Below are 68,912 nucleotides of genomic sequence, written 5' to 3' on the forward strand. Positions count from 1 at the left end.
CCATCGCCCGCTAGATGGGCGACATATAAATATCGCCCATCCAAATGGTGATATTTCCTCCCCCCCCCTCCCACGTGCTACTGTGTTCATTCGGCCTCCACTCGAGAGAGAGAGAGGAGGAGGAGAGGGGGAGGGGAGGAGAGGGAGAGGAAAACAGTGAAGCCCTACCAAAAACTGTCTCCGGTGAAGGTAATTTTTTAATCTATGTAATTTTTTTTACAAATTAATTAGGTTAGCTATCAGATCTAGATTTAGACATAGGTTAATCATCGGATCTAGTTTTTTAAGATAGTTGGAACAGTTAGACTTAGGTTATTTAGAGATATTTGTACTATTATTTGATCTAATTTTTTTTAAGTAATATAGAGTAATTGTTAGACCTAGGTTTTTTTAAGATGGTTGCGTTGTTATTAAATCTAGTTTTTTGGAGGAGCTATCATATCTTGGTTTTTAGAGTAGCATTAGATATTTATTTACTTTGTTATGTTGTTGTAGATCTAGTGAATATAGTTGTTGTGAGTTAAAATAATAGTATAGTTTTTTTATCGATCATGAACAGGTATGTCGAATAAGTAGAAATTTATGATTTTTTTTATGGGGAATAGGACATTGTTTATGGTCCACAAGGGGTAGATCTGTCAGTGTTTGATTCAGTGGATAAGGGTATAGCTAGACCAATGGAAAAGACTGTTAAGGCATTGTATGGCTTGTTAATGCGGAGTTTCAAAATAGATCCCGAGCAATAAGAGATGACCATTAGCGTTATAGTCAACCGTAGAACTGAAGGTGTTTACTTGGTGGTGTTCCCGCTAAGTCAAACCCAAATTTTGAGGAGGTACCTCCATGTGTAACAGAGAGAGGTTGGCCGCCAATGTTGCTCGTGCAATGGAGGTCTAGGGAGGGATTTGGGAAGTTGTAGGATGCAGTTGCTATGGAGGAGGGTGATGAAACAATGGAACACGAGGTGGAAGAACCGGATGTTGGGCAGTCATCGGCCAATCCGATGGAACAAACTAGTAAGGCAGACGAGGGGAAACTCATCCCTAGTTTAATTAAACAGGTGGAGCGGGAGGATCGGGAGGATGAGGAAGCTCCTGAAGATTACATCTCGGATGATGAGGGCGATGTTCCTGTCCCTATGGACTGGAACAATCCCGATTTTGCAAGCCTAGCGGTAAACGAAGGTTATCATGTGCCATAGGACTACACTCAAAACAAGGTGTGCCGGGGCTAAGTACCCTACCAGCCAGGCTATCAAGGATGATGTGGTTCGATAGGTGAAAGGATTGAATGGCCCAAGAGGGAGGTGAATTGGGCAATTAAAAACTTCTACCGAAATCTAGAGCAAATAGCAATCTTAGCCTAGAAGAAAGGAAATACGACTACACGAACAAGCTAGGAGAGGGCAACAAATCAAGTAAGCAAAGATACTAAGAAAATACGGAATTGAGAGCTTGCAAGAACGTAAATGCTCAAATTAAATTGCGGAATTAGTAAAGAGATGGACAAGAGAACACTGAGTTTTTTCTCGAGGTATTGAGGAGTTGATACTCCCCATAGTCCTCGTTGGAGCATCTACCAAGAATATCGCTCCCCCTTAAGTCACCAAGACTCAAATGCTCCCTCATGATTGTCACTTCTCCATCTCCGAATTGGCGGGCATCAAACCAAGCACATAGCTCTTCCCAGGGCTCCCACAAGAACTTCAAGAGCTCACCAAGACACCACCAATCACTAAAGACCGGCTAGGTGTTACCAACCACCAAGAGTAACAAGCCAATAGCTTCACTTGACCAGGATCAAGCTTCGAATACAGTTAGATGCACACTTGCTACTCTCCAAGCACTAATGATGTCCTTAATATTCAATTGAGGACTTGAAAATCAACTCAAATGCTCTCTCTTGCTTCTTGATGACACACACAATGTATAAACTCCTCTAGATCACAAGAGACCTGAATGAAATCAAGTGGAGAGATATTTATAGGCTAGAGATCCAAAATTAGCCATTGCCTAACCACCCACTTTTTCTGTTATCACCGGATGGTCCGGTGAGTATATCCTTACTCACACCGGACAATCCGGTGAGTACAATTTTCATACCCAAATACCAGCTGTCATTAGCCGTTACTGCTGAGAATTTTACAAGTGTGCATAAAATCAAGTTTAGACTCAACTAGGTTAAGCTACTACTCTTAGCCCATCTTTATAGTACAATCAAAAGACTAAGAAAGGAAACCTATACTACTCTAAGTGTCCTTCATCTCCTTTGTGACACTTAGAACTAGAAGATTCTTGATCTTGATGCACATGTCCTTTGATTGACCAAATTATCGCTTTAGAGACCAAGAGTACCCAAACATCATTGTATACTAAATTTTTGATTCCCTTCAAAACAAATTGTTAGTCACAATGATACGGTTGTCATTAATCACCAAAATACTTACCAATTACCTAGGGTTCTAGATGCTACAATGGGCGACATCTCTTTGAAGATAGTACACTATTGTGAAGTCCAGTAAGGTGTATGACGTGAAGTGCGTGAACGAGGGTTGCCCGTGGCAGATGCATGCCTTCAAGGGGAAGTGGGTTGATTATTGGGAGGTGTCAATAGTGGTGGACAACACTTGTCAGCTGGATGAACTGGAGAGGCAGCACCGGAATCTTTCATCAAGTTTTGTTGCCAACGTCATGTATGCTCATATTGTGAACAACCTGAACTATGAACTTAGATCCATAATCAGTGCAATTGAGGAGGAGTATCGGTACACCATCAGCTACACCAAGGCTTGGAGGGCAAAGAGAAAGGCAATTGAGATGAGATACAGAACGTTCGAAGCATCATACGATAATCTCCCAAAGTTGCTTCGCACCATTGCTAGAAGGAACCCTGGGATATACTTACACCATGATTACTACTCGTCGGTGTAGGAACCTGGTAAATTGGTCCTGAATCACGCATTCTTTGCCTTCGGAGCATGTATTCGAGCTTTCTAGCAATGTCGCCCTACCCTTTGCATCGACGGGACCTTCCTTACCGGCAAGTTTACTGGTCGGATACTAACTCAATCTCCCCACTCCTAAGAAAAGATGGGGCAGAGGAAAAAGCGCTCGATGCCTCAGGGCGGAGTTCAAAGTCATCTAGGGTCAAGGCCTCGAAGCTCAAGCCCTGCTCTAAGGGTGCTAAGACGGCCGCCGCGGAGGGTACGACACCTACAGCCCCAGCCATAAGAGCAAGGACAGGACTGGGGGGAGGGACACCCTAGGACAGCGAAGCCGTTGCCTCCAGAGCGGTCACCTCCGTTTCATCCCTAGGAGCTGTCGGGCCCTCTCGGGGAGCCAAACCCTCCAAGGCGGAGGCTGGCGCCAGGCTAATGTCCATGTCCCCTGTAAACAAGAAAAACATAGAGGTCAGTATCCTTCGACGGAAGCTCGGCAAGGTGGGAGGGGAGGCAGTGCCTCACTGAATGTGCTTGATGTTGCCTAGAGGGGGGTGAATAGGCGTTTCTAAAATTTAAACTCAGCAGCGGAATTAAAACAGTCTGGATACTTTGGTGTTTACCGGATACTCCGGTCACCGGAGTCTCTGGTCTTCACCGGATTATCCGGTCTCAACAGAAGCGCGAGAGCAAGATAAATCTAAGCAATACTATGATGATTTATGAGTTACCACAGGTCTTTAGAGATGGATATGATCCTGATCAACCACAACCTGCAACAACAAGCTCACAACAAGAAGACCTTGGGAAAATCCCAAAATTAACAAGAACAATTAAAAACTTGCGAGAGCGTGAAAAAGACAAGAGTTTATCCCGAAGTTTGGCCACTTCACAAGGAAGTGCCTACGTCTCTGTTGAGGAGCTCACAAAGAGCCGAATCTCTTTCAACCCTATCCTCTCCTAGTGACCACAAAGATCAAGCTAGGTGTTCTTACTCAATTTACCAATGAATACAAATTTCCCGTAGCACTCCACAAACTTTGGGTGCTCTACAGGCGACATCTTGCCATCTAGGAGCACGAGGCTCCAAGAGTAAAAGATTGCAAATGAAAAATTGATGGCGAACTCGATGCTCTTGAGATGGATTTTAGCTCACTAGCTCAAACTCTCTTACCCAAACTCAAAACTCTCAAAACTTTCAACGATCAACCACTAGAGAGGATTTGGGAGGCTATTGAATGCTTTGAATGGCTTTGGACAAGAGTAGCTCAGGTGCAATAGCCAAACTTTAATGGAGGGGGTTGAGGGGGTATTTATAGTTTTCCCTAAAAAAACTAGCTGTTACTGTTCTAGTTGACTTTTACCGGAGTCTCCGGTAGCACTTTAAAAAATGGTGTCAGAACCATGTCAGAATTAGCCATTACAGAGCTATGCAGACTTGACCGGAGTCTCCGGTGAACACCAGAGTAGTCTTCGGTAGACACTAAAACTTAGCCCAGAAAACAGCCCCGGAAACTTCCCGGAGTCTCCGACTAAACTAGGTATCAAAGTATCTGGTGAACACCGGAGACTCCGATCTTTAAAAATAAAGACTTCTCGAGACCCCTCTGGCGGAGTCTATCTCGGAGACTCCGGCCAGACTTCCTAGACACCAGAGTATCCGGTGAATACCGGATACTCCGGACTCAGGGAATGTCAGTAAACTTTCTAGTGTCCGTGAGTGAATGTGTCTCTCATCTATAGGTTGTAATAGGTCATATTGAGCATTGAGACACTATCAAAGCTATCAATTGCATCCCTCTTAATAGTACGGCTCTCCTAAACTCAATTTCAAAAGATAAATTAAATTAAATCCTATTGAGTACTATATGCTGCTTCTCTTTTCTTTTTGAGAGACACCAACATCGTGTAGCTTCACCAATGGGACTAAAACCTATTCATAGCTTAATAAACTCATTAGTCCCTTAATCGTTTTGTCATCAAATAGCCAAAACCCACTTAGTGGGCCAAGATGCACTTTCACTCACCCATGCCGATGATTGCAGCATCACCGGGGCCTGTGATGTCATCATCATTGGAGAGGTTGACGATGCCCCAGGCCGCATAGTCATCAAGGGAGGCCTCGTGCTCCCCTCCATCTCGTCCTTGGCCAGCTGAGTCCGGTATAGCCGCAATATCCTTGGGATCGCCACCTACGGCCCGGACCCTCTCCACAATCTTTCCCCTCGTAGTCCCGGCGCCCTTGACAAGCCTCCGACGCTTCACCCCCTCTGACTCCACCTCGGAGGACTCGGCCACCAAACTAGCGCATGAAGCCATCAGGGCAGACGGGGGTCAAGTCTGGAGCATGATTGTGGGGATCGCAGAGGCCACGACACTAGAGGCCCCACACCCTCTCTTTCTGGTTGCCTGTGGCTCCGCCGAATCTAGCCACACCGGAGCCGCTAGCCCGAGGAACGAACAGAAGTGGTTGTTCCGCTCCCAGCCAGCTCCACACGCTGGTCCCACTCCACGATGGAAGGTTGGTCGAGGAATTTTTCCATGAGCTCGGTCGCTTGGTGCAAAGTGAGGTAGTCCGCTAAAAGCAAAAGGTGTCTCACGTCTGTGGATAAGATGCTAGACATAGGTGAGGAGTCACCAGAATTAACGGTGGGCTCAAAGTACATGTTCGGCTCACCCTCCTCACCTTGCTCGAAGGTGTGGTTCCAATCTGCCCGAAGGGGCCGGATGTGTAGCATTGTGAACTCATCTGCGAGATCACACATGCTCATCCTCCGGAGGAGCGTTACCCTAGAGGTCACCCTAGAGGCCAGCTGAGCTCCGAGTATGTCCACCACCGGGGTTCGAATGTATTGAATGTCCATGTTGGTGGAGCGGAGGGAGGACCCAAAGCCTATATCATAGTAGAACCACCCCTTCGGCCAACCGGTCTACCATCGATCGTTGATGACCTTTGCCGGGAACACATCCTAGTATTTTGGCCAGAGCTGGAAACCAAAGTTGAGAGCCTTCATCTCTCTACCCTCCATCCAAATCTTCGGTTGGCAGGTTGCTTCATTGGTGGTGGCAAAGAGCTCCGCTTGCCCCTCATAGCTCTTCGCCCACATGACCCATTCAAAGACAGTCAGGTGGGCGATGGCGTTGGCCGAGAATTGGGGGAGCTCAACATAAAAGTGAAGAAGCACCCATTCGAGGAACGGCACGGCTAGGAAGCTATGGCCCACATCGAAAAAGGCCTTGAAGACCACAGTTTCATGGCCCTGTGGTGCCAGAACCACCTCCCCTTGTGGGGCACAAGCGATGGATCTGAAGAGGATCTTCCCCTCCCCGACCATCTGGTTGAGCTCGGCTTTGGTGATAGTAGAAACTTCCAACGCGCTAGTTTGCAGGGGGTACTTCTTGCTGGCCCAGCAGAGGAGTCACTACTGTCATGGGTTCCATCGGTTTACGCGCATCATCGACGATGGGAGAAAGGAGCAATAGGGTCGGCGGGCACGCGCACAAGAGTAAAGGTAGACGGGAATCGGGATGCCAGATGAGGGTGTCATTCAGCCGGGACCCCCTTTTTATAAACCAAGGAGGACATAATTGCCTCCTTGAGACGCGAGTGCACTCCCCATCCCTTCGCCCACAATTATAGGGGAGCGAAACCGCTCCCCACGATCCTTCAACTCTGAGACACCACGTGTCCCACTACTGCCTGGCGTGACATGGCAACACCACTAACCACATGTTTTATTTAAAGCCCTCTCTTGCAAGCGACGTTTGGGATTCAGCTCAACTGTTGAACTGGCACTCGAGTCGGCTCGAGACCGTTGGAAGGCCGTTGGCACTCAGCGACGAAGCCAAGGATCACTGGAGACCCCGCTTTGAAGGCCGCAGAGGAAGGCCGCTCTGCTGGGCCACCCTCGTGAGGGTCTACTATTGGGGGGAGGGGGTCGCCACCAAAGGCCCCCGACGCCCCTTGGTTTCGTTTGCCTACATTTGAAGGCCTCCGGGCTCCGAGCCCAGGACCCCGGACGCTAGGGTCAAAGGGGGGTCGTCGCCGATCTGGCCCATCGGACTACCATGGCCTCCAAAAAGATCTTCGGACGCCCTTGGCTCTGTGTCACCTCGGAGGCCCCTAACCTCTGGAGAATCTCTGGAGGCCCCGAGCTCCTTGTTGCCTCAGAGGCCCTAACCCTCAGAGCCTCTCCAAAGGCCCCGAGCTACGAGTCACCCCGGAGGATAGACCTCTGGGGCCCCTAAGCCTCGGAGGCCGCAGACCTCCAGAGCCCTAGGGAAGCACGAGGCTCCCAACCAAGGACTAACAGAGAGGGGGGCCCACTAGCTACCAGCCACTTGCTGTGAAGTGATCGGCATTTAATATTGGAGTTGTTGGAGGCCAACCGCTCGGACTAGATGCGCCCATCACTGCAGCTAACGGACCGGCCGAGCACTGTGGCCACCTGTTGCCACAATCCCTACCATGGTTAGGTGATATCATCAGAGTAATTGAAGGTTGACCTAGGCCTAGATAATGTTTTACCAAGCTAGCCCTAGGGCTCAGTTGTATAGTGATGACTTGTATCTCAACCAGCCCCGTCGGGGTATGTATACTTACACTCTGGATGACAATATAAATACTGACCTATGACCCTGTGCTAAGGGATCAAAAAGTTTTTCATGACTTTTGACATTCTCTTCCTCTCCATTTCTTCTCCAAGTTTGAGCCACCTCAATAGGTTTGCTCTCACCACACTCTGTTCGTGAAAGACATTTCTTCCCACAACATCAACCAAGCGATAAAACCTGCCCATCATGGCCCTGTTCACGTTGGTATTATTTTTGTCTTTCGATTGGTATATTAGGTTGAAGTCACCTCGCACTGTCCAGGAGCCTATACAGACCGAACGAACTTCTCTAAGCTCCTGAAGAAATTCAATCTTCTCCACGTCTAGCTGGGGACCATATACTCCTGTGAACCACACCGGTTCATCGGCTGGTTTGAATTTCACCGAAACTGGATGACGGTCGACTCGCGAGGCCTCCTCATGATATACACTCCCTTTCCATGCCAGCAGGATGCCTCCCCTAGTGCCATTTGCGGGAAGGAAGACGAATTTGTTAAACTCAGAGCCCAAAAGAGATAGAACTGTGTGACAGGAAATATAAGCCAACTTGGTCTCTTGAATGCAAACGATATCTGGGCGACGAGAATCCACCATTTCCCACACAACATCACAGCTAGCGCGCAGTGCTATTCAGACCATGGGCATTCCATATTAGAATTTTGGATGCACTCATCATAAAAAAATCAGAGAAAGGCGACCAGAAATTGGAAAGGGGCCGGGAGCTCAACCGGACTCGCCTGTGCTTGAGCGCCAGTAGGAACTGTCCACCTAAATAATGCCGCCAAGGCCGCACTATGCGCACTGCTAAGAGGAGCCTCAAAGAAACGTGAATATCTGTCCAGCGCTTCTTGAGTAACACATTCTTGATCACTGTGAAATCCCAATTGACGCATGACCCATTTAGGCGCCTGACAGTTTATAGGTTCGGGTGATCATCTGTTCGCAATCCTCCTGCTACACCTGGGGTTGTAGTCGGTTGGTAGAGATTTCTTCCTTCTCTTGCAAGTAATCGGCGTGGCCAGTACCACTGAGGTGGACTTGGAAATCTTGGCCAGCAACATGGAAGCAGGAGAGGTCAGATTGTTGCCCGTAGACCGGTCCAAATGGTCTGTCGAGCTGGCCTGGTACATACTCAGCTAGGCACGATCCAGTGAAGGCACGGTTCGACAGGCTCGGCAGGCCAGGCTAAGGCTAGCCGGCGGGACGGGGACAGGAGCAGCCGGGCAGCGCGACAGGGGATGGACGGCGGTGGTCGAGCCGGGTCGTGTGCTGAGACGTAGGTCTAGGCACAACCTGGTTAGCCGTATCTCGTGTCTAGGCTGTATCTACAGTATCATGTCACGCTATGTTTGAAGCTGGTGAGGGTGAACCAGGAGTACATCGACTGCCTTCTGGAGGAGCGCGAGGAGTGCCCTCGTCGTCCCTTCCCAGCAAGGAGCCTCGAGAGCATCGACATCTTGTACAGGGACGAGCCCGAGCGCCGAGAGGAAGTCCGCAGCTGCTGGGCCAAGGCCGCCGCTCTCATGAAGAAGATGCGGGACGAGGACGATGAGATCCTCCGCCAGTTCGACCTCAACGGGCGCGCAGTGCAGGAGATTGAGGTCAGCGACGATGAGGACATAGCGGTGTAGGGTTAGCGCACGGCAGTAGAGGGAGATTGGTTGTTGGTGCTTTTGGAAGACTGTCTGAAGCTGTTTATGTTGTCTGGCTACCGTAAGCAGTAGTAGCATAGCATTGTGTCAGCTTAAGTATGGTGTAATTGGTTGTGGGATCGCCAGCCTAATGTTATCATGATGCAACTTGTGACTCGGTACTATCAAGTTATGAAATATGCATGCTTTGTTATTTTCAGGGTGATTCAGCTGCTGCGAGTATGCAAGTGCGTTGAACTGAATGCATAATAATATTGGGTACCTCAAAATTTGTATTAGCGGATCACTGCAGTGCCAAATGTGGTCTGGTTGGTACTCTTCAGTAAGAAATTCAGTTTGTGATCCTGATTTGCCTTCATTTTACCTGACCCAGTGTCTGTAGCATTACCATAATCCTATGTGGTGATAGTAGGGAGGGTGATAGGAATCCAAAGCACAACTTCGATCTAGATTTTCACTAGAACTCAATAGCGGCCTTTGAAAGATCCCTTATTATTTAACAGTTGTGCTCCCTTGGACTTAATCTGCCATGTACATTTCATACTTAAGGGCCGATAGTTTACATTCTTTTATTCATGGCAGATATATATGTACCTTGCATTTATATACCTGAGGTTTGCAATTTTCTTCATAAGTTAGTTACTCTCACTATTCTCTCAAATTGTAGCCAGTTACATTTCTTTGTCATGGCACACATGATATTTATAATAATCTGATATATTTCTAACTTATGGTCCAAATGTTTGTCACACATTTTTTGCTGGAATTTCTTTGTAGCGTTGATTGCCATTCTTGATCAAAATTTTGATAACATCTTTTGCTGTTTGACGTAAAATTTGCGTCTATTTTTTTCAGTACCCATAACATTTTGCTTTTCAAACAAAAAATGCTGCTGTAGTTTGAAATTTAACATCTGAGGTGCAGTCATACATTCTGGTCAAGAGATCTTCAGAAATCTCTCCGACAGTCCATGATGCTGATGCTCAAGAATTTCTTCGTCTGGTATGTTTCTGTAGCATATTTTTTCCCCAAAAATATGTTCAACCTCTCTACCCTCAGTTCTGTTGACTGTAGAAACTAGAAGGCCAATGCTTGAGTGTAGTTTGTTCCGCATGTGATACAGTTGCAGATTGTCTTTTTCACATCGTTTCATGTCTCGTTTTCTTCAATTTCACTTCACAAGTTGCTAGAAGTTCTGTTTGCCATCTAAATGATAGATATTTTGAAGTTATGTTACAGTAATATATCAGGTTCAGGTGGAGTGGTTCTCTGACGACCAGCGCATCCGCCACGCCGTTGGTCTGCCGGGGGACGGCGACGTCCCCACGGCGCTCAACAGCCGGCGGCTCATCTGCGCCATATGCTTCAATGGTTACTCCGCCGGCTGGATGAGATCGGCGGGGTGCTCCCACTGGCCACTACTACTGCGATGATTGCTGGCGCGGGTACATCCGTGTGGCAGTGGACGACGGCCCGCGATGGCTGTCGCTGAGGTGCCCGGACCCCTCCTGCTCGGCAGCCGTCGTCCAGGAGCGCGTCGACGAGGTGGCTGAGGATGCCGAGAAGGCCCGGTACGCGCGGTTCGCGTTCGGGTCGTACGTGGAGGAGAGCGGCGGCAGGATCAAGTGGTGCCCCGGCCCCGGGTGAAGCCGCGCCGTGGAGTTCCTCGGCTACGCCGGCGACGCGACGGACGTGTTCTGCGAGTGCAAGCACGGCTTCTGCTGGAGCTGCAGCGAGGAGGCGCACCGGCCGGTGTCTTGCGGCACGGCACGCGCGTAGCTGCTCAAGAACAGCTCCGACTCGGAGACGGCGAACTGGGTGGTGGCCAACACGAAGCACTGCCCCAAGTGCCAGCAGCCGATCGAGAAGAACCACGGGTGCAACCACATGAGGTGCCGCTGCGGCCACCGGTTCTGCTGGATCTGCCTTGACCCTGTTGAATAAAATCATGTACTCAGTAGATGTAGGAGTTAGTTGTTTTGCTATTTGCATGTGCTGTATGAGCTTGCGACCGTTTCATCGGATGTGCGAGTCCTACGGCCAAGTTGAGAGGTGGCTCCGGCTCCTGCGCCACGGACTCCATCGTGGGATGGCGTGGTGAAAGCGGGTAGTCGCGCAGCTGCCGCGAGCCTCTCGCGTCCATTTGTTACTCCTTTATATTCTGCATCAGAAAACGAAGAACGGGTTGTTGAGCCCGGCACAAAAGGCCTTCCTGTGTGAAGAGTACGAGCGAGCAATCTTCTTCCAGTTCGTGAGAGTTCGTGAGTTCGTAGTGGAGCGGGGAAGTTCCGGCGAAGGCAGTTCGACGGAAAGGCCAACATTTGGTATCAGAGCCAGATATCGGCATTGGGCTCGCGATCGTGTTCTGGAGGGTGTCGTCATGCCGCGAGCACGATCAGCGACACCACCGGGTGCGCACTCTGGCGGTCGCGCGGAGAGCAGCGGCGGGAGTGGCGCCGGTAGGAGCCTGGTGATCCATCGCACGGTTCGGGAAGCCGGCGGTGGAGCTAACTACCCCATGCTCACTCGTATAAACTACAGCGAATGGGCTATGCTGATGCGCGTCATGCTGCGTGCGCGTGGCTTATGGATGGCGGTAGAGCACGGCTCCGACAACGAGCAGGAAGACCAGATGGCCATGGAGGCCATCCTCCGCAGCGTCCCTTCGGAGATGATCACCACCCTCGGCGCCATGGAAAGCGCCAAGGCGGCGTGGAACTGCATCAAGACCATGCGCGTCGGCACCGATCGCGTGCGCAAGGCTAAGGCACAACAGCTGCGGAGGGAGTACAAGACGATCCAGTTCCGTGACGGGGAGTCCGTCGAGGACTTTGCGCTCCGGCTGAGCGGTCTTGTCCAGGAACTGGCGACGCTCGGCGATCCAGTCGACGACACGAAGGTCGTGGAGAAATATCTCCGTGTGGTGCCAGACAGGTTTGCACAGCTCACTCTTTCGATTGAAACTCTGTTGGATCTGTCAACACTGTCGATCGAGGATATCACCGGGGGCCTCAAGGCCGCGGAGGACCGGCCTGCACCGTCGTCTCTGACGACGGCGAGCGGCAAGCTCCTGCTGACCGAGGAGGAGTGGGCGGCGCGTGTCAAGGAGCGGCAGCAAGGCGAGGAGTCATCGCGCTCTGGCAAGGGCGGCGGCCGTGGGCGTTGCCGCAGCCGGGCACCGAAGAAAAGGGCGGAAGGCGGCGGTCGTGAGTCGAAGGACGTGCCCAACCGCGATGACGACCGCGACAAGTGCCGCAACTGTGGCAAGAAGGGCCATTGGGCACGGGAGTGCCGCAAGCCCAAGCGCGCTGACGAGGCGCACCTCACCAAGGACGACGACGATGAGCCGGCCGTCCTCATGATGCAAGCCTGCACCATCACGGAGACAACACCAGCGGCACCGGGGCCTGTCTTTCTAGATGAGCCTCGTGTCAAGGCGCTGCTCGGCGACACGGGCGAACGGCGTAACGGGGCATGGTACCTGGACACCGGAGCCAGCAACCACATGACGGGGCGCCGGGAGATCTTCGCCGAGCTGGACACGGGCGTCACCGGTAAAGTCAGTTTTGGTGATGGCTCATACGTCAACATTTACGGCCGAGGAACGGTCCTGTTCCAGGGTCGCGGCGAGCAACATCGAGCCCTCACCGGTGTCTACTACATCCCGGCGCTGCGCAGCGATATCATCAGCTTGGGGCAACTCGACGAGAGCGGCTACAAGGTGGACATTGACAACGGTCTGCTGCGCATTTGTGATCGACGGAAACAACTCCTCGCCAAGGTACAGCGCGGGGCGAATCGCCTGTACGTGCTGCGGGCTCGTATAGCACAACCGGTGTGCCTGGCCGCGCGCTGCGATGATGTAGCGTGGCTGTGGCATGCCCGGTACGGGCACCTCAACTTCGACGCACTACGCAGCCTGTCAAGGAGTGGCATGGCGCGCGGTCTCCCGGTAATTGAACACGTCGACCAGGTGTGCGAAGGGTGCATCATTGGCAAGCACCGGAGGGCGTCGTTCCCATCATCAACAAAGTACCATGCTGCTGGCCTGCTGGACCTTGTCCATGGTGATTTGTGCGGGCCGATTTCACCACCGACGCGCGGCGGGCGTCGGTATTTTATGTTGCTTGTTGATGACCATAGCAGGTACATGTGGCTGCGCCTGCTGGATGCCAAGAGCGACACGGCGACTGCTATAAAGCAGTTTCAGGCGCAAGTGGAGAATGAGATAGGACGCAAACTGCGCGTGCTCCGGACAGATCGCGGTGGGGAGTTCACCGCTGTCGAGTTCGCTGAGCACTGCGCAAACGAGGGTGTGTCGCGACAGCTCACCGCGCCGTATTCTCCCCAGCAGAATGGCGTGGTTGAGCGACGCAACCAGATGATCCTTGCCATGGCGAGAAGCATGATGAAGTCAAAGAGCATCCCAGGAGATTTGTGGGGAGAGGCCGTCACCACGGCGGTCTTCATTCTCAACCGAAGCCCGACGAAAGGCATGAAAGGGATGACCCCTTATGAGGCGTGGCACGGAACGCCGCCGGCAGTGCACTTTATGCGCACTTTCGGCTGCGTCGCCTATGTGAAGACGGTGACACCACACCTCAAGAAGCTGGAGGACAGAAGCAAAGCGATGGTATTCATCGGCTATGAGGCCGGCTCAAAGGCATATCGCTGCTATGATCCGGTAGGCGACCGTGTCCACGTGAGCCGCGACGTCGTGTTTGACGAAATGGCCAAGTGGGACTGGAGCAATGGCGACCCACCTGCCAAGGGTGGCTATGGAGGGCCGTTCATGGTGGATGAACAGGTGTGGGAGGAGGCGCATGGTCCTGGGGTTACCGGTGGAGAAACCCAGGAGATCAGCGACGGGGGGAGTTCTGACACGCCAGCGTGCCCACACCCGGAGACTTTGACAGGCCGCAGCGGAGGCATCGAGTTCGTGTCACCCACAAATGACGCCATGGAGCAGCTGGACCACTCCGACGGGCAGTCACCGTGATTCAGGCTGGTGGAGAACGTGCTGGAGCACGGTCCTGCACCGGTCGATGATGAGCTGCATCTCGCTGTCAACGACGAGCCGGCAACATTCGCCGAGGCAGAACACCATGAGTGCTGGTGTCGTGAAATGATGGAGGAAATGAAGTCCGTCGAAGACAACCGCACATGGAGCTTGGTTGATCTCCCCGTCGGTCACCGACCTATTGGTCTCAAATGGGTATTCAAGGTGAAAAAGGATGCCCACGGCGCCGTCGTTAAGCACAAGGCTCGTCTCGTTGCAAAGGGGTACGTCCAGCGGCAGGGGGTGGACTTCGACGAAGTGTTCGCTCCGGTCGCGCCCTCGAGTCCGTGCGCGTGCTGGTCGCCATGTCGGCTCATGCGGGTTGGCGTGTCCACCATATGGACGTGAAATCCGCTTTCCTCAACGGCGAGCTGGATGAGGAGGTCTTCGTCGCGCAGCCCCCCTGTTTTGAAGTTGCAGGGCATGAGGACAAGGTTCTCAAGCTGCACAAGGCGCTCTACGGTCTCCGTCAAGCTCCCAGGGCTTGGAACGCGAAGCTTGATCGTTGCCTGCTGGACCTAGGCTTTCATCGGTGTGAATTCGAACACGCCGTGTATATGCGAGGAGAAGGTGTCTCTCGCTTGCTTGTCGGCGTTTACGTCGACGATTTGGTGATTACGGGAGCGACCAGCAGGGAGATCGAAGCATTCAAGGAGGAAATGAAGCTGCAGTTCAAAATGAGCGACTTGGGCCTGCTCAGCTTCTACCTGGGCATAGAGGTGAAGCAGGACGAGGATGGGATTTCACTCTGTCAATCAGGGTACGCCGAGAGGATTCTACAGAAGGCCGACATGGAAGGTTGCAACCCGATGCACACGCCCATGGAGCCTCGCTGCAAGCTCAGTCGCGACAGCACCGCACCGCCGACCGACGCCACGGCGTATCGCAGCATTGTGGGTAGTCTTCGGTACTTGGTACACACACGACCTGACATAAGTTATTCAGTGGGTTATGTGAGCCGGTTCCTGGAGAAGCCGACAGAGGAGCACTTGACTGCCGTGAAAAGGATACTGAGGTACTTGGCTGGTACTTTGCAGTATGGGTGTCGCTATGCTAGGAGGAAGAAGGCAGCACGGATGATAGGTTATTCAGATAGTGACCTTGCCGGTGATATTGATACACGCAAGAGCACTTCTGGCATTTTCTTCTTCCTGGGAGAAAGCCCCGTCAGCTGGCAGTCAGTGAAGCAAAAAGTGGTTGCACTTTCGTCGTGTGAAGCGGAATACATCGCAGCAGCTACAGCAGCATGCCAGGGAGTTTGGTTGAGCAGGTTGCTTGCCGAGCTGGAAGGTGAAGACGCCAAGCCATTCTCTCTGAAGATCGACAATCAATCTGCGATTGCACTCAGCAAGAACCCGGTATTCCACGATCGAAGCAAGCACATTGATCTCAGATATCATTACATTAGAGAATGCGTGGAGAACGGGTCTGTTGAGATCGAACCCATCGGCACCAATGATCAACTCGCTGATTTCCTGACGAAACCACTCGGCAAAATCAAGTTTCAGGAGATGAGGAGCAAGGTGGGGATGGTTCTTGTTCAGTAGTTGCATGAGTTCATGATTTAGGGGGTGTTTTGTTGAATAAAATCATGTACTCAATAGATGTAGGAGTTAGTTGTTTTGCTATTTGCATGTGCTGTATGAGCTTGCGACCGTTTCATCGGATGTGCGAGTCCTACGGCCAAGTTGAGAGGTGGCTCTGGCTCCTGCGCCATGGACTCCATCGTGGGATGGCGCGGTGAAAGCGGGTAGTCGCGCAGCTGCCGCGAGCCTCTCGCGTCCATTTGTTACTCCTTTATATTCTGCATCAGAAAACGAAGAGCGGGTTGTTGAGCCCGGCACAAAAAGCCTTCCTGTGTGAAGAGTACGAGCGAGCAGTCTTCTTCCAGTTCGTGAGAGTTCGTGAGTTCGTAGTGGAGCGGGGAAGTTCTGGCGAAGGAAGTTCGACGGAAAGGCCAACAGACCCGGCCGGAGATGGAAATCAGTACAACTGCGAAGGCTACCGTCCGCGGCTGGACAAGGCTGACGCAGGCGGCAAGGCCGAGACCAAGGAGGAGGAGAGGAAGCGGCAGGCCAACCACGCGTCGCTGCAGAAGGCGCTCACGGACATGGACCAGCTAGAGCACTCCGGGTTCGAGGAGATGGCCGCCGCGCTCGTAGTGGTACACGTAGTGAAAGGCCAAGATAAATGACTTGTTTATAGCGTTTGAGGGGGGTTGTGAATCTGTCCACATTTTTTGACCAATTCACTCTTATTATCAAGGGTTGTAGGTTAATAGAAATCTTGTCAAAAAAAACTTTTCCAACCAGAGTTTGAAAGGAAGCATAAGCTCCACAAATCTCTTTATGGATTTCAACGAGTAATCTCGCATCCTACGTCTAAGTGATCCACTTTATCAAGATTCTGTTGGCTCCTATGTGGTAGAGGGTGCCACTGACCAATATATATATATATATCCTAGAATGTATCGGAGATAATGAGGAAGCTAACCTTACCAGCCTATTAGCTAGAAATGTACGTCTGGTCTGATAAAATACCGCTCAAGGTTCCTAAAAGGTACGCGGCCACAGTTGGATTAGAACATTTATGTTTCTTTTTGACCTAATTCACAACTAGCTATTAATCTCCCTCCAAAGCTCCTTACAGTTGATGGATTGCAGTCTTGCAACACACCGGCGACGAGATTCACATTCAAGAGGTAGGTTAGGGCTCGTTATTCCAGCTATCACCGTGCTTAGAGGGGATGGCCTTGGGAGGCACCCGACCCGAGGGCAATGACAGATAGAGAGCAGGATGGAGAGGCAGGGTGGCACTAGGCACAGACGATAGAGGACAACCGATGGGTGGTACCAGTAGTGAGGAAGACAAGAAAATGGCCCAACGAAACGATGACGGATTTGATGACAAGAGAACCGCTAGAGATAGGAGAAGGCGGGTGAGGTGGGGGAGCGAGTGATGCTGTTGTTGGCACATGTTTCTATGCGAACACTTGATCTTCAATACGTAACAGTTGCTGGCTTTCTTGTACATAGCTGTGTGCGCGTAGCAAAATTTTGCCAAAAGTGCAACAGCCTCTATGGGTGTGTATTGGTACAGGAATGAGGTGGGATGGGAGAGGGCGATCCCTGCTTTTGTGATGTTTGGTTCGGGGTCAACAATCCCTTCTAAGGAATATTCCCTCAATATACTGGATGAAGTCATCCCTTCAAAACAGTGGGACGAATCCATCCACCTTTCTAATCATGCTCATTAGTAAAATGATTAGTGATATTAGTATGTTATATTACTAATTAATATATATTACTATGAGATTAGAGTTTGTAAGTGTTAATGTGTTAATTAGTGGTAATTAATGAGCTAATTAGAGTATGATTAGGGTTAATTAGTATATTTTATTGTTAATTAGTAATGATTATGGTAAGAATAACATTAATACACGTTAGTGCATATTAATTAGTATATTATTAATAATTATTGTTTAAAATTAAAAAATATAATTAGTTGATGATTCTTATCTCATCCGTCCTCGTACTTCTAACTTAATAAAAAAGAGATTCATATAAAATCATCTCATCCTTAAAGACAAAAATAATTCTATCCTATTCTCCTTTACCTTCCAACCAAACGGTGAGCTGGGATTCCACCGTTGCTGATGTGATATAGCTCAGTCACAAACCGAACATTTTAGAAAGGAGGCAGGAGCTCTGCCATTTTATTAGAGAAGGAGAAAAAAGGTTCATGGCAAATACAGCCATGAACTGGCCTTAGAACCCGAAAAACCACAGGGTTGCAACACAACACCCTACAAGAATGAATTACCGGATCAACCACCTAGAGGGTCTGCAATTGGACCTCGAAAACGCCACAAGGAGAGCTGCACCGAAGCTAAAGAGCAGCAGAGGAAGCAAGAGCAAACTCTGCAATTTGATCCTTGATGTTCTGTGCTAACATGAAGGCTTTCAGCTTCTTGAATTGGAAGATTCTGCGATTCCTCTTTTTCCATATATTCCACCAAAAGGAGATAGCAACACAGTTGAAATCTCGCCGACGTTTTTTGGGAATTGTTTTTGAGGCAGCACTCCATCATCCATTTATGGATTGGAAGCTTTGAAACCTTGGCAAGGTATAAAATTGCATCTAAGAAGAGATATGCATCCAAATCTCTTTAGTGTAGACACAATCCTTACACAAGTGGACATAACACGAGGAAAAACCTTGCAGCTGCCTTCCCGTGACGTGCCTCCGACGCGGCAGAAGATGGTGGACGCGACGTGCGGCCTGAGCACAGGAATCAGGCGACGTGACGCAGGCGATGTGACGCATATGTTGCCGACGGTGCTGCCAGAAGCTTCGCGGCTTTACGTGACGACTTGACTTCGGCGCTCGGCAGCCAACACGAAGACCTGACGCGTAGCAGGACGCGTAGATCGACGCAGAGACCAGGATCTCCCGCAGCGGCCTGCATGTTAGTCTAATCCCTCGCCCTGGCTACTAACAGCCTGCGCGGCATGGCGTCAGGCGTCAGCGACGACAACGACGAGATCGGTCGCAACAAGAGATGCCCAGGAGCCGGCGACTGCACGGAGGACGACGATGATGGCGAGATCGGCCGCAATAAAAGCTGCCGAGTTGCTGGCGACTGTACGGAGGATGACGGCGAGATCGGCCTCAACGAAAGATGCCGAGGAGCGGACGACTGCACGGACAACGACGGCGGCGAGAGCGGCCGAAACAAGAGGTTTCGAGTTGCCGCCGACTCTATGGGCCACAACGGCGAGAGCGGCGACGGCACCAGCGAGGATCATATGTACGACGACTGGGACGATGAAGAAGATGAGGAAACCAAGGACGACTCATGCTCGGCGCGCGAGAAGGAGCAGAGGTACATCGTTCTGACCGAAGATGTTGTCCGCGCACGGCAAGAGGCGGACACGGCCAAGGTCGCTGAGGTCCTGTCGATCCCGTCGGGATTCGCGGCCGTCCTGCTGCGGCACTTAAAGTGGAGAGCAGGGCGGGTTCAGGAGGAGTGGTTCTCTGGCGACCGGCGCGTCCGCGACGCCGTCGGTCTGCCGGCGGGAGGCGACCCCGTGCCCACGGCGCTCAACAGCCGGCGGCTCATCTGCGCCATATGCTTCAATGGTTACTCCGCCGGACGGATGAGATCAGCGGGGTGCTACCACTACTACTGCGATGATTGCTGGCGCGGGTACATCCGTGTGGCGGTGGACGACGGCCCGCGATGCCTGTCGCTGCGGTGCCCGGACCCCTGCTGCTCGGCCGCCGTCGTCCAGGAGCTCGTCAGCGAGGTGGCCGAGGACGCCGACAAGGCCCGGTACGCGCGATTCGCGCTCCGGTCGTACGTGGAGGAGAGCGGCGGCAGGATCAAGTGGTGCCCCGGCCCCGGGTGCAGCCGCGCCGTCGAGTTCCTCGGCTGCGCCGGCGACGCGAAGGACGTGTTCTGCGAGTGCAAGCACGGCTTCTGCTGGAGCTGCGGCGAGGAGGCGCACCGGCCGGTGTCTTGCGGCACGGCACGCGCTTGGCTGCTCAAGAACAGCTCAGACTCGGAGACGGCAAATTGGGTGGTGGCCAACACGAAGCACTGCCCCAAGTGCCAGCAGCCGATCGAGAAGAACCACGGGTGCAACCACATGAGGTGCCGCTGCGGCCACCGGTTCTGCTGGATCTGCCTTGACCCGGCCGGAGATGGAAATCACTACAGCTGCGAAGGCTACCGTCCGCAGCTGGACAAGGCCGACGCGGGCGGCAAGGTCGAGACCAAGGAGGAGGAGAGGAAGCGGCAGGCCAAGGCGTCGCTGGACAGGTACCTATACCACTACGAGCGCTGGGCGGCCAACCACGCGTCGCTGCAGAAGGCGCTCGCGGACATGGACCAGCTAGAGCACTCCGGGTTCGAGGAGATGGCCGCCGCGCTGGACATCCGAGCCAAGGACCTCCATTTCCTGACCGAGGCGTACCACCAGATCACCGACGGCCGGCGGGTGCTGCGGTGGGCGCACGCGTACGGGTACTACCTGGACCCGGAGCGCGACGCGGCCAAGCGCGCCCTGTTCGACGACCTGAAGAACCAGGCCAACCGGCTGCTGGAGCGCCTGCACTGCTGCGCCGAGCTGGAGAGGAAGGAGCTCTTCTGCGCCGACGGCGAGGCCTCCATCGCCCGCGAGCTGCTGAAGTACTACAAGGATAAGGTCGTGAACCTCACCGCTGTGGCGCGCATCTTCTTGGACAACCTTGTGAAAGCGTTTGAGACCGACCTGCCGGAGTTCAACTCATTGAACTAGCAGCTAGGGGATTCCTCCCCCCTTTCAATGTCATAGCTTACAATGTCATGTGTTGAAGGCCATGCCTTTTGTTTTAGGATAAACCCACGATATACTACTGAATAATTGACTAATCCTTAATATGTTATCTATTATGAGGATAACATGTGAGACAATTCATATATTATCGACATAACGATGGCAAACGAGAAACATAATAAGTTATTTAGTTGCAACGTGGATAGCTCAAAGATAAATATAATTGGGCATTGGAGACAATATAAGTGTGCAGTGGAGACAAGAATGACATGCCAACATCTCTGAAATCTTGATTTGTGTTATCTCTGCTACAATAATAATCTTCGTCGTAACGTGTTTCGTCTATCTGCATTTGACGTTCTTGTCTTGTTTGAAGCAATTCTTTTTTGTTTTCCTTTAACGTTCTCATGGTTCAGTAACGTTCTTCCCTTGTAAAGTGAAGAAGCACATTGAATTCTTAACAGCAGCATCACGCTGTTTGTTCAAGAATATAATTCAGCACTGTAACAATGCATAGTAAAGTTGAATCATGTCAAAATTGTATTTTTTGATAATTGCCAACATATACAATCGATGCTACTATGAATTGTCAAACTGAAGATTTGAGCGTGCAGCAGCACAGATGTTGCAATGCTATTTTTGATCGATCGCTGAATTGTTGATTGGGTTGGCGTCTGATGGACTGTCCAGCGAGCTCGATCTGGAAGAAGGATTAATCCACCATTCCATGGGAAAATCTGCAGGAAGGATTCTGAATCTACACTGCTTGCTGCAAAGCTTGCCGTCGCACATGAGCCCATGCGTGGTGGACGGCTGGACGCAAGCGGCGGCGGCGGCGGGAGCGAGGCTTCCATGAGGAAGGACATGGGATGCGGGGACGGCCGGAACTTGGCGGCGCTCGGGCGACCCAAGGCGTGCGGCGGAGACGGCGTTCCTTTTTTTTTTTTTTGAGATGGGAGACGGCGTTCTTGCGATCCCATGGTCGGTGTCTCAAATACCGCCCACACCTGGGGTACCTAATAGCTCACCGGAGCTCCGAGCGGCCTGCCGCTGCCGGCCGTCCGCCTCCTTCATTCTTCGAAACTCGTCGCCGCTGCACGCGGCGAGTCCATCACTGTGAAAGGACTGATCTTGTGAATCTCGTCACGAAGAAAATTGTTGGGGTGTTGAAGAGAAAAAAATCCTTTTAGGATGCGATTCTCTTCCCTTTCCTTCCGTGATTCGAAAAAAACTATTGAAAATAAGAAAAAATAAAAAAAATAAAAACGAAAAAGAGAATCGAAAAGAAAACGAAATAAAAAGAATATGATTAGAAAAAACAAAAAGGTAAGCTTTCTTGCTGTCCGGAGCCGGGACAGAGCCAACGCGAACAAGGCAGCGCAGCTGCGCAGGTGCTCGCAGGAACGGCAGAGCGCAAGGAACGGTCACGGAGACGCCGTGGCCGCAGCGTGTCGGGAGAAAGGGAATGCCTGGAGCGGACTCCGGCTGTGCGCTGCGCCAGCGTAAGGGAGAGTGCGCGGCAGGTGCTTGTGGAAATGCTGCAGGCAGTGAGAGCCTTCCAGAACGGAGCCGGTTCTTGATTGCCACATCAGCTGGGAGCGAGGCTGGGAGTGGTCAGCATCAGTGGAGTTGCTGCGCAGCACAGTGTTTGTCGAAATGCTGCGAGGAGGAAATGGTCCTTCGGACAGTGCTGGGGCCTGGGCAGGGTTAAAAAACCGTCGGTAACCGCTCAAAAATCGCGGTTACCGATCTTCCCGGTCCGGTCCGATTTCAAAAACCGTTCGGTAACCGAAATTTGAATTCAAAAAATTCGAAAAAATAAAAAAATTTAAACAAAAAATAAAAAAAAATCTTTAAAAAAACTAGACACAATTCTAAGAACTTCTGTGAAAAAAAATTTCAAAAATAATGTCGTTTGCATCATATTCTATAGGGAGAAAGTTTGAAAAAAATGAAAAAAATTGAAGCGTGCGGCTCAATTATTAACTCACGTTAAGGAAAAGTGTAACATGCAAACACATATTTTTCTTGTATAAAACGTATTTTAAGAGAACCTTTAAAATTGATTTCACTTTATTTAGAGTTTTATTAAATTCTCTATGATTTTTACAAAGTTCACAAGCATAAAGTGAATATGTTAAGAAACATCACTGTAATTAATTTTTTCATGTCTACTATTATTTTTTCTACGTAAATCATAATATAAATAAGCTAATGAAAGTGGTTTCACTAATTTTTAAGGTGTGATGGGTCAGTTATGAATTAATCTAGTCGCAACACATTTACACAATCATGCATGTTACAATAACTAATTCATGAGTTCATATATTTTTAAAAGATATAGGATCATGTAAGAAAACTAACAAAATTAGTTTCATGATTTTTGGATTAGCAAAGAGTAAACTATACATTTACCTTGGTTTAACAAATAAAATTTCTCACAGAAAATTTTGAACTTTTTTATGAGTATAAATACTTTTATCATGTAGATCATGTTACAAGGAAGCCAACAAAATTTGTTTCACTTGATTTGAAGCTCGGATGAATTAGTTATTGATTTTACAAGATTGAACCCTTTTTTAGGTTTTTTGTTGAACTACGCTGAAATTCGATAAAACCGCTCGATAAATCGAGAAAACCGAGCGGTTACCGAGCCAAACCGCTCGGTAACCGACCGAATCAAAAATGCGAGAAAATCGCTCGGTAACCGACCCAAACCGCTCGGTAACCGACCCAAACCGCTCGGTAATCGACCCAAACCGCTCGGTTACCGAGAGGGCAAAAACATGATTTTTTCGCAAAAATTTAAAATTTGCCGAATGAATTTTCTCCGATTTTTTTTGAATTTTTGACCGGTAATCGCGGTTACCGCGGTTTTTCGGTAACCGACCTCCGGTCGGTAACGTGAACCATGGGCCTGGGGCCTGGGGCCTGAGCTTTACGTGTTTGTGGAAACTAGTCTGATTGGCTCATTTTTATTTTGCTGTGTAGAGTATGATAAAAGAAGACTAAAAAATTAGATTTACAAATTTTGTACATTTAAATATTTATTTATAAAATTATTAATGTTAAACACATTCAATTAATTATAGAGAAAATAATAGTACTTTTATGCATACACATACTTTTAACATGTAGGTGGAAGTAATACTAACCTAAAAAAATTTATTTCATATTTTTTTTGAGCTTTAGATATTTTTCTTTGCATTTTAGTTTTTTTCAACTGATTTATTAATGTAACTAATATTCATTTTGACATTTTTCTAGAATTTCCCGAAAAAGAAAATTACATATATATATGTATATATGTATATATACATATGTATATACATATACATGTATATTTATACATATATATACATGTATATATACAGGGCTCACTGCTACAGTAGCAGAGGCTGAGAATTCATGAATTTCATGCACTTTAGTATATAGAAGTTGATGCCGCAAGCTGGCAGATTACACGGAGAAGAAACTCGTCGTTTCCGGTGCTGTGGTGCATCTAGCGTGGCCTGAAGGTGTTTCTGGAGGTGCCAGATTTTTCTGTAGTTCGGTTTCTACTTTCAACAGAATTTGATCCTATTGGTCAAGTCAACAGCTCAGATGTGACCATCCCAATCCCATCACTGGAACTTTCGGTGCATGTAGACGGAAGACCTTGCTTGGTGGAAGCCCTTTAGAAATTTCAAGTCCGTGTTTTTCATGAGTGGGCACTGACTGGTCACCTTTGGAATTACCGCTTTTTGGGTACACTGGTTGCATTTCAATAAGCTTCTTATTCTTTCTCGGGTCTTTGAGGTAGACCTGGGAGAAAACCAATCCCAGATAGCATGGCTCTGTGGAATGGCGTGGGTCAGGTGGCCAGCATCGCGCAGCTTGCCGGAGTGGATGCTTATGGGCTCATATCGATGATCGTGGAGGCCGCACAGACAGTAAAGAGGAACCGGGAGACATGCCAGCTGCTGGCACGGCGCACAAGGATGATAGGGGCTCTTCTGCAGCAGCTCGAAAGAACGCAGCTGATGCAGCACACGGAGACGAGGATCCCGGTGGAGCAGCTGGAGGAGACGCTTCGGCACGCGTACATGCTCATCGCATCCTGTCGGGAGGGCAGCTACCTGCACAGCTGCTTTATGGGAGGGAAGCAGGCTGAGCAGCTCTGCGAGGTGCAGAACGAGATCACCTTCTACCTCCAGCTCTTCCCCCTCGTCAGCTTCGTCGACACCACCCGTACCTGGGAGCGGCTTCTGAACAGAGATAGTCCTTTGTGCACAGAACCTTCTGAACACGCAATACATAATTCGGATTATAACAATCGGTATGTTATATCAATGGTATCCCTTTTTTATGTCAAATTCATGGATTCTCTTGTGCAGTTACACCACTGCAAATTCGATTCATGTCGCTGCCAGTTCATTAGAAGGGTACACTGAATGGTGCGCAAACATCTTGTAACTAAAATAAATAGAATTTGTAGAACAACACACCTCTCCTTAAACTCTAACTAAGCTGAGGATCATGATTGCTCTATATCAAATTTATGCACTGCCTTTGCAGTATCTGGCCTGGTATACAATTTTGGTGCAGATGATTAGATTATTCAAACTCTACTTACGACATAGTTACCATGTGTGATACTAGTTATGTACTACATCAATGAACAAAATTGTTGACTCATTCACCTTACCCGCAAACACAATTGAAAAAATATTGCCTTTCAACAGCCAAATCTTCATTTATTTTATTCATACAGCCTATCATTTTTATATATTTGGTACTATATCAGGCTCAGAACAAAGGACCTCAAGGTAACTATATTCGAAGATTCGGGAACTCATCCTCACCGAGAATCCGAGGAAAAGAAAACAGAAGGTATGCCCATGCACTTACTCGACAATTTCTTGTATTTTCTAACTGTGCTATATATTGCTTTTCATAATTAAAAACTACAATTTTTGAGTAAAGTAAATATATGTCAGCAACTTGCAGCATTGGCAGATGAGAACATGTTTGGGAAAAAGAACTTCAACAAAGTTGTGATGCAGGTTTGCTGAAACAACATTGTGCAATAATAGCTAAAATAATCTGCTTTTTAAGTTGCATTTTAGTGCATGAAGGGGCACTTTAAACGAAAAATTGTTTTACTAACGTTAAAAAATATTTATAAACACTCATAAATGATACCCACAGCCCACTGCTATATGGCATTGTTATACCTCTTGCTTTCTCGTAGGCTTGAACCTCATATAATCCTCTGACCATTGTGGGATGCTATCATTGTCCTCATATACCTTTTGCTATCATTTAGGCTAGAAGCATCTCCCCGGTAGTTCAAAATTTTTTGGTTATTGCCCGAGCTGTCAAGTTGCCCCACCCCCCAATTGAGCTAGTTGTTTCCCACACTGGGCGGTGTGGATCGGCCTTATTTCTTATTGTGCTGAACCTTTTTCTCTCCTAATAAATCTCGGAAAATCTCATGCCGTCCTTTCGAAGAAAAAATTCATTGCCCTCATCATCTGCATCCTCCTCTTTGGCTGAGATGGAGGGTTGCAAAGGTACTTTGGTCTTTCTATAAAGGAGTAAAGGGTGCTATCATTTTCTAACATAAGCGTATTATGTAATACTCCCTCCAGTCACAAAAGAGTGTCGTTTTGGATTATGTGCAGTCAACACGTTTATACTTTGATCACCAATATCTTTTTGAATATTTTGATTGAACTTCTGAAAATGGTATAGTTAGATTCGTCTTGAAAAGTAGTTTCATAGTAGTACAACTTTGCTATGTTTTAAATATATTTTGTACTAGTAAGTAGTGGTCAAAGTAGTGTGTTGGTGACCGTGTCAATATCCAAAACAACACTCTTTTGTGACTGGAGGATTATCTAGCAGATGCCTTATTTGTGGTATTATGCTCATGCTGACACTTGTGGGGTGTCACTAAGCTAATTCTCCCTACTCTGAAATACGAATACAACTCACGTCAATATATGACAATGTACATATCCTAATATTTGTCACACATTGATGCCTTTCCGTTTTGACAAAAAAAAAAGTATAATATACCATGATCTTCTAAAAATAGTCATTGCAAATTGGTCTCCCAGGGCACGAAAAATTACTGGCTCTTCCTATTTGTCATTCTGTTCAATTTTATTTATAGGAAAAACTTAAAGCTAACAAGAATCCCTTGATGTATGAACTTCCCTCATATGTTCCACTATAATCCCGTTGAATATGCGCATCTAATTTTAGACAAGACTGGGAAGCTTTGGATCATTGCTCTTGTTCAGTAGTATTGTAGCCTGTCATTTCTGACTATGAGGATGGTGGTTGTCCCATACTTGCATATTTTTCACTCTTTCAAACAAATATGCACTGCAATTTATAATCAGTGACAAGGTGTGGGTTTATGAATCAGGCCAAGTCATGGACATGGGAGAACTAGCAAATCTCATTGGGGGTGGGAAAGGAGCAGAGTTATCATATTTTTGTTTCTCTCAGATTTTGGCTGCTACAGACAATTTATCAGAGAGAAACTTGATTGGAATTGGTGCGTTTGGCTATGTTTACAAGGTAATGTTTTCTCGAGACAATCTTTAGTATAACACCGGGCTTAAAAAAATATCGCAGAATGCATCCTCTACAGGGCTACTCACACGTTGCACCTTGCTTCGTGTTAAAGAGTTAACCTAAATGATTCGTTCTCTTGGGTTACCAGTCACTGACACCAGCGGTATATATAAGCTTACACCTGAAACTTTTTCCCAGTGTCCTCGTACATCTTTAGATGTGTTCTTCAACACTGGCATTCAATCTTTCTAGGGTAAACTGCCTAATTGTCTTGACTTTGCTGTCAAAAGACACGATGCATCTTCATTTCGAGGTCCAGACATGTTCAGAACTGAGATCGAAGTCATTCCAAACCTTCAGCATAAAAACATAATTTCTCTACTTGGTTACTGTGTTCAAGGTGGAGAAAAGATGCTTGTCTACGAATACATGCCAAATAAAAGTTTGGCATCTATCATTGCTGGCAAGTTTTCATTAAGATTAAAGCTTCTTTCATTTTTTTCCTGTTCATTGTTCAGCGAGTACACTCTCAACGATTTATGTTGCAAATGCATGGATGTTTTTCTTGTAGATGAAACAAAAAGGAAGTTGCTAAATTGGTCTAAGCGTCTTCAAATAATTAAAGCGATAGCTGATGGTCTTGCTTATCTGCATGGGCGTTCTCAGATATGCATTGTCCACAGGGACATAAAGCCAAGTAACATCCTGTTGGATCATGAAATGAACGCTAAAATTTCTGATTTTGGTCTGGCTCTTCAGTTAGCTCCAAATACAACTGCAGAGGTGCTTGTTTGTGGCACATAGTAAGAGCTCATCTGATACAACAATTATGTTAGAGCTAGCCCTCTGATTTGTATTTTTTTAAGTGTTTCCACATGCATTGGCATGATGATCCTATCTTCATTTGTTAGTGGCTATGCAGATCCTGAATATGTTGCTACTGGAAATATTTCGGAGAAGGCAGATGTATATGCCTTTGGTATCGTACTTCTTGAGATAATATGTGGAAAGCTGTTTCGGTCTTATGAAGTGAAGGCCAAGGGTACATCTCTAGGGCTACGACTTCCTGATTGTGTAAGTATTTGTTTTTTTATATAACAATAAGGGCATGCCATAAAATATCTAAGAGCAATAGTGTCTTCATTCGCAACATAGTTTTTATTGATAAATGGTGATCCCTTTTCATGACTATAAAATGTGCCAGTTCTCTCTACGATGATCCAGAAAAATGTGCAGCTAGATATTTTTATGAGTTGCCTTGAACTTCATTTCCAAAGCTTTTGATTCGGTTAACTGGCCATTCTTGTTGGAGGTTCTTCGGGCATGGGGTTTCGGTCCCGCCTGGTGCTCGTGGATGCAAGGCTTATTGGCTTCTTCCTCAACTAGGATTCTCCTCAATGGTTGTCCGGGGCCGCGGATTAGATATGCTAGGGGCTTGAGGCAGGGGGACTCCCTCTCTCCCTTCCTGTTCGTCCTCGTTATGGACATCCTGGCTCGGATCCTGGCAAAGGCAGAGGTTGCGGGAGTGTTTGAGACATCTGGCCATGCCTCCATCTTGCATCGTTGTTCCCTATATGCGGATGACGCGGTGGTATTTATCTCGCCAACAGCCAGAGACATACAAGCACATTTATCCATCCTAAACTTCTTCCAAGGCATCTCTGGCCTCAAGACAAACCTAAACAAATGCGAGGCCGTTCCAATATGCTGCAATGAAAGCCACTTGCACATCATTCAGGACAACATCCCCTGCCGCCTTTCTTCATTTCCAATTCCCTACTTAGGGGTTCCTCTCACGTTGGGACGCCTTCGCAAGGCTCATCTTCAGCCGATTGTGGACAAAGTGGCATCCAAATTATCCTTATGGCAGGCTAAGTTCATGTCCAAGGCGGGGCGTGCGACCCTTGTCAAATCGGTGCTGTCTTCTACTCCCATTCATACCCTTATATCTATCAATGTGCCGACTTGGGTTATCAGAGAGATCGACAAAATCAGACAGGCGTTTCTTTGGGCCGGGGATCGTGCTTCGTCCGGTGGCCACAGCTCTGTTGCTTGGGCGACGGTGTGTAGGCCTGCCGAGTTTGGCAGACTGGGGATCCAGGATCTTCACCGGGCGGGTGTGGCGCTGCGTGCTCGTTGGCTATGGTACCAACGCATAGATCCCTCCAGGCCGTGGACGCCGCTGCACATCGTTCATGAGAAAGAAGTGGTTCAGCTTTTCGACGCCTCGACATATTTCGAGGTGGGTAATGGCCGGCTCACCCGCTTCTGGACGGATGCTTGGTTAGAGGGCAGTTCCATCAAACTTTTAGCCCCTCAGCTGTTTGATTGCATTGCTAAGAATGTGGCTAATACCAGAACGGTCCAGGACGCGCTCCCCAATCGTAGGTGGATTAGGGATATTACTGGCCCGCTCTCTATTCCTGCCATTTGCCAGTACCTGCAGCTATGGGCACGCATTGACTCTGTTCGTCTGTCTAATGATGAGGATAGGATCACCTGGAGATGTTCCTCATCGGGATTGTACACGGCGTGCTCTGCTTATAGAAGAATGTTTGAAGGATGCATTCGCTTCCGGGGTTTCACGCTACTTCGAAAGGCCTGGGCCCCACCTAAGGTCAAGTTCTTCATGTGGCTCACCCTTCATGGTAGGCTTTGGACCGCTGTCAGAAGGTTCCGGCATGGCTTACAGAACAATGATGCTTGTGCTCACTGCTTGCAAGAGGCGGAGACAATTGATCATTTGTTTCTGCACTGCTCCTTTGCCAGACAGGTATGGTGGCACCTGTTGGCCACCTCCCCCCCTCCTGCGGGTCTGTCCATCCTCGATTGGGGGTATCATCTCTACGCCCAGGAGGCAGGTCCGCGCGCTAAAGGCATTGCCTCTCTCCTACTGTTGGTCTGCTGGAGGATCTGGTTATCTCGGAACTGCCTGGTGTTCGACAATGGCCAAATCTCTTTGGAAGCTGTTATAAATGCCATTAAGGAAGACATCAGGTTGTGGTGCAACGCAGGTGCAACACATCTGGCAGCACTCAGAGCATGTAGGCGTTCCCTGATGTGAGCTTGGGTTTCAGCGGCTTGGCTAATTTATGGTTGCTCCATCATGTAATTATTCTGTCTAATTCCTTTGTAGGCAGCGGATTCACTCCGACTGCTGTTGTACCGGACTATTCTTTTCCATCTTAATTCAAAATACGCAGCTCTCCTGCGTATTCGAGAAAAAAAGAGATTTCTGGTTTACACTTGCAGAACTATGATTGATCATGACTCAGAAATTGTTTGTCTGTGGTATCGTTTCTGTGCTCAAACTTGTAATAGTTGGTAGTCCCAGCTGCATAATCTCCTCTCTCCCATTCTGTAGAATTTGAGCCTTTCAAGAAATCTGGGAGGGAACGGTGTTTCTTTTTAAATCTGAAATCACTGCTAAAATTATGGTATTTTACCCGTACTTGAAAATTCTTTCAGGCACGCAGGTATGAAAAGAAGCTGCACAAGTTTGTTGATCCATTGTTAGGCGCTAAAAAGCATGAAAGGGTTCAGATTAAGGAATGTGTCAAGGTGGCGCTCTTGTGCATTCACAAATTTGCCAATAGTCGGCCTACCATGTCGGAAGTTGTTGCCATGCTTGGCAGCATCAAGGTGGTGCGACAATAGATAAGCCTACTGGAATCACATTGGTTGTAATTTTGGAAGAACCCTAAAGTGATTGTTGTAATAAGCAAAGTGTCAACTAATGAGCTGCTGCAACTCATGTTTTTTTTTTCTCGAATACGCAGGAGAGTTGCGCATCTTTGTATTAAGACGGAAATAGCGAAAAGTCGCTTGTACAACGACTGTCATACGGCAGGTATTCAAATATACGAAGGGGAACTTATACAATAATTAAAACAACTAAAGGGCAACCAGAAACACAAAGGGGCGCTAAACCACATAACCAAAGGCCTCCAGATGTTGTAGCAGGGTCCGAAGGTTTTTTGCGCTGGCTTGGCACTAGTTTTCGGCCTCCTCCTTAATCAGTGCCACCAGCGAATCCGAAGAGAGACGCCTCTTGTTGAACACAACCTCATTGCGTACCCGCCATAAACGCCAGCTGGTGAGAAGCAGCAAGGAGTCGAGGCCTTTTCGGTGTTGAGCAACCGCGTGCCCACGCAGGTCGCTCCACTAGGTCAAGATGTATCCCTGATCGGGGGCATGAGCGCCCAGGACGTGCCACCATATTTCACGTGCAAAGTAACAGTGCAGAAGCAAGTGATCAACGGTTTCCGAGTGCTGATCGCAATGGGCGCATAAGTCATCCTCTTGCAAGCCGTGTCTCCTCCTTCTGGCAGCGGTCCATAGTCGTCCGTGAAGCAACTCATGTTTTTCAAGAGTCCCGTATAACAACAACAATAATAATAATAACAACAACAACAATAACAACATGTGATCTTAATCTTGTACAGTCCACAGAGATAGTTGCAATAAAATATCGTTCTGCAGAGGCGCATAGCAGTGGGAGGTTGAGCATGGCAAGTTGGTCAGAGCATGTAGTGGTGAGTTGAGTGATGAAGTCCTACTTAGAGGCTGGTCAGAGGTCTCTCTCATGGCATCTATTTCCAGCATATATAGTTTTATTAATACTTGGGTGATCTGCACCATCTCCTTGTTGACAAACGGAGCAGGGAGAAGATAGGAGGCTTCTTGGAACCTTCAGCGCCGGCTGAATTGTGTATGCTTGGTTGAAATGTCCATGCCTGTATGGTTAACTAGTCTAGCTCCAGAGAAAAAGACGTCCCTGCTGGACAGATCAGGGTCAGGCTGGCACTATTGTGCAGTGAAGACCGAAGAAATCGGCCAAAATGCTGGGTCCAACTTAGAATCTGTCAAGGCATGTCAGTCTCAAGTAGCTTCAAAAAATCAAGAATTATTGGTGAAGTCTGGCACTAGATGATACGAGCTTGAAGTTTCCTGGAAACCCTCTTCTCTACCTTTGGCGCCTTCTTGTGCTTTGTTGAAATATGTCAGCATCACACAGTTCAAATTAAAAACATTTCTAACTTTCTAAGGGCGTCATCTCTTTTACAGCAGCCAAAGTCTTCATCTTCTCTATCACTACACCAAACCATGGCCTTTTTAAAGGCTCTCAGTGTCGCACAGCCTTCTCCTGCATTTAGCTAGCTAGCTCATTCATTCCTAGTAAAGCATCGAAGGAATAGAACGCAAGATGGCTCTGGTCGGCCAGGTCGCCACGGTCGCGCAGCTGGTCGGGGTGGACGCCTACGGGCTCATCACCATGATCGCCGAGGCGGCTCGGACGGTGCGGCGGAACAGGGCGACCTGCCTCCAGCTCGCCCGGCGGGTCGAGATGATCGGCGGCCTGCTCAGGCAGCTTCAGGCCACGCAGCTGATGCACCAGCCGGAGACGAGGGACCCCGTGGAGGAGCTGGAGGAGACGCTCCGGCGCGCGTACCTGCTCGTCCGGTCCTGCCAGCGCCGCGGGTACGTGTACCGGTGCTTCATGGGCACGCGGCACGCCGACGAGCTCCGCGAGGTGCAGGGTGAGATCGCTTTCTACCTCCAGCTCTTCCCCCTCGTCAGCTACGTCGACGCCACGCTCACATGGGCCAGGCTTCTCAGCAAGGCTCATCATCCGTGCTGCCAACAGGTACTACCTGTTCACAACTAGTTCTAGTTGTTTCTGATATCTTCCTCCCAAAAAATAAAGTTCTTTCTGATATGGTCAGGATCTATAGATTTCCATTGTTATCTGAAAATAAAAGGTTGAGATCTGAAAGTTCGATGCAATTTTTACTGCTGGACTTACTGTCTTCTGCCTTCTGATATTGTTTATTTGTGAAAACTGCCTTCTACCTTCTGATATTGTTTATTTGTAAACTTATGCTTTGCCATCTGTTATTTGTTCAGGCACCTATGGTAAGACCATATTTTGTGCCATCCCTGTTTCTCTCGTGCGATGGATGCTGCTTAGCAATTGTTCAGGGAGTATGCCTTGGTATAGTATACACACGGTTTACACCTCCTCTGGTATTGTCTACTGATGTATGTATCTGTGAATTTTTCATGTGCCACTGCAGGAGTCGAAACACATTACTGACTTGTTCCTTTCTCATCTTATCACTTAACACATTAACAATGATCTAGCTAGCACCCTTTTTTTCTCTGGGAACAGCTAGCTAGTACGCAATTGTTGATCATCTTTGTCAGATGACTAGTCGTGAAATTCAGGTGAAATCGATCGAAAGTACAGTTGTAAGTCAGCCATTCATTCATGTTTGCGAAATAGGTATGTTGAAAATTTCCTTTTCCTCATGGAAGATCATATCGGAGTTAATTACTACCTGACCAACTCTCGGGTGCTGTTCTTATCGCTCGAGTTTTCGGATGATCCGTTTGCATCCACAGCTTACATTTTGGTTCATCAGGAGTACAAAGTTCCAGTTCCAGGGTCGCAGGCGCAGATGCCATCGCAATCAGACCAGTCCTTGAGCCTTCCACCGCTGAGGAACGCCGAGTAGGTCACATACGTCATGCTCCCTTGACATGCTTCAATCTTTCAGGTTCCAAATTTAACAAACTCAATTTAGTATTGTCATTCTGCAACAATCTCATCTTCTCATTCAATCTTTCACTCTGTGTATCTTCAGCTTTCTCAAAAAAAAAAAAAAAAAAAAAAAGCAGCATCACTCAACTGAGTTGGTACAGTAAGGTGTTGGGATCGCATTTGTTGCTGTCCTCGAGTCTCTACTGCTGTCAAAATCCTTCCTCTTCAGTTTTACAAGAGAAGAACTGAACCATGAAAACGTCGAAAAGATAGGCGAACCGTGGTTCCGACCAAAATTATGGTAGCAGAGATAACAATGGTCAAGACCTCAGAGATGTTTCCATGTCATTTTTGCCTTGCTATCGCGAATGCCCATTGATGTACATTGTGAGTCTCAGTTTCTTCAGATCTGTACAGTTTTCTATATATTCCTTACGGCGCTGTAAAGTCTAGTCAGAATCCTGCAATTTTCAGGATGCTGTGTCGACAGCCACACCTGGTGCTTCTCTGATTTTTTTAGATAATGGAAACATTGTTTCCGGCCTCTGCACCATGTGGCACACACAGTCTAATTCATTATTACAATATGCTTCTCTGATGATACAACTTGTCCATGCTTGCCATTTCTCTCTTTCACAAATCAGAATGTAATGCCTCATGCCCGATTGTTCTTTGATCAAAAGTATGATCTGCTAATGGTAACTGTGTAATTTTGTTCGGAACTTCTATCTTTATATAAAGATACGTAGCACTTCTGTGTATTGTAATTGTGAGGCAGAACTTCCAGGATTTGACAGATTCAAAGTTGCAGCCGGTATTTCGGCCATTTCCTCTTCAGTTTCACTGCACAAAAATGCATGATTAAATTTATCTTGAACTAGATTAGACCACACGGGCATGAGGCATGGAGTTCAACATGACTAGAGCAGATGCAGGTCACAGATCACTGGAACATAGAGGCCATGGAGGACTCTCAGTTGGGCTCAAGCTCAACTCACCACCAATTGTAAAGGATTGGTCAGGCCATAGAACTCCAGAGCTTCTGGAATCCAGGTAGAACCTGAACAGACACCTGCCATGGCAACCGTGGCAGATTCTTGCCCGGTGTGGCATCCGAGACCAGCCCCGCCGGAGGCCGAGCGGGTGCTATCGAGGAGCTTCCACAAACGAGCCTCTGGTAGCGCCGCCGCTGGCCCTCTTCGCCGCCCAAGTGAAAAGCGTCCTGCTTCAGAACCATCACGGTCCACAGCCTCCGGCGTCGCATGACGAGGACGACGCAAAGTCCGGTCGGATAGCGGAGATAGGCCGCCGCCACCGCCGGCGGTGGCGGCGGCAGTGCGATCTCGCCGGCCCGGAGGATTTGCCAAAAGCCCCCTGATTTGGATCGTGATTAATAATCGCGATCCGAATATATACAAAGACTAGATCCTTGGTTTGGACGGCCGGCTCCACCCTCTCGGCTGCTCCTCTCGCCCGTCCGCCGCCGCCTGCCGCTGCCGTCCTCCCTACGGGAATGGCAAAGCCCCATCCCACCATCTCCCGCTCAATCCCTAGCACCAATCTTCTCCGCACATGCACCCGGGTCACAAAAAAAAACATTTTTACTGGCTAACAGTCCATTCGGATGAGCAAGCCGAACACCATGACTCCATGTTCCTAACGCCATGGCTCAATCCGCTCGCCGCTTGCCCGACGCGCTATTACAAGGCACGACGTTTCGGCCGCCGGACGGACGAGCCCCGTCTGTCTCGGCAGCCGGCCGCTGATCTCGGTCGCCGGACAGCCGGAGCAGCCGAACCTAGCGATGCCCGGTCTTCTCTTCGTTGGGCAGTGATCGAGTTGCCTAACCAAACACTAGTACTCCATGTAGAAACAATCACTCGTTTCTCAGGAAGGAAGGAATCAACTACTCGCTCAATGCAATGGACAAGAGACACGCTTTGCGCTCCGTTTATAAAATATAAAAAAGATTGACTATTTCAGTCAAGTCTTCTTCTAAACAGGTAAGGACGAGCATTATCTACGGTTTAAAGAACACGTAGGTGGTGTTTGGTTTAGAAATTGTTTGGTTTAGAAATTGTAACGCAAAGGCAAACACCGGTATTGTAAATAAAGTAACAAAGACTGATATTGTTTGGTTCCTATGGTGTAATGGAAATAGAAAATTGGATGGCGGCACTGCTCGACGACTTCCTTCGCCTCGCCGACATGCACGGAAACTTCCGTATGGCGCTGGTTGTGCTAGCTGGGCTTAAGGTCCAAGCCCGTGTAGTGCTGCGACAGGAGGATACGTCTATTCCGGTGTTCGTGACCTTCCGCTTCTTCTTGAACACCGACGACCAGATCTAGCGAGGACGTCCCCATTCCACATCGACCCATTGCTTTAGGAAAAAACATGAAAGGACTGATAGAAGGAAGAATATACACACCTTACAGACCTGATCTTCCCCGATCTAATTGATGTAGGTCATCTTGCCCTTAAGCCCCTCTCGCAAAGCTTGTCGTTCACCGTAAATCCCCTCAAAATCTAGAACACATGCAAGGGTTAGGGTTTGGTGGAGAGGGATGGGAGAGGGAGCGGGAGAGAGGGATGGGTGCTCCTCACCGATGAGGATGTGGTGGAAGTAGTAGGAGTCACCGGTGGGTGCGGATCAACCGTCGCGTGCGACCTCGTGAAGAGCCGAGGTGAGGAGAAGAGTCACGCGACTGAGCCGAAGCGAGGAGTGGATCGGATTTGATGTGTAATGTAATCTTATAACACTGGGAGGTGAGCGGTATCAACATTTCACAGCCTGGTATTCGATAGCCCTGTGAACTGATTACAGGCCAAAACAGCCCAACCAAATACCTCCGTAGTGTTTTCTTCACACGGTTTGCCTCTCCATATCCTGCCCACGTCCTGACAGGTGGCCCCTCCCCAATCTCCTCCTCTACGATCCCCCTCCCGCTCCCGAGTCCCCTCCCCTATTTCGATCTATTCGGCTTCGACCCCTACCTAGCGCCGTCGCCTCCTCCTCCTCCCCTCCCATCCCAGCGCCGCCCGTGCCCCGTTCTCCTCCCACTCCCGGCGAAGCCATCGCTCCCGCGTGCACCTCTCCTCCTCGTAGGTGGCGCCGACGTTGCCCCTGCTCGCGTCCAGCTCCAACCCCAACCCAGTGTTGTCGCCTCCTCCTCCTCCCCTCCCATCCCAGCGCCGCCACCTCCTCCCCCTCCCCTCCCCTTCCCAGTGAAGCCATCACTCTCGCACGCATCTCTCCCCCTTGTAGGCGGCGCCAGCATTGCCCCTGCTCGTGTCCGGCTCCGACCCCAACGGCGGCTGCTGCTTCGCCAAGCAGGTGATGGACTCTCCTCCTCCTCCTAAGTTCTTTTCCTAAGAAACTTTATCGGCATAGTTACTATTGTTGATATTAAAAACTGAATTACGTGTGCATATTTTGGTAATTCGTCCGGGTTGTTTTCTTTTTCTTCTCTATCCTTTGTTTTCAATCCCGGCATTGCGTTTCTAAAGGGGTAACTAGTTATTCCCTACTGCTTAGGAGAAACATTGTGCTCGGCTGTAATAGGCTTGTCCAGAATGATCAAAGGTTAAAAATCTATTACAATCAATTTATTCTTTACTCTGCAGCCTACATGCCTTCATTCTTGGTTCACTAGGCTGCTGTTATCCGTGTGTTTAGATATTTATGCAGAGTAGCCGATTATATATTCACTTATGAAAAAGGAAAACCTCGGATATAGTTTCAAGGTACATGCCCAAGACGAGACTACGGCATGTGTACCACTACACTGGATGTTTGTGTACCTTAGCAAACTAAGATAGTCTAATCTTTAACTATATCTTTTCATCTATGTTGGTTGGCTGCAAAAGATTTTTGGTTTAAAAGAAAAAAAAAATAGATGTCTCAGGCTGGGGTGTGAAGTCTTTGGTTCAAAAGGAAAAAAAAATGCTTGCTGATATCTGGGACTCATGTTATAATTCAGTATTCAGGAAACTATCTATGTGCATATGTTAGTATTTCAAAATAATCCTATTTGGAATTTAGCCCAACTATATTTTACAATTGCTTTGGAGTGGAGATGGAGAGGCAGTGACTGTCTTGGCTCATCACTATAGATTTGTCGCTAATATTAATAAAGATGGCACTTCCTAGAGTTAGTTAAAAAAAAATTCCTGAAATTTGGGTTGGTATATTGCTACCAGTAGGGCATCATCTAGACTTCGGTATTAAAATGATATGGTAAGGTTTCTATGTTCATTGTTTGTTTCATTTTATTTTTCATAATTTTCATTTTGATCTCCAGTTTTGCATTTCATTAAAATACACAAAAGCTCCCCGTGCGGATGGTTTCTACAATTGTGGTTTGGTCCCATATTGCAGATGTTCATATCCACGTAAGAACAATGCATAAGAATGAGAGCTTTTAATAAATATCTGCCCTATTGATTAGTCCCATGCAATTTTCTGCTACCTTTATGGTTTTAAATATTAGGTTTGTGAATCGTAAGCCATCCTTGGCTACATGTTGCCTTCAGTCTTCACTAGGATATGTACATTTTTAGGCTAATTTGTAAATTGTGGATTTTCTTAAACCCATCATAAGCATTTTCATCTTTGTTTTCACAAATTCCAGATCATCCTTTAAACATCCGTCTGATTGCAGTGAGCAAGAATCATGCCAACCATGTTTGAATTTGATGAGGACTTAGGTAAAGTATCTTTGTTTTCTATTTTTGCTGTCTTTTCTTGCCAGTTTTCTTTCAGATCATCAGCAGGGCCGTCCTGAAACTCCCCATCAGTGTCGATGACTGCAGCGCGAAGCGAGGAAGGTGTTGCATAAGCAAGGCTGTAAGTTCTTGTTCCAATCCATGTGCTTTGCTTGCCAACTTATCCAATTCCATGTGCATGATGAATTCTTTACGTGCCTTATTGGACACATCCATAGAAGGGGAGCAGCTTGTTCATGTGGGGCAGAACATCCGGTTAGACTACAGAGTGATCGACGTGCACACCCCGCCAACCAGGACATTTTCACCGTTGAATCCGAAGTCGAATACTTAAGCTTACAAGCTCCGACAGGTTGGAGTGTTTTTAATACTTGTTTGGCTAACTAGACAAGATCCGTGGCCTTTTTTGTGGGTAATGCAGCTTGAAATTGACAGATGAACGTAATTCTGCCCTCGCTCACCGTCTGTTCTCACTTCTGGTGTTATAGTCAATAATATTATCATATATAAATTTTCGATTCTCGTTGTAACGTACGGATGTTTAACTAGTATATATAAAAAAAAAGTAAGGACGAGGAGGAAGGCACTTACGTTGGTTCGATTTTTTTATTCACTCAGTCCAAACTGAGGAATATTTTGCCTCAGTTCGGTGGATCCAGTGGGGAAAGGAGGTGGCTGAAACGCGAGAAAATTTTGTTCCAAGCATACAAACCACATGTTCCAATTTTCTTTTGCTTCTTGTTCCCCTCCGGCGCCGTGGGATCCTGGCAGGAGGCGTTGCGACTGATCTAGTGTTGGCCTGAGACGTCGTGCACCAAGTCGAGCAGTCAAGAGAGGAAGCAACACGAGCTTACAGGTCTCCCCCGTCCAAAGCTCACGGTTCCTCCGATACAGAACCATTTTCTCTGACGTAACGTCAAAGTGACAACTCAGACGACAATCCCTCCAATACATGCTCCTGCCACTCATCTCTTCCGGTGGCCTGTCGGAGATGTCGGGGCTGCACTCTGCCGGTGAGCCGCTGGGGATGGTGCCTCACGGCCAACGTGCTCCATCTTCCATGTGTCAATCCATCGTTGACGTCCACGGTCCGTCGCTAATATTGATTATCACATGGTCCACACAGGCGAGATGTAGTTTTAATTTCTTTTCACGATGAGGCGGAGACCGTTGTCGCGGCAGACGTCGCGGCCGACCACCCTTTTGCGTTCGTCACGGCCTCTCCTGAGCAGGGTTTAAAAATACGACAGTAACCGTTCGGTTATCATGGTTACTAACTAATTCGGTCCGTATCGTATTTAGAAACCGAGCGGTTACCGATCAAAATCAAAGTCAAGATTAAAAAAAATTCAAAAATTTAACGAAATTCGACCGGATTCTACTGAATTACTGTACAGTTATCGACCCTGACAGTTTTCGAGGGTCTATCAAATTTGTGAACCCTATTCCTGAACCGGCCATCGCCCCTACCACCAGTGAAGAGGGGCAAGGCAAATGATGCATCTTTGATGCTGAATTGCTGAAGCGCAGGAATCTAGTTGCAAAATTCATCATAAAATTCGGTATACAATTCATAGTGACTGCACTGAACAGTGGGAGGGTCAGTAGTAATATAACCATGACGCAATTGGAGCTTCATCATGTACTGCAACAAAGTCCAATTTGAACCTTTTTTATGAACTCATGTCCGCCTAGCATCTCGATCGTTTGGTTTCTTGACCATAATTTGTGTGTGTATCTAAATCAAAATTAAAACACAATAAAGCTGTTGCACTCGTTGATAACAACAGAATTACAAGCAACCAATCACAGGGTTGGTCATGACTCATGAATACATCATGACAGCAAGTACCCAACTTTGATAGGTGATATGCACATTGGAAAAGAAAATTTCCTTTTGGTGATCGTCTCTTCCACTCATGGTTTTTCTGGCCCCTTTTCTATATGCACTACAACAATATGAATGAATGATTTACAATGTAAATACTACATAGAAGATCCAGTAACCTTTCAAGAGGATTGACATATTCATCTGCCCAGTATCAGTATCAACATATTTATCTATCCCTAACCGAGGTGAAGATGGTCACAACAAAACCAAGCTTCATCTGGATCGTTTACTTCTTGGTGCTCACTTTACCATTGGGAGTTCTTTTACCATCAACTCCGCTCTTCTTGATTGGCGTTTGAGAGGGTCCATTCAGCTTTTTCTGTAACGGTGATGTCCTTTTGGCAGGATTTAGACCTCTAAAGCAATTAAAAAAACAGCATAATTCAGAACAGTAGATCTTAACATATGCTAGTTGCTTTATAGGGCAATTCGAGTATATTAATTGAACTTACCTAATGTCTGAACTTTTCGCACCCTTGGGTTGGGCCTTCCTTGCAGCTGAGGCACCTCCATTGGCAAAACCTGAAGCTTTTGGGGCGCTGGCTGGGCGCACGGAATCTTGTTCTGACGAGCAACTAGTTGCAACCTCAAAATCATCAGAATCCTCAGTTGCGACAGACCCAGACCAACTCCATTGCTGTTCAGGACTGCTTCTTTGATAGAAGGTTAAATCTTGTGTGGCATCAGGTCCCAACTCTGGCAGGGAATTGCTGCTCCCAAAATGGGAGTTGTCAGCCCAATCTCCCAAGGCCGATTCCTTCTGAAACACAATTACAAGTATCAAGCCATGAAGATGGATAGTTCAAAGTTTGGCTTCTTCTGTCTTGGCGTACCATTACTTCGGGTCTTTTAGAATTTAAGTACTTAAATTAGATTGATTCAACTGCACGATTGCTTTGGTACGGTGATGCTTACATTGCTTACTTTAGCTCATGTAGCAAAAAATCTCCTATAACTTACCTCTCAACACTTCATCACATTTTTTATGTAAAGAACTTCTGTTCTTATATTTCATGGAAGTCTTTGTCAAGAATGGTTGGTGAATTAATAACAGACTTTGCGGTGCTTGATTTCGCAATAATCATGTACGTTTTATCTTTATGCTTTTCCAATTTCAATGACGCTTGCATATCGCAGCATCTTGTGATAATGAACCAGGTTGTGTGCCTTAGTGCACCGCATGGTGCAGAGGCCGGAAATGATGTTTCCGTTATCTAAAAATTACATGTTCACAGGGTATGTGAATATACTAGATTTTACGAATGGAAAACAGCAAATTTCAGAGAGAGAGAAATACTTGAGTTGAATATCTCAGTGCAGGTGATGCATTACCTCTAGACTTCCAACTTCATCCGTTGGGTGACTCAGTGCAGGTGATGCATTACCCATCCTCATTCTATAAATGTCTGGGCTTGATTGTGTGCTTCGTATGTTCTCACTTTCTCCATCTTTCCTAGCCAATGCTGCCCTGAGGCAAGCAATCTGCAGTAATATAGAGATGAGCAGAAATCGTACAAACATTGATCTCTAGCCAAATGAAATCAAGAAAGCGATGAAGTGGAGTTGGTAGATGAACCTGTTCTTTGAGCTCTTTGACTTCTCCTCCTTCCTTGTTTGACTTGGCTGCTCCAAGCTCAACAGTGGCGACTCGCTCAGCGAACTTCAAAGTGCTTATGGACTCGCTCACAGCATCTGGTTCTGGGGCTATGTGAACAAACATCAAAGTTTTTGCTTGTCCTCCTGAACATGACAACTAAATATTATTCCACGTATTTTTCGCACTGATAAGTTGCAAACTAAGGACATGGAGCTTTAGAGTTACCAAGAGAGTCTTGTAAAAATTGAGTTAGTTTGCTATTTCGGTACGGAACATGTGCACTTTTCTGTGCAAGGGAAGCAATCACATCTCCTAGTGCTGCCAGTGACTTATTTATGTGCTGTGCTTCCTTCAGCCTATCTCCTACAACTTCAGATTTATCAACTCTTTCGCTGCCAGCTAAATCCACAAGATGCATGCAACCTCGTAGGACTGTTCCTGATGTTAAATCCCGTCCTTGAACATGAACGGTCAGACAACTGTAAATTGGATTATTCAACCATCAGTTAAAAATATTAAAGCAGCAAGTTCTGTATTATGCTTGACGTAAAAGGTAATATTGCAAGGTCAAACATACCTATGGGAGCGACTACTTCGGTCATTCATGGCCGTTGAGCAAACTGCACGGTTCTTTTGGCCAAGATTCATCAACTCGATCACATCAGAGGTTGTTGTGACTGTAACTATGTTTGCATCTGGAACTGCAAGGCCTTTTTGTGAACTATTTCGAATTTCTAATGTTTCTTGGTGTTAAGGAGACACAATATGTCATCGAAAAAAGGAGATGCATTATATGCATAAAAGGAGATGCATTATATGCATAAAAATTAATATCAAATTCAGTAGGAAAGGATATTTTTTATTTCCACCATTCTGAAGGAGGTCTCTCACTTGCTCATTGTAGATCTCAATCATCTGTACAGCAATTTCATAACAAAATGTATCCTTCCTCTGCTCCTGGATACTGAATAGGTCATTCAGTGCTCTATAGTTGACACCGAGCCCTTCTTCCGTCAAAACTTTAGGACCACTCTACAGAGTCCACAAAATGATGTTTTGATATTGCAAAAGAGACCATTATCAATGTTGAAATTAAAAATCGACAGGTTGAGCACCATTGTAAAGGTCTTCCCCGATCCAGTTTGACCGTACGCAAATATACAAACATTGAAGCCATCAAGAACGGAACGTATCAAAGGTTGCATGTCTGAAAAGACCTCCTCTGCACTAATTGAAAGAATGTATGTCACTTAACTACCGAAGGTCCAAGCTGTTTTTCAAACAAATAATTCAGTGGAGCAACTTGTGAGTACAACCTTGTGTGGCCAAGGGCCCAAAGACCCTGTTGAAAGTAAAAGACTTCCGTGCATCTTTTCCATATTTTGAGGGTACTATGACTGTGATGGTTCTATCTTCTATTTCCGCAACACTGCTTGAGGAACATACTTTTCCAGGAAGGAAAGGTCTCACTCGACAATACACTCTAATATTTCCTGGTGACAAAGAACAAAACGAATTGTCAGCATCACAGCATATTGTGTGAATCGTGAAAAATGGGTATATAGCCCTCATGTTTTCATTTCATAAGACTGAAAAAACTATACCTCGAAGGTCTTGTATTTGGTTGTACAGCTTGCGGTTCTCCTCAACAACTTTATGGTACCCGGAAGCAGCATGCGAAATAACATGCAAATGATCGCCTAATAGAACACAAAACAATATGAGACACCCGAAAAGTTAAGAAGAATGAAGTATAAGGTTATGATCCAAAATTTAGGCTCACTATACCAAGCTTCGTAAGGTCTTCAGAGTACTGCAATTTTAGGTGCTCCATCCCAGACTTAATAGTGGAAAGGTTACTTCTCAAATCCTACAGCCAATCTCAAAACTCATAGGAAGATAGTGGAAATGCAAGTAGAACAAATCACGAAAGAACACTACGTGTTAGAAATACCTGGATCTGTTTCTGTTGTTGATCAAAATTTCTTTCCGGCTTTGGTTGTTTAAGTTTATCTACATTATCACCATTTAGTGGTGCAGGCGTTATAGTGGTGACATCTTCCTTCACACTCACAAAATTGTGATCTTCTTCGTCGAGCTTTACATTGTTAGTGAGCCAATGATAAATATTAGTGTGTATACCCATTTCAGCCACAGAGCATGAACAAATTTTATAAGTTAGACATGTGTAGCTGGAAAGTTCTATAATCGCTATGCATTTCACTGCAGCACGTTACGAACACATAGTTATTGCTTTAGCTGACAAAAAGTCCTACCTTTTCCAGATCACAGGTGGAAGTAGACTCCATTTGTGGTGAATCTGTTCTGGATAATGTCTTACTCTCATTGCTATCCATAGTGTCTTTCACCTGAAAGTTCTCTATTAGTCCAGCTGTGCTTGTGGTTAGTTTAGCCGAAGCTAAAAGGTCATCAAAACAAACTTAGAAAAAATTGTGACGCTGTTAATGGAAGTGAATATACCAATTCATTCTGGTTTGCAATACGGTGCTCAAATTCGTGAATAACTTTGCTCAAGAGTGATTCCACAACCTGCAAATTACCAGAGTCCCTAATGTAAATATTTATGTTGATCAACCACATTGCATAAAGAGCCAGCTATGCAGTAGACTCACCGATGGAACTTCTTCTGGTTTCTTATCTGAGAGAACCGTTTGAACAAGTATCCGGATGGAGTCTGAAGTAGTCTACAGCCGAGAAGACGAACATCACTACAAATTAAGGAGAATTACCTAGTGTGAAATAAGAACTAGAAACAGACTTACTATTTCAGTGGGTTCCAGAGAAAAATCAAGACCTATTTGCTCTTGTGATATGCCATCCCGGAGTAACTCAGCTGAGTGGCTCCTCATCATCGCCTTCATAAAAGGTTCAGTATTCTTGCGAATGAAGTACTTTCCAGACAAAGGCTTTATAATACCACCATATTTATATGATGAAGGTTGTTTCCCCACTTGCTTAGCTTCACTAAATGACTTCAGAGCAAGAACACAGTCTACAGCTCTAACACCTTTTCCACCCTGTAGTTGATGTGACAGATGAAAACATCAATTCAGTGTGGCTAAAAAAACTTAGTTATTTAATTTTGCAGCAGCATTCCTTATGATCCAGGAGATAATCCAAAATATAGTACTAAAATTCAAAGGTTAATAACAAAAGGTCTATTATTTGAAGTTAAAATGTTAAATAAAATAACGATGTCACCTTTTCCAGGTCTGATGCCTCAAATGTTGGAAGACCTAAATCTTGTAGGCCGATGACGAAATTCCTCACATTCTCAAAGTACTGATACGCACAGAGAGCTGCACCATCTGTAGGAACAGTGGAATCCGATGGTACCTCCACAACCTAGAAGCAAGTATGCAAAGTCACCAAGTAGAAAATGAAATATTAGTGATCTGAAGGAGAGAAATGTAACCTTTGGCACTGTGCCAGGTTGTACTTTATTGAGTGCATTGCAGAGAATAATGCCATTCCTCAGGCCAAGCCGGAATTCCTCCTCAGAAGGCTCTTCTGCAAGGTCCTTCGCGCACACTACCCCAACTATCCTTCGCAACCAGTTGGCTGCTTCATACCTTCTTATTGCTGCATTTCTCGAACCAAATGACGAAGCAACAATTCAAATGACCAGGCTATGCTAACAACAACAAGCTATAGGTGTTCACATGAAAAGATGCAGTTAATATGCTGACGAGTTTCAAAAAATTTAAATACTAGACCACACTAGATACTTTAATTACTAAGAAAACAAGACTGTACACCTTTGTTGCAAAAAGTACTGGTCACCAAATGTAAACCTTTGATAGAAGCCTAATAACAGTATGTCATCATATTCTTAAATTGCAACTGTTTAGAACCTAAGTGCATCAGCAGTCTTCATATTCTTAAATAAATATGTGTACTTTATGTATGTAAGTACAGAGGCGTGGCCTTCTTAAGACCATTTCTTTGTCATGAGTCATGACAACCACTATGAATATCAAACTATCCACCTATAAACAACAATTAAGTCCCGTTGGCCATTGCTTTTCCTTATATTCAAATGCGCCAAAGAACATAGTGCATAGCCAAGAACTAGGAATCATGCAGCTAAATCTAGATCGTGATGAATGTCTAAGAGAAGGCAATCATAAAGTTAGCCAGCTAATTATAGAAAATGAGCAGAGGACTTCTTTTGAAAATAGGTATTGCAGGAAGAGACTTTGGAGAGTTCCAAATGGGATGCTGAGAGCCCAATACTGATCAAATCATAACCTAATCGCTCTTTATTTATTTTTTGTCATTTTTATTGCGCCAAGTGGATTATGAAATATTCGACTTAAAGAGCTAAGTCTGAGATGAAATTCAAATGGATAGAGAGTCCCAACTAGCATCAAAGTGATCAGAGCAAAATATAAGCAATATAAGTGCTTGACTTGCAAGTTGCAACATCCACAAATGATAAATTAGGAAAATTTATAATTTTCTTCTGTTCTAGCACAACCAATTCCGTATATCTGCTATTGCGAGAAAGAAAATAAAAGCAAACGTTTTTTTTACTCCACAAATATTAGCAAACAAAACCATTGCAATGATATTGGATCATGAAGCTCACCGATCACAATCTAAGCTTCAATCCCAAACAAAATTAAAAGCACGCACTGCCTAAAGATCGTGACTGAATCAAGCAATTCCAGCCTACCATCTACACACAGACTCGACTAAAACTGAATGCTACACCATAAAAAATTTGCATTTTTCACCATGCCTGAATCCACCAAATCAAGAAACCAACTCACCGGCCTCCTCCGCCTTGCGCCAGGCAATGTCGATGTTCCTCCAGGCCCCCACCGTTTCCCCTCCTCCACCTCCTGTGCCGCTCCCTCCTTCCCCGTGCAGCCGCATCACGTCCTCCACGACGGCCGCGGCCACCGCCGCCTCCTGCTCCGGCGACGCCATGGGAGGCCCCGGACCGGACCAGCGCCGAACCCGGCGATCCGACGGCCGCTGGAACGCCCGGGAGGAGGCGCGATCGCGGGGAGGGGGGAGGAAGAAGCCGGTGGCGGGGAGCTCTTCCTGGAGCTCTCCGTCTTTCCTTGCGAAGAGATGGTGGTGGCGATCGCGGGGCGGGTTGGTGTTTTTGAGGTGGTGGTGAGGATGGGAGTGGAAATAGGAGGGCATTGAGGGTGCGGAGTGCATATATTTCTTGGAGAAATTAGGGAGACTAAAAATGGGGGTTTTATTTGGGCTATTTTTGCCCTATTATTGGGACACTTTTGGTTGGGTTGTCATGTGTGTTATTTCGAGTTTTCGCGACTTGTTTTCCTTCTTTTGGATAGAAAAATAAAACTTGTCTTGCATTCACTAACCGTTTTTCGAGTTTATTAAGATGATGGTTTTCGGTTTTTAGAGCTGCAAGGTTGATGATACGGTGTTCACAGCGATGATATGGTTGATTGGGATTATTTTACATACAAGCTAATAAAATCTTGTGATTTTAAGTCTACAACTAACATAAAAGCTTGTTAAATAGATTAGGTACTCTTTCTTTCTCAAACTACGAAAAATTATGAATTAAATGGTAAGTTGTTAAGATATGATTTCTATACTGTCCCTTACCTTAAGTTTTACTTAGTTGAGATGAGAAGGTGAACGTTTGAACTACGCAAGAAAATACCGACCGCTTAAGTTAATTATTTCAAGAATATGCAAAAGAGTTGCATATCTTTGTAATACTAAATGAAGAATATCGCGATATTTGTTGAATAATGTGACCCAAAAAAAGTAGGGTATTGCCATAGCTAGCATAGTTTTTTTTTCCTGAAATCAAAGCATGGTTCTGCCACTCGCCATTTGGCTATTCCTGGTTTGTCAGGGATCATTTTCTGCTTACTAGGACGTCTTCCAATATTATTTCCTTGCAACTGGTTGGAGAACTGGAGGACAAAAATGCGGGGATATTCATTTGCATAACTTCATTGCAAGCTGTTTGCAGTAAATTGTGGTCCAATGGAGTCTTGCATTGGTAATTTTAGTACCATAATTGGTGATTTTATGGTTGTTGTGACTCACGTTAAAACCAAAATATTTGAAACCAAACCGCAAAATTGGCTTGTGTGCTTCTCGTAGCATAACTTTTCACCGCTTGCATGCGTTATAAGTAAGTTTTTTCATATCGACACGTATCTTATCGTCATACGATTATAATCGTCGACAAGTCTCTTCCGCTCCCGCTTCCGGATCCCTTATCATTTGCACATGCATCTCCTTTGTGTGTCTTCGTCAACCTCCATGTTCTTTCATCAACCTGTAGTATACCGAAACAGAGAGCAATGGTCACAGCAGTCATTCGCCATCGGCAGCTTCCCTCCATTTCACGATGCAAATGCAGTCACACACACGCCAACCGTCCACGTAACTCCGCTCTGGCCTCACGAGTCACACACACATCGATGACTGAATTTTTTTCAAGAGAACATTGGTCCAACGATGCACTTGACAGCAGCGGCAGCCGGCAGAAGCTACGCGACGTGGCCAGAGACTTCAACACCCCTGCTTGCTGCCGTCCGTTTCTTAGTTAACAGCAAATTGTTGGACGATTAACATCAGTTTTCTTTTCTATGTTTGTCTAATCTTGTCAGGAAATGGAATGTGGCTGCAGGCCTGTGGATATACTACTCGATAACATGGGAGGAGACGGCCATGACAACTTTCTAAGCAGATGTGAACACATTACGACTTTATTATCACCCACAGTGCAAGTGAGCAGTGACAGTCAAGTTCTTCGTATGCAAGTGACACTCTACTCTCCAATCTGCATTGCATTTCCGTTTTATATAGACAAGCACATTTCCGGAGGTCACCGGTAAATCCGATTTCTCAGAGATATTTTACTAGAGTTTTATTGAAAAAATTCAAATAAATTTAAACAAAATTCAAATATTACTGATAAGTGGTTTTTTACTGTGTCCAATCTTTTTGAAAATTTAAATAAATAAATTCAAATTTTTTGACGGTTTGTTTTTTTACCGGTACCCGCTAGTAAAACCAGTAAACCGGGTTTACCGTTGGTTTTTGGCCGGTAAAGTGAACCCTGCATAGGATAGGACGCACCAAACGCACCAAGACAAAGGCTTGGCGCCATGGTGTTCGGGTCCGACGATGGCAGAGGCAGCGTGGCGGCTGAGGTGCTGACAGCGTGGTTCGCGCGGTAGGTGTTGGCGGGGCGGTGGTTCACGCTGTTCGCATGCCTGCTGATCCTGTCGGCGTCGGGGGCGACGTACGCTTTCGGCATCTACTCCAGGGCGCTCACGTCGACGCTGGGCTACGACCAGTGTGCCGTCGCCACGCTCGCCTTCTTCAAGGACCTGGATAGCAACATCGTCATCCCCGCAGGTCTCCTCAACGAGGTGGCGCCGCCATGGCTCGTGCTCGCCGTTGGGGCCGGCATGAACTTGGCGGGGTATCTCATGGTCTACCTAGCCTTCGTGAGCCACGTCGCTCTGGCTCGTGTGCGCCTATGTCTGTGCGGGCGCCAACTCACAGGCGTTCGCCGGCACCAGCGCGCTGGTCACCTGCGTCTGGAACTTCCCGGAGAGCCGCAGCGCCGTTCTCGGCCTGCTCAAGGGGTACATCGGCCTCAGCAGTGCTATCCTCGCGCAGATCTACCTCGCCGTCTATGGCGGCGGCGATGCAAAGTCGCTCGTGCTGATCATCGCCTGGCTCCCCACTGCCGTCTCCATTGTTCCTCGGCACCGTCTGCGTCATACCGATGTACCGACCGAGGCAGAGCGCGAGCCACGGTGGCAGCGACAGCGTCTTCCTCTGCCTCCTGTGCATCTCTGTCATGCTCACCACGTACATCCTCGTCATGATCGTCGTGCAGAGGCAGGCCAGCTTCTCTTGTGCCGCCTACGCCGCGTCGGCCACCGGGCTCCTCCTCCTCCTCTTGATCCCCCTCGTCGTCGTTGTGAGGTAGGAGTACTGGATCAAAAAAGGAGCTCGAAGAGTCTCTGCGCGTGGTGCCCACGACGGTTACCGTCGTTGAGAAAACAACCGCCTTGCCAATGGCAGAGCAAGCGAGCACCGATACGCCGCCTTGGCCACCGGCTTCTTCTTGCCTCGCATCCTGCTTGAGGCACACGTTCAACCCGTTGGCTGTCACGCCTAGTTTTTCAAAAGAATAACCAGATGCATTCCATATGTATGTCATAATCCGTTTTATCATACATTATAAGTGATATACAGTTCTATATCAAACAAAATAACTTTATTGAAATAAATACATAGTTTTAAACAGCAGCTGTCGGTGACACAGGAACCGGGGGTCCCCGAGTCCCGAGGCCAGAACAGCAGAGTGTCACGTGGCGCCCTCCCTCGGGGGTTATCTCCCCGAGGTACGAGAAGACCAAGTTCTGGGAGAGGGTGCTCGGGGCCACGAACATTGGTCCCCGGGTACCCGAGTTCCCCGATGGCCTGAGAAGACCAAGTACCGGGAAGAGAGTGCTCGGGACTGTGAACAGTGGCCCCCTAGCACCCAAGTTCCCCGATGATAAGAAAAGCCAAGTTCCGGGAGAGAGTGATCGGGGCCATGAACAATGGCCCCCGAGCACTCGGTTCCCCGAGGACCCAAACAGTCAGTTCCGGGAGAGAGTGCTCGGGGCCGTGAACAGTGGTCCTCGAGCACTCGGTTCCCCGAGGACCCAAACAGTCAGTTCTGGGAGAGAGTGCTCGGGGTCGTGAATAGTGGCCCCCGAGCACTCGGTTCCCCGGGGGCCTGAGAAGTCCTTCACCGGTGGTCCCCATAGAGGCCCAGTGGTGAGGTGTCAACTGGTGAGAGGCTCGATGCTGCATTTAAGAGGGCGTGTGGCCTGTCACTTCCAACTGCTCCCCCCACGCTTGCTGTCAGTCTCTGCCACGGCCTGGCGGGGAGGCGTGGGGACATTTAATGCACGGGTCCCATCGCGCGTCATCCGGCGCGCCTCAGGATAACATCGCAGAACTCGAGGCGCCCTACTTGCCGCCCTGCTGTGTCAGGCGTGCCCGAGGCCTGCCCTGACCGAGCGGGCACGCCGGGCTGCTCGGTGGCTGCCTGGTGGGCCCTCCCTGTGGCGCCCGTTGAAAAGTGGTATGATGACGAACAAGACCGGACGGGGGCGCGTTTTCAACTCTCCCCGTCACCTCACGCAGCAGGCCATGATGGTTGCTTTTCATTTATGGCGTCTTAGAACTCGCGCCATCCTTTCTGGGCACGCTACCGCCCCGGTGGGTATATATGCGGGGCGGGCTCCCCGGAGAAAGACGGTTCAATTAGAGCTGAGGACAAGTCTCGAAGAACACAAGACAGAAGCTTAGATCAATCAAAAAATAAGGAGCACACAGCTCTAGACTTAGACAAATATTCTTGTAACTCAACAGATACTCATAGAGACATTCTCAGAGCATTTATAGCATACACACAAGAGTAGGGTGTTACTCTCAGTGCGGCCCGAACCTGTCTAAAAATTCCCTGAGCATTTACTACTTCCTGCATCCGATCATTCCACCTCCACCTGCATCTCATTTACTCCCATTTATTTCACCTACGAAGCGGATTCAGAATCATCCCCCTGGCCGAATCTCAAAAGGGGTCCCTCCGGATCCCTGGTTGAGGAGTTCACCCTCCGACAGCAGCAGAAGAACAAAAGAAAACTCCGACGAAAGCTTTAGGGCACACAACAAGCAATCGACTGAGGGGAAACATAACCTGGAACACTCCATCTCCAATCAACGGTCTTCAACTTCCTTGATTATCTTGTAGTCTTCTCTAACTGAGCAGCATTTATTATTGAAAATAGCAAGTGTGAATACATATCGTACTCTGTAAGTCAAGAAAAAGTTAGACACTGGTTTACTGCACTAAGCAACCTTAACCTATAACTCCAAGAAATAGGCATCATATTTACTAAGTATGAAGACACTATTTAAATAAGAGTAACAACTCATCGGATTCTATCCGACTATCAAACTAATCAGATATTCGATATCCGGCTACCAAAACTCACCAGGTAATCTCATTACCTGGCTACCCGACCATCCATACCAGAACCCTAATCCCAACTAATCAAGAAGAAGTTCAAGCCGTTCTTGACTATGAGCACGACCGATTGATCAGTTTTATACTCTGTAGAGTTTGCATACTTTATCCACGAGTCGTGATTTCATCCGCTGCATTACCAGGTGGTAGTCTCTATGTTGCCGTGCTGATCAAGCACTTGCACACTTCCTATGGTGTGCTAACAGGAGATCACTATAAGACCTTTACAAAGCTCCCGCCGACCTGTAAGCACCCACTAAGGTTTTACCGTTAACAATGATTCCATCACTGCAGAGGTCCCCTCTTGTGCCACTTAACTGTCCACTGGTGCCCACAGAACCGAAGGGGTGGCTTATTAATTGGGCAGGCCGTACCCATATAAGCCTCGTGGTTGCGCTATTCAGCTTGGTTACAGGCTTCAAGAACCGGTTCTTATGATCCCACACATGAACAACCATAAACCAACTATGCATCACCGGACACGTGCATACCTACACCATCATCACACATCCATCCTGTTAGGATCCTTACACCCTGTTGTTACAAAAGATTATCATTTCTGATTCATATTGCATAACCATTAGTCCAGTTTAACTCATAACCCAACTATAACAACGACTAGCATATCTACCCTTGATTTCCCATGGCTCATTCAGTGACGACAAGGATAATCATACAAATATTCGTAAACCCTAATCATAGGTTCCAATTTAGACAAGCATGCATGAAGGATAAACAACTAATATATAAATCCTAAAATAGATGCAAGATGCTCAAGTACACTTACCTTTTCCGAAGTGCTGCTCAAAGTCACCGAAGTCTTGATTGTGGACATCCTTGAATGGCTCCAGGACAAGATCGTCTACATGCGGTGAGAACAACACACTAAGAACAAGCGCAAAACAAAGATAACACAATAAACAGACGCTAAGGATGGCTAGGTTACGATTTTAGAAAGATTTGGATGCAAGAATCGTCTAAATCGGAGCTATGACGCAAAAGCTACGGCTAAATGAATTTTTAAACAGCTAAACACCATGAAAACTAATTTTTTTCAAATTATACTTGATTTTTAAAAGGCCTAAAACATTTATTTAAATTTTTCCAAAATTATTTTAAAGTATAAAACCGAACAAAGCAATTTAATAGAATTTATTTGCATTTTTCTAGAACTAAAACTAATTTTATATGAAAAAAGCATATTAAAAGAATTTTTTATAAACATATTTAAAACATTATTATAGTTAACCTAGATTTTCTAAAACAGTTTTCTAATTGAAAACATTTATTCTTAATATTAAAACTATTTTTAGAATTAAAACCGAATTAAAAACCTATTTAAAACATTTAGTTAAAACATAAACTAATTTTTGGAATTTTTCTATTAAAATAAAACCTATTTTGGAATTTATTAGATTTTTGGAATTATTAAAACAGATTATTACGTCACACTGACGTCACCGGCTGACTAGGTTGCTAACTGGACCCAAGTTGCTGATTGGGATGCCATGTAGGACAAAAACGCTTACGTGCCATGCTGACAGGGTAGCTTCATTAAAATGAATCGGTGTTTGATCTTGGCCGTTGTCGGTGGATGAACACCGCAAGCGAGGATCCTGAGGGACCCCTTTTGAGATTCGGTCGGAGAGCTGATTCTGTATCTACCTCGTACGTGGATTTAATGCGAGTATATGAGAGCTGGCGGGACGGATGATCATCGGCTGGTAAGAGTAAATGCACAAGAGATTTTAGACAGGTTTGGGTCGCATATAGCATAATATCCTACTCCTGTGTGTATGATGTGCTATTAATACTCTTGGAATGCTTTTCTCTAGATCTCTATATTACAAGGTTTTTTTGTCTAAGTTTTGAGCTTCGGTCTTTAAGTGCCGGTCACTCTGAGCTTCTACCCGGCCTGGACTTCTCAAAACCTTCAACCTCTTGAAGAGCTTTTTTTTTTCTACAAAGTGCACCCCTCCTTTATCCTATCGGGGGAGGCTCGACGTGCCCAGAATGGGGGCACGAGTTCCCATGAACCATACATGGAAAGCAACCGTCATGGGGCTACAGTTTGATGTTACAGTGGTTGAAAATGCGCCTTCGACCGATCCCGTCGCCCATTACGCCCAACTTTAGCAGGTGCAGGGGGGCCCACCGGGCAGCCGCCGAACTGCCCCGCATGCTCGTTCGGTCAGAGCAGATCTGACATGGCAGGGTAGCAGCGATACGCCTCGAGCCCAATGACGATATCTCCAAGCCGTTTCCTTTATGGGCCCTGCAGGGTGACGTTCTATGGGACCCGTCGCATTAAATGTCCCCACGCCTCCCTGCCAGGCGGTGGCAGGGACTGACGTACTCAGAACAACAGGCGTGAAGGGAGTGGTTGGATGTGACCAGCCATGCTCCCTCTTAAATGCAGCATCGGGCCTCCCACCGATTGACACCTCACCGTGAAGCCCTCGTGGGGTCCACCGGCAAGGGGTTTCTCAGGTCCTCGGGGAACTCTGGGTACTTGGGGACCAACTGTTTATGACCCCGAACACCCTCTCCCGGATTTGACTCTTCTCAGGTCCTCAGAGAACTCCGGGTACTCGGGGACCAACTGTTCATGGCCCCGAGCGCCCCTCCCGGAACTAGCTCTTCTCAGGTCCTCGGGGAACTCCGGTGCTCGAGGGCCAACTATTCATGGCCCCGAGCACCCCTCCCGGAACTGGCTTTTCTTGGGTTCTCGGGGAACTCTGGGTACTCAGGGACCACTGTTCATGGCCCTGAGCACCTCTCCCGGAACTGGCTCTTCTCGGCCCTCGGGGAGATGGTCCCCGAGGGAAGGCGCCACGTGGCATTCTGTTGTCATGGTCTCGGAACTCGGGGACCCCTGGTTCCCATGTCACCGACAGCCGTTTATGCGGGATCAGACAGATGGGAATGGTTTACCTCGGCTCTGGTGAACAGAGGTGGCGGTGTGGCTCGGGTGCGACAACGCAGACACCGAATAGGAGCAGGACGGCGTTGCCGTGGCCGGGGAGCTTCGGTGAGTGACGGAACTCAGCAAGAGGGTGGTCGCGATCGCGTTTCAAACACACGTGGATGTCAGGGAAGCGCGCGGTAGGCTGACGATGAAGGACGTTGGCAGTCAGCTTTGGTGCACGTCGGCGACGGTGCTCCGGCGATTGGGGGTCGACGGGACAACCATGGGAAGCCTCTTGTGAGCTTGCGGTGCCGTTAAGGTCCTTGGTAACGTCAGAGCGGCTCCAGAGGCGGAGATCAGGTGCGGTAGCGGCGGGGTGCGGAGATGGTTCGACAATGGCACTAGGGCTCTCGGGTCGATGAGATTCGATGAGATTTGGAGGCTTGGCGTGGTGGAGGAAAAGGGAGCTCTACCAGGGGTCAATCATGAGTTTTATAGAGGGAGGGGGCGATTACAGCAACAGGGGCCATTGAGTCATGCGACGGTTTTGGACAGAGTGGAGCGAGCAGGAGCGGGACGGGAGGTTGGGATGATGACAGGGCCCACAGGATAAAGAGAGATAGAGGGGAGGAGAAAAACGGGCGTCACACCGGCGCACAAGGAGGACTACTCCATCCCGTAGGCGCTGGTGAGCGTCGATATGCTGGTTCTGTTCCTAGCCATCACCTGCGGCGCTAGCGTGACGCTGACGGCAATCGACAGCATGGGGCAGTTGGGGCAGTTGCTGGGTTACCCTTCCAAGAGCGTCGACACCTTCGTCTCCATCATCAGCGTCTGGAACTACGTTGGCCGAGTCACCGCCGGGTACGCCTCTGAGGCCCTCCTGTCACGGTACAGGTTCCCGCAGCCGCTCATGCTCACGCTGGTACTCCTCGCCTCCTGCGTCGGCCACCTCCTCATCGCCTTCGGCGTGCCACGGGGCACGCTCTACGCGACATCCATCGTCATCGGCTTCTGCTTCGGCACGCAGTGGCCGGTGCTCTAAGCCATCATCTCCGAGCTGTTCAGGCTCAAGCGCAACTCCACGCTCTACAACCTGGGTGCCGTGGCCAGCCCCGTCGGCGCCTACGTGCTCAACGTGCACGTCGCCGGGCGGCTCTACGACGCCGAGGCGTCGAGGCAGCGCAGTAGGGAGCTGGCCGGCGAGGACAAGACGTGCATCAGCATGGAGTGCTTCAGGAGGTCGTTCCTTATCATCGCGGCTGCCACGGTGGCCGACATGCTCGTGTCGTTGGTGTTAGTGTGGAGGACCAGGGACTTCTAAGGGGCGACATATACGCCAAGTTCAGGGACGCGACGGCGGAGGAATCGCCGGGCAGTGGTTGCTCGGTGTCGGAGCAGCGGCCGAGCCAAGGAGGCAGAGTCAACGAAGGTCACCAGGATGGCTAGGCGTTTGTGTTGACCTGGTCAAAGCATCAGGGCCATGCATACTAGTCTGTCCAAGGCTTGAATTGTTGCTCTGAGTAGCAGGCTATCAGAGTGATGTGAGGGAAATCAAATTTAGTTTCGAAATTTTCTCGATAGGAATGGCAATGGACCAAACTTTGTTCAAACGGTTAAAGCAAGGTTGGACTTTTCTTTGGAGAAAAGACCAAACATTTGGATGAAAACTCAAATTTGGACAAAATCCAAATGATTAGAGTTGAGTAACTACAAGCACAAAGGTACTGGTACAGAAGTGCTTCTTTCTCTTACACAACGATCCCACCGCCGCCCGTCAATTGAGTTCATGCTGCGTCCTCGTTGTGGTAATTCTCCAACACAACTCCGTGCGATTTCTTCTCCAGATGAGTTGTTTGAGAGAGGAAAGCAAAAACTCCCCTTTTCCAGTGAGCGCCGCGCCCTTCAGTTTGATTTTCGATCCAGATCATTATGTGCATTACTGTGTTAATTTCGCTAGGTTATTGCTCCTGCGAGTTTTAGGGTGTGACTGCCTCCAAAGGTGGAGGATTTCCATGGCCTGATTCGCGTTCTTGGCGCTAGTTGTTGCAGCACTATGTAGCTTAAACCGGCTCATCGTTTTTCTTCTTTGGTAGATATTCGAGCGTGATGGTCAATTTAGATTGAGAAAATATATAAGTAGGCAATACATGCTCGGCTAGTTGTGGCGTTAATCCATCTTACTTTTTATCCGATATACTGGCATGTTCCTATCGATGTATACACTATACGTAGTTTTGCGATGCTACTTTTAAAAATTTGTTTTGCGATACAATTTTTTAAAAGAACTTTTACGACGGATAACAATTAATTTGGATTATTCAATTTCTTGATCGAACTATTTAGATCAATTTAATGATATTTCTCATCATCTCTTGTATTATGGTATCATTTATGGGTATCATAGGTATCATAAGTGGCAAACTTGTTATATGTGCATCCGATTGTTTGTCGAAGGTTGAGTTGCAGTAGGGGTCTCCCACCTCCCCCGCCGCTCGCGCTACATCGATGCCAATCGCAACGCTCGCACTCTTCAAGTTGGCGTTATCCGCCGACCGGGCCCTCTACCCTCTCGCCGTGCTCCCGCCACCCTGTCTTGCCCACATCTCCTCCTCACCGCCTCCGCCACCGCACACCCCCACAAAACCTCCCTTCGCCTCTACGCGAAGCTCAAGTCTCTCTCCATCCCCATCCTAGTCTCCTCTCTCCATCCCCATCCTAGTCTCCTCTATCCACCCGCTCCTCTCCTCCCTCCCCTCCGCCCCGACCTTCATCCTCTTCGTCGACATCTTCTAGCTCCACCTCGCTCTCTGCACCACCACCTTCAACATTATGCTCCGCCACCTCTGCGCTGCTAGAAAGCCCGTCCGCGCGCTCGAGCTGCTCCGCCAAATGTCCTGCCCCAACGCCGTCACCTATAACACCGTCATCGCCAGGTTTTGTGCCCATGACCGCGTCCAGGCGGCACTGGAGGTCATGCGGGGGATGCGAGAGCACGGCGGCATGGCCCCTGACAAGTACACCTATGCCACGGTGATCTTTGGGTGGTGCAAGGTCGGCTGGGTCGAGGACGCAGCCAAGGTGTTCGACGAAATGCTGATCGAGGGAGAAGTGCAGCCAACTATGGTGATTTACAACATGTTGATCGGGGGCTACTGTGATAGTGGCAAACTGGATGTGGCGCTGTAATACCGGGAGGAAATGGTAGAGAGAGGGGTCGCCATGACGGTTGCAACTTACAATTTACTTGTGCATACGTTGTTCATGGATGGACATGCATCAGAGGCTTATGCAGTGCTTGTGACTCAAGTGCCACTGTGCGCAATGGAAGTGAAATCAAAGATGGATGAATCAGCCACCCACATGGAGAAGCAATAGACTACTTATTTAAATCTCATGCATTTTTTTTGCAAACTTCTTATGAGAACTTCTGATACCGTTATGATCGGAAAACAAATCCTTACAATCACAAATCCTTACAATCATGGACTAGGACATAATTTCATAGAGATCTTATTTTCAAGGGTTCCAAGCTTGAAAAATAATTTCAGAGTAAAAGTTAAGGAGGATCCTACAACCTTCACGTCATCTCTTAGTATGGGACACGTACTAAGATCCTGTTTGGTTGGGCTGATGCTTTTGGTTTTTGGGTTGAAAAGTTTACTTCTGACTGATGGCTTTTGCAATACTTTTTAGTTTCTCAGCATGCCAGAAGCTAAAAAAGCTTCTCTCAACCAACTTCTTACCTTTTAGTTCAATTTCTCATAAGTTAGCTTTTCAAAAACCAACTCAACAAAAGCCTGTTTGGTTGAACTTCTAGCTTTTGAGAAGCAGAAGCCAGGAAAGTCCAACCAAACAGAGCTGTCGGTGTATCAGGAACCGAGGATCCCTGAGTCCCGAGGCCAGGCCAGCCGTCCGCCACGTGTCACCATCCCGCGAGGTCCCTCCTGCGGGATGAGGAAAACCTAAGTTCCGGGAGAAGGAGCTCGGGGCCACAGCCTCTGGTCCCCGAGCACCCCAGTTCCCCGATGACCCGCAGAGTCCAAGTATCGGGAAGAAAGTGCTCGGGGAGGTGCCCGGTCGCCCTCGAGCACCCTAGTCCCCCGATGATCAGAAGAGCTAAGTTCCGGGAGAGAGTGCTCGGGGTTGCACGTGGCAGCCCCCGAGCACTCGGTTCCCCGAAGGGTCAGTGCAAAAGTGCTCGGGAGAGAGTGCTCGGGGTTGCACGTGGCAGCCCCCGAGCACTCGGTTCCCCGAAGGTTCGTGCGAGAGTGCTCGGGAGAGAGTGCTCGGGGAGGTGAACAGTACCCTCGAGCACTCGGTGCCCCGACGACCCAGAAGGGCCCCCGAGGGGCCCGCCGATGAGGTGTCAACCAGTCAGAGGTCCGAGGCCGCATTTAATGGGCGTGCGCGGCCTGACATCCCCAACTGCTCCCGTCGCAGTGTCAGTCCCTGCCATGCTTTGGCAGAGAGGTGTGGGGCCATTAATTACACGGGTCCCGTCCCGTATCATCCGGTGTATCTCGGGATAACGTTGTCAGAATCAATGCGTTCCGCCTACCGCCCTACTGTGGCAGAGGAACAAGACAGGACGGGCACGCCGGGTGCCTCTGTGGCTGCTGGTGGGCCCTCTCAACGGCGCCCGTCGCCAGGGCGTCCACAGTGACGAGTGACCAGGACGCGCGCCGCGTTTTTCCACCGCCCCTGTCACTTCGCCCAGAGGAAATGATGACGCTTTTCTCAGTCGTGGCGTCTTGGAACTTGTGCCCCTTCCTTCCCGTTCGGGGTATGTCGTGGCCGGCGAGTGCATAAAAGGATAGGCATACAGAGAGAAGAACAGATCGGAAAAATTGAACATCGAAGGAGAGAACAATCGGAAAAAAGACAAGCCCAAGCAGTCGACCGTGCCACTCTCAGACGAAAACGTCGCAAGCAAGCCTGAGCAGAGCTAGAACAAGGAGCCTCAAGCTCTTAGTTAGACAATATATTCTTGTAACCAGATATATTCCTGAGGGATCCCCCTCAGGGTAAGATATTGCATCCATACAGGAGTAGGGTATTATGCCCCCGTGCGGCCCGAACCTGTCTAAACTCCGGTGCATTTACTTCCCTTTGCACTAGGTCGATCATCCTCCACCACCGGCCGTTGCATTTACTTTCACTTCCATTTATTTCTCCGACGAACTTATTCAGGATCATCCCCCTGACCGAATCTTTAAAAAGGGGTCTCTCGGGATCCCTGCGACAGGAGTTAATCCTCCGACAAGAGCCTAAGTCCAGCCAAGATGAGTGTGGATCTTGAGATGGGCATGAAAAGGTAAGCTGTGGTTGCAGAGGAATCGGAAGACTTATGCTGTGTTTGAATAGGCTGTGGTTTCGGAGCTTCTGGCTAACTGAAGAAGCTATTGTGGCTGTTGAATTTTGATTATTAGCTTTTAGAATAAATTTTTAGCTTCTTAGTACACCAAAAAGTCAGAAAAGCCAGTCAGAACCTGTTTCTCAGCTTTTAGTCTATTTCAGCTACAACTGCTTTCCCACGCAGCCAAAAGCCAGCAGAAGCCGAGGTCGAAGCCAGCTGTTTAGATAGCTTCTATTTTTTTTTTCAGGAAAAAGCAGAAAATAAGCATATCCAAAGGGGGTCTTACACAGCCAGATCTGCAGTGCTATGGGGCTGGAGAGATGCGGCACCGAACCCCCGCACATTTTGTTGGCCGAAAGGGCTACTCTGAAATGGCATCTAACATAGAGGCATTCGCGAAAGAGTTTGGCATGGAAAATGGTTTTGGCTGAAATTTCCAGCAAGAACTTCAGTAAGAAGTAATAGATGTTGTTTGTAGATCAAGTGACTAACAAAATAGACACGACGAATTCAAATGGTTTCACTACCGTGATTTTGTTTTGGACCCTTTTGTACTGCTAGTTTTATGTACTGTCCATATGTTGATGTATTGTATGTGTGGGTGTGGCACTGTTGCTACTGATTTTGTTGAAGCTGTAACTTGTAACATTAACCTGGCTAGTGCCATTTTATCGATCAATTTTCTTATATTCACTTCTTTTTGTCAACCTTATGGAGGATAAAAATACATATGGGCTTTTATAATGTCTTGATTTATTGTATACTGAAAAATACTTCGGCGCATCTTAAAAAGGAGAAAAGTAAAAATTTTAAAGAAAATTAAAGCAAAATATTCGAGTCACGATCACTACTGAAAGACTGCTAAGGCCCTCTTCAAAAGACGGAATTGCTCTGGAATTTTTAGAATTTAGTTCAAATGCGAATAATTTTGGATCCTAATCTGCCTAATAGTGTTTTCAAATTTGTTTTCACCTACAACATCCTTAATTTAGTGTTTTCAAATTTGTTCAAATTGTATAGACCAATCTTGTTCTGAAATTTGAAGTTGCAGCCAAGGTACTAAGGGCCTGTTTGTTTAGGCTTCTGCTGGAGACGAGGACCGCACCGTGGGGCTGTAGGGACGTGGTTTTCTCAGCGGGCCGAGAGTGCGTCGGAGGGAGGAGGCGAAACCCTAGCCGCTGTCGTCGCCTATCCTGCGGAGAGCGCCCGATTCCAGTTCGATGAGAGAGGCCGACGAAAAAAAATGAACCGGCTGCCCCATATAAGCGATGGCAGAGGCGGGTAAATAACCTGGAACTTGATGAGGAGGTTCGTATCTCAACCCGCAGAAGCCTGCAGAAGCACCCGCCGAGCTGCTTTGAGAAAATACACTGCGTGTTGGGCTTCTATGTGCTTTTGCTTTTGTAAGTGTGGATTCAGAAGTAGTGGTGTTTGTTTGAGCTTTTTGTTTTTGGAGGCTAGAAGCTAACTAGAAGCCCAAACAAACACAGCCTAATACGGAGGTGCAGGTTGCAGGCCACGACGTGTGAATTCCAGAGAGAACCCGATGCCGAGCGCCCGAGCCGAGGAGGAGAACCGCCTCGTGCGCCTCGCCATGCCGTGCGCGTCCGCACACCAACTCGACCAACTCCACGCTCGCGCCATCCTCCTCAGCCATGTCCACAGCAACTTCGTCGCCGCCAAGCTCTTCCGTAGCTTCGTCTTCCGACAAGCATGACGAGATTAGCCCTTAAGGGCAGTGATCGCAATTTAATCACTTAATGAACACAATGACGAAAATACCCAGATCAATAGATGATTGGATTTAATCTATGATACCTTAAGCTGTGGGTATCATTTTCTACCGTAAAGGAACTCTTTCTTAAATCTATAGTTTCTTGATAGTTTTGCCAAGCTATCAGTAGAGTTAATTTGGTTTACTTATTTTGGGTTCTGTCCTAAAGAAATCTACTGTTCAGCTTATTTGGCCGTGCAAGGATCTTAAGTATGTTAGAATAATTATTTTTCGCAGCTCATTATTACACTAGATTAAGTGCTGGTTTATTGGGTTTCAAAACTCCTCATGTTCCATTTCAGTTTTGGTTTCTCCGGCAAAGAGGATACGTATAACATTTTTATTTCCATCATGGTTTGGTTATGGCTTAGTCTTTGTATTCTTATCTGAAGGTCTTAATTAGAATTAGCCAGTAGCCACAAGAAAACAGAAGTCACTGCAAGTCACAAGGCAGTATTTCTTGGTAATGTTCTTCTTCTGATAATGTGTTCATTTTCAGTGTGCGGTTTGTAGTAGTTGCAGCAGCCAGGTCGTGATAGTATAATATGCCAAGTTCAGGGTCACGGAGGCGGCCGAGTCGTCGCCGGTGGTGTCTTAGCGGTGACGAAGCAGTGGCCGAACCAAGAGAGGCAGAGTCAACGGAGGTCAACAGGATGGCGAGCTCTTTTGGTTGACTTAGTCAAAGCTTCAATACCATGCATACTCGTCTGTTAACACTTGGATTACTGCTGTGGTTTCTCCAGATGATCAGAGAAATCAATTCGAGCGATCCAAACTGGGTTTGAGTATTTGGGCGAAATTCAAATGCCACCAGCGTTTAGACAAAATGCAAGTGAGAGCGAGTGAAGATGGTTGCAACCCATAGCAGCACACATAAATTTTCTTCAAACTAAAATCCATTTGATTTAAAACAATTCAAATTCCACAAGATATAAAAACCAAACCGTACTAGCTTTGTCACACCATTTATATCAAAAGTAACAAACTAACTAAAGGAAAAGAATTTCAGAGTTGCAAGCATTGTTGCTTGCATGAACCGAACAGAGCCCAGCATTTCTCTTCTCCTAGTAACAGAAGACCACGTCAGAGACACCATCCTTCTCCTTCTTCCACGTCACATCAACCAGCAACTTCCCACCATTTCCCCATTCAAACTCAGCCTCGCAGCCATCCACCAAGCTCCTCTTTGGCTTCACATCTGAGTACACCAGCAGCCGCCCTGCCCCCTTCACCTTCATCCTCGCCTCGCCTCCACTGCTATACACCACATCGACAACGGCGCCGCCACAGTTCATCATGTCGACCAGCCCAATCGGCGCGAATCGAGCACCGGCACCGGGGACCGCCATGACCGGAGCAAATGTGAAGAGCTCAAAGGAGGATGGCTGGAGGGTGAAATGGATGGGCTCTGAATTTGGTGTCATCAGGAGTAGCTCTTCGGATTGGCACCTGTAGACTGCGTATTCCGTGGCATTGGCCATGGCGCAGGTGTCCTCCCTCTGCCCCCACTCGACATCGGCAGGCCTAACGTCACCGGAGACCGGCTTGTAGCAGTGTGAGTAGCCTCGGACACGGTGCTCGGCCGGGTCCCAACCTGCGCCCTGGCTGTTGAATGCCCCAATGACCCCTCCAAACTACAAAATTGGACAGGTTCAGAATTCAGATATTGCAATACATCATGTCATTTGAAATGATTTTAGTACAAGCAACTGTTTGGACTATCTTCGCCGTTGAATTGAGAAGTACTGCTTGTCAAGAACAACAATTCGGAACTGAAAAATAGATTAAAATTTGCAAACAGCCTGAATAATTTGATGCAAGAAAAATTAGAAGAGACTCACCTTGTTCAGGTTCCAAATCTTCAGAGCAGTCTGCTGATCAAAGAGTGGGTTCTTGAATAGGCAGTCTCTGGTTGGGAGTGCGTAGTGCAGGCACCTGGCCACGGTGCCATCAGGGAAGACGAGCCTCCTGAGCAGGGCGAAGTCGTGGCCACCGAGCGAGTCGCTGACGTAGACAGGGCCGCCGGAGATGGCCCGCGACGCGGCGTGGAAGGCAGCGCAGGCGTGGTCGGACTGGAACATGTCCCAGTCCGGCCGGATGAACTGGCCCATCCACAGGCTGTTGTAGGCGCAGTTCACCATGTGCGCGCCCTGCAGCCAGTACACGCCCATGGGGTCGCCGTTGGGGTCCGAGAACCAGAAGTCGTCGCCGGCGCGGCCCATGGACACCTGCCGCGTCCCGAGGAAGAAGAAGTCGTTGCACTGCTGCATGCTGGCGATGATGCCAGTGCCGTTGAAGTTCTTAGCGATGGACTTGGAGAGTCCGTCGTAGTATGCCTTGGCGAGCGCGACGCGGCCGCCGTTCTCCTCGCAGACGTACTCCAGCGTGTGCACCACGTCCACCTTCACGCCAGTGACGCCCGCGCCGGCGAGGTAGGAGTGCATGGACTCGTAGAGGTAGCCGGCCTGGTCGGGGCGCACGAGCCCGATCCCGCCCTCGACGATGCGGTCCACGGCGAGGTCGTCCATGGTGCCCGCCAGGCCCGGCGACAGCCGCGCCGGCACGATGCGTGCGTCAAGAGGCGTCGCGCCGGGACGCACCCCGCCCCACCCGCCGCACAGCGCCTGCCACACGTACACGTCGTCCAGACCCGGGAACCTCCGCCTCATGTCCTTCAAGAACGCCTTTAAGCCCACCTCGCCGTCGCCGTCGCCAATGTCGTCGCAGAGCTTTGCAAGAACGGCGTCCCTCTTCACAAGCAACTGCTCCATCTCTCGACGCAATTGTGCGATCCTGGCGTCAAAGCTCGAAAGGTCGGTGGCGCCGCCCTGCGCCGCCTTCTTCTTCGCCTTCGCAGTGTTCTCGATCTCGACGGCCTTGCGCACGACGGCCTTGGGCATGGTCTTGTCGTAAAACTGCTCCGGCGGGCGGTGCAGCAGGGAACCCTCTTTGTATCCACGGAAGCGCGCACACTCGTCGAAGCGGTAGAGGCGCGAGGTCATCTGGTCGCCGCCGAGCACGAGACCGGGCGCGTCCTCGTGCGGCGGGTCGTCGTCGCGGTTCACGCTCTGCCAGCCGTCATCGATGATGAGGAACCGCGGGGGCACGCCGGCGTTGGAGAACTCCGAGACGCCCTGCCAGACGCCGGCCGGGTCGACGGTCAGGTAGAAGGCGTCCCACGTGCACCACCCGAACCGATCGGCCATTGGCGGCAATGCCTTCTCCTGTATCAACCTGCAGTGTCGCGCGCATTCCACAAGAGTTAATCTCAGCCGTCTGATCGCAAACCAACGCTCAAGATTGACACAGCTGCAGACTTGTGGGTCCCACAAGTAAGCTTCGAGAGGCTCAAGCGTGAAAATTTGGCTGTTGCTATACATAATGTGCCTGGAAACGAAATAAGTTGATGTTCTCAACCGTCGGATCAACATTAGACGGATCATCTCTTTTTTCTTCCCGCCAACTTTGGCACGCTCCACGTCCCTCACCCACTTCCAACCATCTCCAGCAGTGTTTCTATCATCGGATCCGTACCCACCACCCCTACCGCTCTACCCCGTGTCCACCTTCTCTACCGGACCTCAGCTTCCCTCTAAACCTGTCGTTCGCCAGGAAGTGGCGAAGCCCTAACCTCGCCGCCTCCAACCCGTCGCTTGATGGTGCCCCCTAAATTTCAGGTATGTAAAGTTTAGGAGGCGTGAGGAAATTTTGTAGCAACCTGAACGTGCCGAGGTGCACCCTGGCGGCGAGGTAGGCCTCCTGCATGACCCTATAGGGATCGTCGCCCCCGTGCACGTAGGCGATGCGGCCGAAGTCGGTGGCCGTGACGGCCTTGGACCCGCTCTCGGCACAGATGACGACGCCGTCGTCCTCGTCGGGGAAGATGGCCGACCGGAAGCTCCCCTGCACGAGCGGGAGCACGAGGACGTACCCGGCGCCGGCGCCGGCAAGCTCGGGCACCTCGAGGAGCACCCACTGCGTCTCCATCTGCAGGTCCCGCCCGCACTCCCCGGCCCACGCCGTGCTCCACCACGTCTTGAACCGGAACACGCTCATGAACCTCCTCGGGCGCGCGAGCCGCCCCACGCGGCACGGCGCTCGGTCGGTCGCCGCCGGCACCGTGAAGCCCAGGAACGCGCCGCGGTGCGCGTTCGCCATGGCCTGGTTCACCATGTCCCGCGGCGCGTCCGACGTCTTGGGGTCGAAGGCCGCGGCGAACGGAGTGAGCGTGACGCTCCCCGGCACGCCCGAGAGGAGCGTGGCCTTGCCGCCGCCGACGGTGAGCTCGCCGTCCTCCAGCGAGAAGAGGCTGGGCACGGACGCCGGGCTGGCCGTGCCCGTGGTCGTGGCCAGCTTGGGCGCGGTGGCGACCTCGGGCGTGGGCTTGGACTCGTTAGGCGGCGCCATTGGCAAAGCGACCACGAACAATCAGACGCTAGCTAGCAATTTTAGCCTTGGAGAATGTTCAGACGAGAATCCCTGTCAAGACAAGGAAGAAGACGACGTGAAATTGAAAACGTGGAATGGGAGATGAGTATCCAAGAAGATGAGTGTCCAATCTCATCCAAACATATATGATTAGCGCCTGAATTTGCTATATACCAGCTGCATGTGTATATCTTGGGATCCAGAGGCCGGGATATTTACTCATCCCAATATCTACAAAAACCAAAACTTTCTGTACAAACAAGAGGATATCCTACCTTGCGAGGGAGCTTGGCGCCTGAGTTCAGAGCAAGCTTCTTGAGGTGTCTGAGCTGATGAGGATTCAGGAGATATATAGGCAGGGGAGGACGAAGACGCCGGCCCTTTTAGGAAGCGTCTGGAGCGTGATTGCAAGTGCGACAGGTGACAGGAGTCTTTGCAGAGCACTTTGCTTTGCGTCGATCTGGAACTGAATGGAATGCAACTGCACCTTCTATTGATTAAACGAAAGAAGCAGATCGGAAAGGGTGTCAGGAGTAGCAGCAAATGAGAGATCGACGGGTGTTGTTCGTCGCGTCGTGTCCGCGATGAGATAGGTGGAGGCGACCGTGATCGGCGGCGTCGGTAGGTGCAGCTCATCGGCCTGGACAGGGAAGGAAGAGATGCATGCGAACGCAACCTTGTCATCGTCTCGATGATCTAGCCTGTCACAGTTCCATTGGTAATTTGTATGGTGGGATGATTGTTTTCTTGCCACGGTCGCCGTCTCTGTCGCGATGTCGTGCCACGTTAACTCTACTAGTAGAGAGTGATTAGAGCGAGATTCATGCTATTATCTTGTTAAAAAAGGAGAGTGAGTCGTAGTTTTTGTATTTACTTATATCTAAGTATATAGTCATGTTTTTCGCAGATTTTTGCGAATGTACGTCTTTCCAAGGATAACCGAGTAGTCATAAATCTCGGCCTGTGTATAAGAAGATGCTCATAGGCTCCACCGTGTTTGACATGCATCTTTTCATTCTCGGTGAGGGGATGAAAAGTTGAAAACATGAGAAAAGCTGAAAGACACAAGAATAGGTAGAACGAACTAGATGTCTTTACAAAACGAACGAAGAAAGATAATCGAATCCGATCTACCGCACTTTTCACCTGTCGATCTGTCTCATTTCGGGAATGCCCGTGCTAAAACAAAGTTAAAATGCTCACTTGGTATCTAGGTGAACCTTTTGGCTGTGGTATGAAACTATGTATTGATGATGGGTGAATCGTCGATCTAACGAATTTATTAAAAAAATAGAGGATGTTTGAAGTAGACGAAACACAAGGGAATATATAGTGATTTTTAGACAGAGTCTTCCTGAGGATAATAAACTTACGTCATGTTTATCTTGTATTGATCTGAATCTGTTATAAGTAGGTGTGTAGCTACCTAGATGGATCTAATTCTAGTCAGCGACTTCCTCCTTAGCTTTTGTTGGCTTATATTGGCTTGTATAGCTTCTAATGACTTCATATTGTTTGTCCTCTATAGGTTCCCCAGGCTCCGTACATACATGGAGATGCCATACATCCTCTGGACTTCTTTCTATTCTTGGAGATCAATCTTTCCGGTTACAGTACGCCTTGGTACCTATGGATAGTTTTTTTTTCTTACAAGAATCTCCTTCCTAGAGATAAAGATATACCTTGAGAATTAACGAAAACCTAGGGTGCCCAGATATGGTAACTATCTATTATTCATCGTCAAGTCCCCCATCAGTATATGAAATGAGGCTTCGACAGATCAAGTATATGACCAGCAAAGATAAGCTTTTTGTCCGACCATATCACCAAGTAGAACTCGGGTACCCGATTAGGGTGAAGCTTCTAACCGAGTTTACTAATTTTCTACTCAGGATCCCGAACGCCTCCGAGTCCCAAGAGAGTTCTCGAGAAGTTGTTTTATCCGAGTAGGTTTTCTGTTATCTTTGTCCTTTGGAAGGAAAAAAAGTTTGTCACTGATTAATTTTGAAAATTGAAACATCGTGGTGGAGATTTCGAGTAGTGGTGAGAATCTTTTCCTGCTAGAGTAACATGATTACGGTAGAAGCGCGAGGAGCCGAACTCCTCGGGTACGGCGCCAACTGTCCCGTGTGCACTGAGCATTAAATGCGATGTGACAATAAAGAGGGAGATCGTGGCCTCGAGCCGTGTCATGTTGTTAATAGAACCACCGTTTTAGGGAGCCTATGCTCTGCATAAAGGCAAAGGAAGAACCCGCTTCAACGTCCATTCTTCCATCATCAATTGCTTTCCGTCACACTCATCATTCTCCTTGCGCCCTTGCTCCAAAAACCCTCTTCCCTCAATCTCTCCACCGCCATGGGCAAGAAGAAGATCGAGAAAGAGAGCTCATCTGCCGACGAGATGATGAGCACGATCCTATAATGAAAGAAATCCGAGATCACAAAGGAGGTTCTGGAGA

General features: G+C 48.1%; 7 protein-coding genes and 1 pseudogene across 14 annotated transcripts; 6 read left to right on the forward strand and 2 right to left on the reverse strand.

Moving 5' to 3' along the window:
* Positions 1-18,559: 18,559 nt before the first annotated feature.
* On the forward strand, positions 18,560-20,719 carry LOC133886767 (probable E3 ubiquitin-protein ligase ARI5). Its single transcript, XM_062326587.1, has one exon. It carries the CDS (start codon positions 18,774-18,776, stop codon positions 20,562-20,564), a length of 1,791 nt encoding a protein of 596 aa, XP_062182571.1. The 5' UTR covers positions 18,560-18,773; the 3' UTR covers positions 20,565-20,719.
* Positions 20,720-24,099: 3,380 nt separating this feature from the next.
* On the forward strand, positions 24,100-30,913 carry LOC133886764 (cysteine-rich receptor-like protein kinase 44). Of its 4 annotated transcripts, XM_062326583.1 has the most exons (7): positions 24,296-24,900; positions 25,369-25,454; positions 27,001-27,155; positions 27,405-27,615; positions 27,724-27,955; positions 28,064-28,226; positions 30,621-30,913. In XM_062326583.1, the coding sequence occupies exons 1-7, from the start codon at positions 24,413-24,415 to the stop codon at positions 30,807-30,809; spliced, it is 1,524 nt and encodes a 507-aa protein (XP_062182567.1). In that variant the 5' UTR covers positions 24,296-24,412; the 3' UTR covers positions 30,810-30,913. The 4 variants fall into 4 exon arrangements, with proteins under 4 accessions (XP_062182569.1, XP_062182568.1, XP_062182566.1 ...); XM_062326582.1 differs by having other exon boundaries at positions 24,293-24,900; positions 27,405-27,955; XM_062326585.1 differs by lacking the exon at positions 30,621-30,913 and having other exon boundaries at positions 24,100-24,900; positions 27,405-27,955; positions 28,075-28,213.
* A 1,311-nt stretch (positions 30,914-32,224) lies between these two features.
* Positions 32,225-34,294, forward strand: LOC133886765 (cell number regulator 13-like). Of its 5 annotated transcripts, none has more exons than XR_009903422.1 (4): positions 32,225-32,799; positions 33,060-33,438; positions 33,558-33,712; positions 33,800-34,294. XR_009903422.1 is itself a non-coding variant. In XM_062326586.1 (2 exons), the coding sequence occupies exons 1-2, from the start codon at positions 32,359-32,361 to the stop codon at positions 33,294-33,296; spliced, it is 678 nt and encodes a 225-aa protein (XP_062182570.1). In that variant the 5' UTR covers positions 32,225-32,358; the 3' UTR covers positions 33,297-33,720. The 5 variants fall into 5 exon arrangements, 1 of the variants encoding a protein (XP_062182570.1); XR_009903423.1 differs by having other exon boundaries at positions 33,578-33,712; XR_009903420.1 differs by having other exon boundaries at positions 33,060-33,712.
* Positions 34,295-35,847: 1,553 nt separating this feature from the next.
* Positions 35,848-39,288, forward strand: LOC133886528 (sulfated surface glycoprotein 185-like). Its single transcript, XM_062326203.1, has 3 exons — positions 35,848-35,952; positions 36,503-37,031; positions 38,449-39,288. Exons 1-3 carry the CDS (start codon positions 35,848-35,850, stop codon positions 38,754-38,756), a joined length of 942 nt encoding a protein of 313 aa, XP_062182187.1. The 3' UTR covers positions 38,757-39,288.
* A 760-nt stretch (positions 39,289-40,048) lies between these two features.
* LOC133887505 (kinesin-like protein KIN-14P) lies at positions 40,049-47,556 on the reverse strand. The gene is given in 21 exon segments (XM_062327485.1): positions 40,049-40,669; positions 40,766-41,076; positions 41,078-41,111; positions 41,113-41,159; positions 41,646-41,795; positions 41,890-42,053; positions 42,136-42,389; positions 42,488-42,649; positions 42,767-42,942; positions 43,026-43,132; positions 43,227-43,403; positions 43,515-43,610; positions 43,699-43,780; positions 43,865-44,008; positions 44,187-44,279; positions 44,392-44,460; positions 44,544-44,615; positions 44,694-44,948; positions 45,133-45,276; positions 45,347-45,513; positions 46,707-47,556. Coding segments are annotated over 21 exon segments (3,234 nt in total). The 5' UTR covers positions 47,107-47,556; the 3' UTR covers positions 40,049-40,539.
* Positions 47,557-48,990: 1,434 nt separating this feature from the next.
* LOC133886529 (uncharacterized) lies at positions 48,991-56,339 on the forward strand (annotated as a pseudogene).
* A 1,383-nt stretch (positions 56,340-57,722) lies between these two features.
* LOC133886530 (pentatricopeptide repeat-containing protein At2g06000-like) lies at positions 57,723-58,079 on the forward strand. Its single transcript, XM_062326204.1, has one exon. It carries the CDS (start codon positions 57,723-57,725, stop codon positions 58,077-58,079), a length of 357 nt encoding a protein of 118 aa, XP_062182188.1.
* A 4,832-nt stretch (positions 58,080-62,911) lies between these two features.
* On the reverse strand, positions 62,912-66,928 carry LOC133886911 (stachyose synthase). Its single transcript, XM_062326823.1, has 4 exons — positions 66,727-66,928; positions 65,742-66,502; positions 63,865-65,257; positions 62,912-63,657 (listed from the first exon to the last, which is right to left on the reverse strand). The coding sequence occupies exons 2-4, from the start codon at positions 66,428-66,430 to the stop codon at positions 63,088-63,090; spliced, it is 2,652 nt and encodes an 883-aa protein (XP_062182807.1). The 5' UTR covers positions 66,431-66,502; positions 66,727-66,928; the 3' UTR covers positions 62,912-63,087.
* Between the last annotated feature and the right edge of the window lie 1,984 nt (positions 66,929-68,912).

This window comes from Phragmites australis, chromosome 12 (assembly GCF_958298935.1).
Source record: "Phragmites australis chromosome 12, lpPhrAust1.1, whole genome shotgun sequence".
NCBI classification, from domain to species: Eukaryota; Viridiplantae; Streptophyta; class Magnoliopsida; order Poales; family Poaceae; genus Phragmites; species Phragmites australis.

What these genes read in the sequence shown, in the direction of transcription:
- LOC133886767 (XM_062326587.1), top strand. Translation starts at nt 18,774, where the DNA reads ATGGCGTCAGGCGTCAGCGACGACAACGACGAGATCGGTCGCAACAAG.
- LOC133886528 (XM_062326203.1), top strand. Translation starts at nt 35,848, where the DNA reads ATGGAAATAGAAAATTGGATGGCGGCACTGCTCGACGACTTCCTTCGC. An exon ending in TTGTGCTAGCTGGGCTTAAG is followed by an intron (nt 35,953 to 36,502) that starts GTCCAAGCCCGT and finishes GGTATTCGATAG; the next exon opens with CCCTGTGAACTGATTACAGG. An exon ending in GCTGCTGCTTCGCCAAGCAG is followed by an intron (nt 37,032 to 38,448) that starts GTGATGGACTCT and finishes TTTTCTTGCCAG; the next exon opens with TTTTCTTTCAGATCATCAGC.
- LOC133886765 (XM_062326586.1), top strand. Translation starts at nt 32,359, where the DNA reads ATGGCTCTGGTCGGCCAGGTCGCCACGGTCGCGCAGCTGGTCGGGGTG. An exon ending in ATCATCCGTGCTGCCAACAG is followed by an intron (nt 32,800 to 33,059) that starts GTACTACCTGTT and finishes TTATTTGTTCAG; the next exon opens with GCACCTATGGTAAGACCATA.
- LOC133886911 (XM_062326823.1), bottom strand. Translation starts at nt 66,430, where the DNA reads ATGGCGCCGCCTAACGAGTCCAAGCCCACGCCCGAGGTCGCCACCGCG. An exon ending in GTGCACCTCGGCACGTTCAG is followed by an intron (nt 65,258 to 65,741) that starts GTTGCTACAAAA and finishes GCGACACTGCAG; the next exon opens with GTTGATACAGGAGAAGGCAT. An exon ending in AGATTTGGAACCTGAACAAG is followed by an intron (nt 63,658 to 63,864) that starts GTGAGTCTCTTC and finishes CCAATTTTGTAG; the next exon opens with TTTGGAGGGGTCATTGGGGC.
- LOC133886530 (XM_062326204.1), top strand. Translation starts at nt 57,723, where the DNA reads ATGCTCCGCCACCTCTGCGCTGCTAGAAAGCCCGTCCGCGCGCTCGAG.
- LOC133886764 (XM_062326582.1), top strand. Translation starts at nt 24,413, where the DNA reads ATGGCTCTGTGGAATGGCGTGGGTCAGGTGGCCAGCATCGCGCAGCTT. An exon ending in AATTCGGATTATAACAATCG is followed by an intron (nt 24,901 to 25,368) that starts GTATGTTATATC and finishes GTACTATATCAG; the next exon opens with GCTCAGAACAAAGGACCTCA. An exon ending in GGCTACGACTTCCTGATTGT is followed by an intron (nt 28,227 to 30,620) that starts GTAAGTATTTGT and finishes AAATTCTTTCAG; the next exon opens with GCACGCAGGTATGAAAAGAA.